General features: G+C 45.1%; 1 protein-coding gene across 1 annotated transcript; it reads right to left on the reverse strand.

Annotated features, from left to right (window-relative positions):
* Nucleotides 1-253: 253 nt before the first annotated feature.
* On the reverse strand, nucleotides 254-39,095 carry LOC145341295 (uncharacterized). The gene is made up of 5 exons (XM_080186217.1): nucleotides 38,175-39,095; nucleotides 22,664-22,837; nucleotides 5,924-6,062; nucleotides 4,546-4,742; nucleotides 254-394 (listed from the first exon to the last, which is right to left on the reverse strand). The coding sequence occupies exons 1-5, from the start codon at nucleotides 39,093-39,095 to the stop codon at nucleotides 254-256; spliced, it is 1,572 nt and encodes a 523-aa protein (XP_080042343.1).
* Nucleotides 39,096-72,089: the final 32,994 nt, after the last annotated feature.

A 72,089-nucleotide genomic window follows, 5' to 3' on the forward strand; every position in this document is an offset into this window, starting at 1 on the left:
GAGGGGGAGGAGGAGGGGGGGACGGAGGGGGGAGCGAGGGAGGGGAGGGGGTGAGGGAGGCCTTCCTTCGGTGGGGGGGAGGGGGGGCTCCCTCCGGGTGAACGGGCTTTTGTGGAAACAAGTCTCTTTTTTTTCTTACACTCTATCATTTGTTTCCTTTGAGGCGAAGAAATTCTATTTTCTGAAGTCGAATCCTCCAGCCTTTGTGCACTTTTCACTCATTCTGTTTGATTTCACAACTTCAAGAGTTTTATTACTTTTTCTTCCCTTTCTGCGGCTTCCCTTTTCCATCTTTTCCTTTGTCTTTCTTTCCCTTTTTGTCTTTCTTTGGGAACAGGTTTTTGAATTGTCCCAGCTCTTTTCGGACCATTTGTCCACGCCACCAAGCTTGGATCTGTTGGAGGAATGGGCATTGAGTTAAGACTGAAGCAAGAACTTGCAGCTTACAGCTGACTACACATCAGACTAGTTTGGTGTGAAATGGCGATGAAGTGGTGGAAATTGGTGAGAGTTTGGAAGTGGATAAAGGAGAGACCAGAAGGCAGCAGCAGACTGGGTCAGAGGGTGACTAAAGTCCAGAAACAGATGCAGAGTCACACACAGCAGCAACGTGGTGAGTAGGAACAGCACCAAGACAGCAGTTAGCAAAGGCGAGGAAAACCTTGCACGTTTATTGTGGTAAATAGTGAAAAGTTTTTGAGGAGCTCAGGAAGGGAGACCAAGGGGAAAGGCTACCAAACTGTTCATGCTTCACCGCAAACAGTTAATGAGAGAGAGAAAGGCTTAAATGTTACTTAAAAAGGAGTGATCGGAATTTTTGTTAGGGAAAAGTATAACAGGGAGCTTGGGGTTATAGGAGAGAGAGCACTGGCACTCAGAGGTGTATGACTTCCTTTCTGTAATTTCCAATTCTAGAACATAGAACACTACAGCACAAACAGGCCCTTCGGCCCACATGTTGTTCCGATCACATCCATACCTACCAGGCCATAGAACTATCTGTAACTTCCAATGCCATTAGATCCCATATACTCATCCAGAAGTCTTTTAAAAGACCCCAGCGAGTTCGCCTCTACCACCACCAACGGCAGCCGATTCCACTCACTCACCACCCTCTGAGTGAAAAACTTACCCCTGACATCTCCTCTGTACCTGCTCCCCAGCACCTTAAACCTGTGTCCTCTCGTAGCGACCATTTCAACCCGGGGAAATAGCCCCCGAGAATCCACCCTATCTATTCCTCTCAACATTTTATAAACCTCTATCAGGTCGCCTCTCAACCTTCGTCTCCCCAGGGAGAAGAGTCCCAGCTCCCTCAACCTATCTTCAGGTATGCCTCTCAATCCAGGCAACATCCTTGTAAATCTCCTCTGCACCCTCTCAAAGAAAAAAGAACAAAGAACAAAAACAGCCCGGGAAACAGGCCCTTCGGCCCAACGAGCCCGTGCCGCCATTTTAACATTACGAGTCCCCCCTCCACCCATGACCCTTATCGATGCTTACGGCATTCCACATTGAGTGAAAACTAATTTAGGGACAATTTCTTACCACCAATCAGCCTAATAGCACATCTTTGGGGTGTGGGAGGAAACCGGAGCACCTGGAGAAAACCCACGCAAGCACAGGGAGAATGTGCAAGCTCCCACAGACACTGACCCAAATCCATGTGTCTGCACAGCAAACAGTGATAGTCACTGAGCTGTCGTCTTGCCCAGTATCTGGCCCAGTTTAAGCACACACTAACGACATGAAGCACTACGCTGTTCTCGAACAACCAACAGCAGCCCTCGTACAACCCATCGCGTGTATGCCCCTCGTTGGACAACAAGGCGGACCGACTTAAAACCTGTGAATTAAAAGAGAAAAACATTAGTCTCATTCCACATCCTTATACGTTACCAGGGACGTCCCAAGACTACTGAACCTTATTTAAAACAGTCTCCTATATCCCTCAATCTCCATCCCACTCATGTGCCTGTCTAAGTAACTCTTAAACAACTCCAGCGTGTTTGCCTCCACCACCTTACTTGGCAGAGCATTCCGTACCCCCACTACCCTCTGTGTGAAAAACCTCCCTCTAACATCCGTGTTATACCTCTCCCCCCTCTCCCTAAGTCCATGGCCCCTCATACTGTGCGTTTCTAAGATAGGAAAAGGCTTACCACTGTTTACTCTATCTATACCCTTCATGATCTTATATACCTCTATTAGATCTCCCCTCAGTCGCAGTCTTTCAAGGGAAAACAGCCCCAATTTGCTCAATCTTTCCTCATAACCCAGTCCTTCCATACCAGGCAACATCCTGGTAAACCTCCTCCGCACTCTCTCCAGGGTCTCCACGTCCTTCCGGTAGTAAGGTGACCAGAACTGGACGCAGTACTCTAAATGCGGCCTAACCAACGTTCTGTACAACTGCAACATTAGACTCCAGCTCTTATACTCTATACCCCTTCCTATAAAGGCTAACATACCATAAGCTTTCTTCACAACCTTCTCCACCTGTACTGCCACCTTCAAAGACTTGTGCACTTGCACCCCCAGGTCCTGCTGCGTTTCTATACTCTTTATAGGTCTACCCTTTATCATATAACTCGCCCCTACATTATTCCAGCCAAAATGCATCACTTCATATTTATCCGGATTAAACTCCATTTGCCATATATCTGCCCAATATACCAGCCTATCAATATCCCGTTGTATTGCCAGACACTGCTCCTCACTGCCTGCCAATCCAGCCATCTTGGTGTCATCTGCAAATTTGCTGATCACACCACCTACTCCCTCTTCCAAGTCATTTATGTAGATTACAAATAGAAGAGGTCCCAGTACTGAGCCCTGCAGCACACCACGAGTGACAGACCTCCAGCTAGAAAAGGACCCCTCCACTACTACTCTTTGTCTCCTCTTACCAAGCCAATAGCTTCCACATCCTTCCTATAGTGAGATGACTAGAACTGCGCACAGTCCTCCAAGTGGGGTCTGACAAGGGTCTTATAAAGTTGCAGCATTACCTCCTGACTCCTAAACTCAATCCCTCGATTAATGAAGGCCAGTACACTGTACGCCTTCTTGACCACATCCTCTACCTGCGAGGCTGATTTAAGAGTCCTATGGACCCGGAACCCAAGGTCCTTCTGATCCTCTACACTGCTAAGACTCCTTCCCTTGATATTGTACTCCTTCATCCCATTGGACCTGCCAAAATGGACTACTACACATTTATCTGCGTTGAAGTCCATCTGCCACTTCTCCGCCCAGTCTTGCATCCTATCTATGTCACGCTGCAACTTCTGACATCCCTCCAGACTATCCACAACACCACCAACCTTCATATCGTCAGCGAACTTACTAACCCATCCCTCCACTTCCTCATCCAGGTCATTTATGAAAATGACAAACAGCAAGGGTCCTAGAACAGATCCCTGGGGCACTCCACTGGTGACCGACCTCCATGCAGAAAAAGACCCATCCACATCCACTCTCTGCCTTCTGCAGGCAAGCCAGTTCTGGATCTACAGGGCCAAAGCCCCCTGGATCCCATGCCCTCTCACCTTCTCAAGAAGTCTTGCGTGGGGGACCTTATCAAATGCCTTGCTGAATTCTGTGGAAACTTTGCTTCATGAAGCTAAGCTCAGGAATAATATTGGTGCGGACCTATGTCCGGTGGTAATTGTTTCAAACTCTGATGCTACTCCCTCTGTTCTGTCTGATGCTTTATGTCCAGTTTCAACATGTGAAGCACAAGCAGAGACCAGCAGTGGTCACTAGGGTGAGACCTGTGTTCGGTGTAGACTCGATGGGCCGAATGTCAGGATTGCACTGTCAGGATTCTATGATTCTTGTGCCTGTAGCTCCAGGTTCAGATTTAGCACCTCCAGAAACAGGGAGTTTAGAAGTTGGCCTAACTGGGGACCCGATCACTATCTCTACAGTGAAGGGAAATGAAGGGTGAATACTGCGCTGTAATGTTCTATGTTCTATCAGTGAGTTATAGCATTGCTACCAGGCACAGGTAGAATATCAAGCTGTTACACCCACTGCTACCATTCACTGTTGATTTTTTTACTATTGAGGAAACGATGAATGTTACCAGATTAACTAATATAATTTGTAAATTTTGTTTAACTGTTGACGGTTTCAACCTTCCTCCCATTCTGAAACAAAAAGAATAAATACTGGAAAATCTCAACAGGTCTAGCAGCATCTGTGAGGAGATGCTGAAGATTTCCTTCCATTCTGGTTTTCCTCTCTTCCCAATTTCTGCTTTTTGCTCTTCCTCAGCCTCCACTATTCTCAAGGAATTTCCCCCCTTCCCACTGCCCTGTATCTTATCCAACTGCTTGTTATCAATGTGAGAGAGTCAGCGGACAATTGACTATGTCAGGAATAACAGCCCACAGTGACTCTGCTGTTGCTTGATATACACTGGCAATTAACTGGAGCAGGAGCCCTGGCTGATATAATTGGAACGAGGGGCCGATTAAAAGTGATTGTGATTTCTGAAACCTTTTTTTTAAGATTTCTTTTAAATGGAAATATGAGTACCTTGGTTGCCTTGAAATGCTGAGTCTTCTTTGCCTGTAAGTATTGGAAAACAGAAGATGTTCCCTGTTGGCAAATTTCATCTAAAGGCTTTTCCAATGGGTTCCTTTCTAATGACAGAATTTCCAACTTCTTCAATTGTTCAAAGTTTGCTGGGAGGTGAGTGATTCGATTACAACTTGCCAGAAGCTTCTGTAATCCTGTAAAAACCATATCATATTTCATAAATGTCACTTTCTTTCCAACTGACTTAAGGTCCACTACTAGGTTCCATTGTCCATAATTCTGTTCCAAGTTAGAGAAAAGAAGGTTAAGCGGTGACTTAATAGAGGCATATAAGATGATCAGAGGATTAGACAGGGTGGACAGTGAGAGCCTTTTTCCTTAGATGGAGATGGCTAGCACGAGGGGACATAGCTTTAAATTGAGGAGTGATAGATGTAGGACAGATGTCAGAGGTAGGTTCTTTACTCAGAGAGTAGTAAGAGCGTGGAATGCCCTGCCTGCAACAGTAGTGGACTTGCCAACATTAAGGGCATTTAAATGGTCATTGGATAAACATATGGATGATATTGGAATAGTGTCGGTTAGTTGGGCTTTAGATTGGTTTCACAGTGGGCGCAACACTGAGGGCCGAAGGGCCTGTACTGCGCTGTAGTGTTCTATGTTCTAAGTACCCAGGCTTCTCCAGTTGTGGGAAATTTGTACACTAATCATAAACAATAATATTTATTTAACAGCCCATACCTAAGGGTCATTGGTTAAAAATCAAGATTATTCATATCAGTACGTTACTCCCTACACCATGAGTATGGGTTCACGAAGGTGGTGGAATTCTTTGATTCCCATTGATTCCAGTTTTGCCAAGGCTCCTTGATGCCACACTTGATCAAATGCTGGAGATTTGGTGGAACCCAAATTGGATGTCACTGAGCAGGTTATTACTGGGTAAGTGCTGCTTGATAGCGCTGTTGATGATCCCCTTCCATCATTTTACTGATGATTGAGGGTAGACTGATGGGGAGGTAATTGGCTGGGTTGGATTTGCCCTGCCTTTTTGTCTACAGGACACACCTGGGCAATTTTCCACAATGCCGAGCAGATGCCAATGTTGTAACTGTACTGGAACAGCTTGGCTAAGGGAGCGGCGAGTTCTGGAGAACAAGTCTTCAGTGCTATTGCTGGAATGTTATCAGAGTCCAGTGCCTCCAACTATTTTTGATATCACATGAAGTGAATCAAATTGGCTGGCATCTGAGATGCTGGGGACCACTGCAGGAGGCCAAGGTGGATCATCCACTCGACACCTCTGATTTCAATTTTCCAAAACATTTTAGACTTGAGGAAGGTCCCGTTACATTGGAAGATAGCAAATGCATACCATGGATGTCTGTGATTGATTCGGGTAACTCCAGCAAGCGATTATCATGGCAATCGAGCACAGTCAAGTTCTGGAGCAAGCCGATTGTCAAGGGCAGAAACTGAATTTCATTGTTTTCGAGGTACAATTCTTTCAGATTCTGAAAATATAGACTGAAATTAGACCAACTGTAGCATGCCACTGAGAGGAAAGTTTTTCTCCATCAACACGATCAGTTCCCTTTAACATCTTTTAAAAAAAAATCAAGTTGCCCTCTAAACTCAAGTGAAGGTGACCCCAGTTTGTGTAATTGCTCCTCGCAATTTAACCCTTGGAGTCCAGATATCATTCTGGTAAACCAACAAACACTCCCTCCCTCCAAGACCAGTAAATCCTTGCTGAGGTATGTGTTACCCAGGACTGCTGGTAGTGACTCCAGTGTGGTCTATCCAGGACTTAATAAAAGTGAAACATGACTTCTGCTCCCTTGAATTTTCTGTCCACTTGGGGGTCTTCCAACCACTGACTTCTTTGTGGTGAAGTTGGAGAAGTGGCGGGTCCCCACCTGCCACCCTCTTGCCTAATTGCATGCAGTGTCCCTCCTCTGCCCTCCGCCACTAAACTGGATGAGGTGAGTATAGGGGGATAGGGGCCAAACACATGCAATTGGAATGACCTTAATGGATAAAAACTGGGTGGCATGGACAAGTTGGCTGAAGGGCCTGTCCATCCTGTAAATCTCAATGACTCTACTTCTGACTTCTGCAGAAAATGCAGATGTATGGGATTGTGGGTAATCTAGGAAGTTGGATCAGGAATTGGCTATCAGATAGGAGACAGAGGGTGGTGGTGGATGGTAAATATTCATCATGGAGTACAGTTACGAGTGGTGTGCCTCAGGGATCTGTTTTGGGGCCACTGTTGTTTGTAATTTTTATTAATGATCTGGATGAGGGTATAGTTGGGTGGATTAGTAAATTTGCTGATGACACCAAAATTGGAGGTGTGGTAGATTGTGAGGAAGGGTGTCATAGTCTGCAGGGAGACTTAGATAGGTTGCAGAGCTGGGCCGAGAGGTGGCGGATGGAATTTAATGCGGAGAAGTGTGAGGTAATTCACTTTGGTAGGAGCAACAGATGTGTCGAGTATAGGGCTAACGGGAGGACTTTGAATAGTGTGGATGAACAGAGGGATCTAGGTGTGTGTGTACATAGATCCCTGAAAGTTGGGAATCAAGTAGATAAGGTTGTTAAGAAGGCGTACGGTGTCTTGGCGTTTATTGGTAGGGGGATTGAATTTAGGAGTCGCAGTGTAATGTTGCAACTGTACACTACTCTAGTGCGGCCGCACTTGGAGTTCTGTGTGCAGTTCTGGTCCCCGCATTACAAGAAGGATGTGGAGGCGTTGGAGAGGGTGCAGAGGAGGTTTACTAGGATGTTGCCTGGTATGGTGGGGAGGTCCTATGAGGGGAGACTGAGGGATTTAGGGTTGTTTTCGTTGGAAAGAAGGCGGCTAAGAGGGGATCTTATTGAAACATATAAGATGATTAGAGGTTTAGATAGGGTGGATAGTGATAGCCTTTTTCCTCGGATGGAGAAAGCTAGCACGAGGGGGCATGGCTTTAAATTAAGCGGGGGTAGCTACAGGACGGATGTCAGGGGTAGGTTCTTTACCCAGCGGGTGGTGAGGGATTGGAATGCCCTGCCTGCTGCAGTTGTAAATGCGTCTAGTTTGGGGGCGTTTAAGAGATCTCTGGATAGGTTTATGGACGAAAAGGGATTGGTATAGGCTAGGGGGTCATTGTTTTTGTAACTGGTCGGCGCAACATCGTGGGCCGAAGGGCCTGTTCTGCGCTGTAATGTTCTATGTTCTATGTTCTATGACTAACTCATCATGGGCATATGATTCCATTTGGAGACTCAGTTTAACAGCTTCTCTGAAAGTCAATGCATCTGGGGATATGGCAAGGAATGCATGTGATTGGATTGCTCCACAGAAAGTGGACATAGATTTGATGGGCCACATGGCCTCTTTCTGTGTCAGAATGACTCTACAGCACCACCTCAGTCCTACAGTGCAATGTCAGCCTTGAATCCACAGCTTTTGACTTAAAGAAAGAGTGATTCCTACTGAAGCACGGTTGGGATATCAGTGTCAGGGACAACATTTGTTGCCCATCCCTAACTGAACTGAGTGGCTCGCTAAGCCATGTCAGAGGACATTGAGAGTCAACCACAAGTCCCCAGGGATATGCCCCAGAATACCGAGAGAGGCAAGAGAAGAAATTTCTGGGGCCTTGAGAGAAATCTTTGTATCCTCACTGGCTACAGGGGAGGTCCCAGTGGATTGGAGAATAGCCAATGTTGTTCCTTTGTTTAAGAAGGGTAGCAAGAATAATCCAGGTAACTACAGGCTGGTGAGCCTTACATCAGTGGTAGGGAAATTATTGGAGAGGATTTTTCGAGACAGGATTTATTCCCACTTGGAAATAAATGGATGTATTAGCGAGAGGCAATGTGGTTTTGTGAAGGGGAGGTCGTGTCTCACTAACTCGATCGAGTTTTTCAAGGAAGTGATGAAGATGATTGATGAGGACAGGGCAGTGGATGTTGTCTATATGGACTTCAGTAAGGCCTTTGACAAGGTCCCTCATGGCAGACTGTTGCAGAAGGTGAAGTTGCCTGGGATCAGAGGTGAGCTGGCAAGGTGGATACAAAACTGTCTCAGTCAAAGAAGACAGAGGGTAGCAGTGAAAGGATGTGTTTCTGAATGGAGGGCTGTGACAAGTGGTGATCCTCAGGGATCAGTGCCAGGACTTTTGCTGTTTGTAATATATATAAATGATCTGGAGGAAAATGTAACTGGTTTGATTAGTAAGTTTGCGGATGACACAAAGGTTGGTGGATTTACAGATAGTGATGAGGACCATCAGAGGATACGGCAGGATGTAGATCGGTTGGAGACTTGGGCAGAAAGATGGCAGATGGAGTTTTATCCGGACAAATGTAAAGTAATGCGTTTTGGAAGGTCTAATACAGATAGGAAATATACAGTAAATGCAGAACCCTTAAGAGTATTGATGGGCAAAGGGATCTGGGTGTATGGATATACCCAGATATGGATACAGGTAACTAAAAGCTGCAATGCAGGTGGAGAAGGTAGTCAAGGAGGCAAATGGCATGCTTGCCTTCATCGGCCGGGGTATTGAGTTTAAAAATTGGCAAGTAATGTTGTAGCTTTATAGACCTTTGTTCAGCTGCATTTGGAATATAGTGTTCAATTCTGATTGCCACACTATGAGAAAGATGTGGAGGTTTTGGAGAGGGTTCAGAAAAGATTTACCAGATGTTGCCTAGTATAGCAGGCATCAAATATGAGCAGAGTTGGAAAAACTTGGTTTGTTCTCACTGGAATGAGGGAAGTTGAGGAGTGACCTGATAGAAGTCTACGAGATTATGAAAGGCATGGGCAGGATGGATAGTCAGCTTTTTCCCCAGGGTGGAAGAGTCAATTACTAGAGGGGCACAGGTTTAAGATGTGAGGGGCAAGGTTTAAAGGAGATGTACGAGGCAGATTTTTTTACAGAGGGTGGTGGGTGCCTGCTGCCGAGGGAGGCAGTGGAAGCAGATACAATAGCAGCATTTAAGGGGCATGTTGATAAATACATGAATAGGATGGGAATAGAAGGATATGGTCCCCAGAAGGGTAGGGGGTTTTAGTTCAGTCGGACAGCATGGTCAGTGCAGGCTTGGAGGGCTGAAGGGCCTGTTCCTGAGCTGTAATTTTCTTTGTTCTTTGTTTGTTCACACTTTTGTAGATCTGGAGTCACATGTAAGCCAGACCAGGTAAGGATGGCAGATTTGGGATTATGTAACTTGCTAATTTTCGATTTCATTTTTTTAAAATTCAATTCAAATTCCACCAACTGCTACAGTGGGATTTGAACCCATATCCCCAGGGCATTAACCTGAGATTCTGGGTTAATAGCTGGCTGGCATCACCATTTCCCCTCAATGTCCTGTTGAAAGTATCTGTGGAAAATGTTTATACCACCTCTTCCCGAATGGTGTTAATCCAACTTATTAGAGGGACACGTGGTGTAGAGTCACACAAGATTGAGCAATAAAGGTCAGAGATCCACTTAGATGTCTGGGGCTGTGCACATGCTGCACTGAACGGATCAGCGGATGTGTACCCTATGCTGCTGGGTATCCCATTAAACTTTATTTGTGACAGCGATTGGGAATTGTAATTATTTTCCAGGAGCGAAGACCCATTGAGCAGCTTCTGGGAAACCAAAGTCTTTGGATTCTGGAGGTGAATATGGTTGCAAAGCTGACTTTGTCACCTGCATTTGTCTTATTGGCATAACAGCATCAAACCATTTTTGCTTTTTGTCCAACCTCCCCTGTCACTGGGGAAGTCTGTGCAATCACCCTGGAACCCCACAATGTGCAGGTAGACCTCCCTCTGTTCAATCCTGATGGGCATTCCATCTACAAACATTCACTCTCTCCACCTACAGTGCAGAGCGGTAGCTGTGTGGACTACAAGATGCATTGCAGGCACTCACCTTAGATAGGACCAATCCACAACTGCTACCATTTCAAAAGAAAAGGTGCATAGGAACACCGCCAGCTGCAAATGCCCCTGCAAGCCACTCACCATCCTAACTTGGAAATATCACCATCTCCTTCATTGTTGCTGGGTCAAAATCCAGGAACTCCCTTGCTCCTGCCCACACATCCAAGCTTCGCCTGCTGTAATGGTCCAGTGAAGCCCAACACAAACTGGGCAAACACAGAAATATAGAAAATGGGTGCAGGAGTAAGCTATTCGGCCCTTCAAGCTTGCACCAACATTCAATATGCTCATGGCTGATCACGCAATTTCTGTATCCCACTCCCATTTTCTCTCTATACCCCTTGATCCCTTTGTTCGCAAGGGCCACATCCAGCCCCTGTTGAACATATCTAACAAACTGGCCCCAACAGCTTTCTGTGGGAGAGAATTCCACAGGTTCACGATTCTGAGTGAAGAAATTCTTCCTCATCTCAGTCCTGAATGGCTTACCCCTTATTCTTGAGTGTGACCCCTAGTTTTGGATTTCCCCAATATTGGGAACATTGTTCTTTCATCTAGCCTGCCCAGTCCCATCAGGATTTTGTATGTTTCTATGAGATCCACTTTCATTCTTCTAAATTCCAGTGAGTACAAGCCCAGTCAATCCAGTCTCTCTTCATATGTCAGTGCTGCCATTCCAGGAATCAGTCTGGTGAACCTTCGCTGGACTCCCTCAATAGCAAGAATGTTCTTTCTCAGACTAGGAGAACAAAATTGCACACAATACTCAAGGTGTGGCCTCACCAAGCCCTGTATAACTGCAGCAAGACATCGTGACTCCTATACTCAAATCCTCTTGCTATGAATGTTGATTTGACAAGGTGCTGCACTAAAGACGGCTACATAAAATAAAGGTGCGTAGCGTTATAGGTAACGTATTAGCATGGATTGAGGATTGGTTAACTAACAGAAAGCAAAGAGTGGGGGTAAATGGGTGTTTTTCTGGTTGGCGATCAGTGACTAGTGATTTGCCCCAGGGATCAGTGTTGGGACTGCAATTGTTTACAATTTACGTAGATGATTTGGAGTTGGGGACGAAGTGTAGTGTGTCAAAATTCGCAGATGACATGAAGATGGGTGGAAGAGCAAAGTGTGCAGAGGATGCTGAAAGTCTGCAAAAGGATAGAGATTGTCTAAGTGCGTGGGCGAGGGCCTGGCAGATGGAGTACAAAGTTGGTAAATGTGAGATCATTCATTTTGGTAGGAATAACAGCAAAATGGGCTATTATTTAAATGGTAAAAAAATTGCAGCATGCTGCTGTTCAGAGAGACCTGGGTGTCCTTGTGCAGGAATCTCAAGGAGTTGGTTTGGAGGTGTAGCAAGTAATTAAGAAGGCAAATGGAATTTAGTCCTTCATTGCCTTCATTGTTAAAAACAGCAAGGTTATGTTTCAGCTGTATAAGGTGCTGGTGAGGCCACACCTGGAGTACTGTGTACAGTTTTGGTCACCTTGAGAAAGGATATACTGGCACTGGAGGGGGTGCAGAGGAGATTCACTAGGTTGATTCCAGAGTTGAGAGGGTTGGCTTATGAAGAGAGACTGAGTAGACTGGGACTATACTGGGACTATATAGGGACTCTTCCCGCTCAGACAGGATAGCAGGACTAGGGGGCACAGCCTCAAGATAAAGGGGGGGCAGTTTAGAACAGAGTTGAGGAGGAACTTCTTCACTCAAAGGGTGGTGAATCTCTGGAATTCTCTGCCCGTTGAAGTGGTGGAGGCTACCTCGCTAAATATTTTTAAGACGCGGGTTGATGGGTTTTTGATAAGAGAGGGGATTAAGGGTTATGGGGAGAGGGCGGGAATGTGGAACTGAGCCACGACAGATCAGCCATGATCTTATTGAATGGCGGGGCAGGCTCGAAGGGCTAGTTGGCCTACTCCTGCTCCTATTTCTTATGTTCTTACTCATTGGAATTCAGAAGAACAAGGGAAGATCTTACAGAAACATATAAGATTATGAAGGGAATCGATAAGATAGAAGCAGGGAAGTTGTTTCCATTGGCGGGGGAAACTAGAACTAGGGGGCGTAGCCTCAAAATAAGGGGAAGCAGATTTAGGACTGAGTTGAGGAGGAACTTCTTCACACAAAGGGTTGTGAATCTGTGGAATTCCCTGCCCAGTGAAGCAGTTGAGGCTCCCTCATTGAATGTTTTTAAGGCAAGGATAGATAAATTTTTGAACAGTAAAGGAATTAAGGGTTATGGTGAGCAGGTGGGTAAGTGGAGCTGAGTCCACAAAAAAATCAGCCATGATCTTACTGAATAGCGGAGCAGGCTCGAGAGGCCAGATGGCTGACTCCTGCTCCTAGTTCTTATGAAGGCCAGCATAGTTTTAGCTTTCCTCATTGCCTGCTGTATTTGCATACCAACCTTCAGCAACTGTTCCGCCATGACACCCAGGTCACATTGCACTTCCCTTTTTCCTAAACAGCTATCATTCAGATTCCTTCCAAAGTGGATAACCTCACATTTATCCACATTATATTGCATTCGCCAAGTATTTGCCCACTCAGCCAGCCTGTTCAAGTCACCCTGCAGACTCTACGCATCCTCCTCACAGCCACACTGCCATCCAGTTTAGCATCGTCTGCAAACGGATGAGTCACCTTCCCCGTTTTGCTCTTACACCAGACATGGGTGTACCGTTGTTGAAGTTCATCAATGTGTTCTTTAAATGTCTATCATTGCCGATCCCCTGTCACCCCCTTAAATATCCTTTGCCAGCTTATCCGAGCCAATGCATGTCTCATACTATCAAAGTTAGCTTTCCTCAAGGTCAGAATCCTGGTCTCAGACTAGGGTCCTGAACCTCATCTTCCGATTAGGCATGTTACAGCCTTCAGGACACAACCTTGAGTTAACAACTTTAGACTGTGAGCCTTCCCCTCTACCATTACCTTTCTTAATTTTATTTGTTTATCCCAATGTAAAACATTCCCTCCCTCCCCCCAACAGGGTCATCTGTTACATGTTCATTAGTTTTGCTATCGCTGAACCTTTGTTCTCCTGTTAACATTCTGATATCTTAGCTTTAGGCCACTTTCAGTATCTTTTTTGAATGCTACGGATACATCTCCAAGTCACAAATGAAGTGGCATTTAGATCCGGTCATAAATCAGACAGGTCTAACAGATGTGACACTAATTTAGGAAGAACATGATCCCAGAGAGTTGATTTAAATGAGTATTCATGACAGACTGTTGCATGCAAATAGAGTTCCCTTCTTGAACTCACTGCCGGGGGGAGGTAGTGGAGGCGGATACGATAGTGACTGATAAAGGGCTTCTTGACAAAGATATGAATAAGGTGGGACTACAGAGATATGGTCCCCAGAAGGGGAGGGGGTTTTAGTTCAATTGGGCAGTATGGTCAGTGCAGGCTTGGAGGGCCGAAGGGCATGATCGTGTGCTGTAATTTTCTTTGTCTTTGAATCAGTGGGAAAGTTGACCTTTTGCTCAGCTGCCATGAAAATCCTGAGGGAAGTTCCAACGTATTTCCCACCAGCAGATATCTGATTTTCACCTCATTCCCAGTTTTGTGGACCTGGTTACCCCACAATGACAGTGGAAAACTCTGATTATTAACTCGATTTCTCTCCACAGACTCAGCCTAACCTGCTAAGTATTTCCAGCATTTTGTGTTTTTATGACACATCTCAAAAACATGAGAAATAGGAAGACCAGACCCTGAGAGAAAATGTTCCTCCTCATCTCAATGGGAGATCTCTTATTCTCCCTGTAGAGGAAACATCATCCCACCTTCAAACCCCTTCAGAATCTTTTATGCTTCAATAAAATCATCTCCAATGAACATAGACCCAAAATTCTCAACCTTTCCTTATGAGACAAACCCTTCATCAGGAATCAGATTCAGTGGATCTTCTCTGAATTGCTCCAATGCAAGTATATCACTTAAGTGAGGTGGCCAAAACATAGAAAACCACAGCACAAACAGGCCCTTCGGCCCACAAGTTGCACTGATCATATCCCCACCTACTAGGCCTACCTGTAGTGTTCTATGAAATAACACTGGCTATCCTCCAATCCTCTGGGACCTCAACCGTGGCCAAAGAAGTAACAAAGATTTCCATTAGACGCCCAACAATTTTGTCTCGTCTCCCTCAGTAATCTGGGATAGATGTCATCTGGCCCTGGGTATTCATCAACCTGAATGTTTTTTAATTCACCTAACACTCCCTCCCTCATAATGATGACTTGTTCTAAAGGGTTTACACACTCCTCCAAAACACCATCAATCAACATATCCCTCTCCTTTGTGAATACCGATGTAAAGAACTCATAGAACATAGAACACTGCAGCACAAACAGGCCCTTCGGCCCACAGGTTACGCCGATCATATCCATACCTACCAGGCCATAGAACTATCTATAACTCCCAATCCCATTAAATCCCATGTACTCTTCCAGAAGTCTTTTAAAAGACCCCAGCGAATTCACCTCCACCACCACTGACGGCAGCCGATTCCACTCACTCACCACCCTCTGAGTGAAAAACTTACCCCTGACATCTCCTCTGTACTTGCTTCCCAGCACCTTAAACCTGTGTCCTCTCGTAGCGACCATTTCAGCCCTGGGAAATAGCCTCCGAGAATCCACCCTATCTATTCCTCTCAACATTTTATAAACCTCTATCAGGTCGCCTCTCAACCTTCGTCTCTCCAGGGAGAAGAGTCCCAGCTCCCTCAACCTATCTTCATAAGACATGCCTCCCAATCCAGGCAACATCCTTGTAAATCTCCTCTGCACCCTCTCAATAGCTTCCACATCTTTCTTGTAATGAGGCGACCAGAACTGTGCACAGTGCTCCAAGTGGGGTCTGACAAGGGTCTTATAAAGTTGCAGCATTACCTCCCGATTCCTAAACTCAATCCCTCGATTAATGAAGGCCAGTACACCATACGCCTTCTTGACCACGTCCTCCACCTGCGAGGCTGATTTAAGAGTCCTGTGGACCCGGACCCCAAGGTCCTTCTGCTCTTCAACACTGCTAAGAGTCTTATCCTTGATACTGTACTCTTTCATCCCATTGGACCTGCCAAAATGGATCACTACACATTTATCCACGTTGAAGTCCATTTGCCACTTCTCCGCCCAGTCTTGCATCCTATCTATGTCACGCTGCAACTTCTGACATCCCTCCAGACTATCCACAACACCACCAACCTTCGTGTCGTCAGCAAACTTACCAACCCATCCCTCCACTTCCTCATCTAGGTCATTTATGAAAATGACAAACAGTAATGGTCCCAGAACAGATCCCTAGGGCACTCCACTGGTGACCGACCTCCATGCAGAAAAAGACCCATCCACAACTACTTTCTGCCTTCTGCAGGCAAGCCAGTTCTGGATCGACAAGGCAACAGCCCCTTGGATACCATGCCCTCTCACTTTCTCAAGAAGTCTTGAATGTGGGACCTTATCGAACGCCTTGCTGAAGTCCAGATAAACCACATCCACCGCTCTTCCATCGTCAATGTGTTTAGTCACATTTTCAAAGAACTCAAGTAGGCTCATAAGGCACGACCTGCCCTTGACAAAGCCGTGCTGACTATTTCTGATCATACTAAACTTCTCTAAATGCTCATAAATCTTGTCCCTCAGGATCCTCTCCGTCAATTTACCAACCACTGAGGTCAGACTCACGGGTTGGTAATTTCCTGGGCTATCCCTGTTCCCTTTCTTCAATATAGGAACCACATCCGCAATCCTCCAATCCTCCGGAACCTCTCTCGTCTCCATTGACGATGCAAAGATCATCGCCAGAGGCTCTGCAATCTCTTCCCTCGCCTCCCACAGTAACCTGGGGTACATCCCATCCGGTCCCAGCGACTTGTCTATCTTGATGCTATTTAAAAGGTCCAACACATCCTCTTTCTTAACGTCCACCTCCTCAATCTTTTCAGTCTGCCGCAAACCTGCAGTACAACCTCCCAGATCATTTTCCATCATGAATACCGAGGTAAAGTACTCATTAAGCACCTCTGCCATTTCTACTGGTTCTGCACAAACTTTTCCCCCTTCACCTTTTATAGGTCCTATCCCTTCACATCTCATCCTTTTTCTCTTCACATATTTGTAGAACGCCTTAGGATTCTCCTTAATCTTACCCGCCAAGACCTTCTCATGATCCCTTCCTGCTCTCCTAATTTCCTTTCTAAGCTCCTTCCTACAACCTGTACACTCCTCTAGATCCTTAACATTGCCTAGCTCTCTGAACTTTCTGTACGCCTTTCTTTTCTTTTTGGCTAGGTTCATTACAACCTTCGTGCACCACGGTTCCCGTAACCTACCAAAACCTCCCTGTCTCATCGGAACGTTGTTGCGCATAGCTCCAGACAAACATTCCTTGAAAATCCGCCACCTTCCTTCGGTACTCTTCCCCAAGAACGCCTCCTTCCGATTTACTCATCTAATTTCCTGCCTGATGGCTTCATATTTCCCCTTACTCCAGATAAACACCTTCCTAGCCTGCCTGACCCTATCTCTTTCCAATGCTATCGTGAAGGAGATAGAATTATGATCTCCATCCCCGAGATGCTCTCCCACTGAGAGATTTGACACCTGTCCAGGTGCATTAGCCAGCACCAGGTCAAGCACAGCCTCTCCTCTCGTAGGCTTATCTACGTACTGTGTCAGGAAACCCTCCTGAACACACCTAACAAACTCCTCCCCATCCAAACCCCTTACCCTAGGGATATTCCAGTCGATGTTTGGGAAATTAAAGTCTTCCATTACGACAACTCTGTTATTACTACATCTCTCCAGGATCTGTTTCCCTATCTGCACCTCAACTTCCCTGTTACTGTTGTTTGTTGGCCAGCTCAATTGCTTGCGAGCTGGGGACCCCCAGAATGCTGCCCCTCCAGCTCCGCCTGATCGCAGCCCCCACAGCAATTCTGGGCCAGCTCTGACTCCCCTCCCATCCTGGAGTGCCCCGATGCACAGCACCCCGCCCCCCCCCCACCCCCCAGCAGCGGCAATCCCCCCCAATCCCTCACCTGGCAGACTCTCCCTCTGCTGAACTCCCTCCTCCCCCCACCCAGCTGACTCCTCCTCAGATCCCCACCCTGCTGAACCCCCCACACCCCACCCCCCCAACCCCTGGGTCAGTCTACACCCCGCCAGCCTGCCCCAATCACTACCCTCCCTCCATTCCAAACCGATTGCCATGTAGAGTGGCAGCAGACCTCTCCCATCCCACCGATTGCCCCAGGCCCCACCCACAACAGGCCCTGTCCCTTGGCACTGCCTGATGCCTGGTGGACGTTCCAAGATGCCCCCCCATGGTAACTTTGCCCCTTGGGCAGTGCCAGGGGGCACAGGCTGGCATTGCTAGGGTGCCCTTGTCCAGGGGGCACCACACCCCTGCTGCCTGACCCCCTGGGGGGCCCCAATTAACCCCCTTCATTCTGGCAGGGTCTCCCGTTAGTTCCCTGAACATGGGGAGCTAGTCTGAATCCCGCCGGAATGAAGTAATCCTGGCAGGGTGGGAGATTCAATCGAGACCTGAAAGTTCCCAATAATGAACTCCAATACTTGTTTCAAATACATTTTAAAAAGATTTAAATGGCTTGCCTGTCTTCCTGCTGGTTTCCAGTATGGTCTGACCTGCGACTGTTCTCCAGCTCTGGGAGATGTGCATGTATTTCCAACGCATGTGCAAATCTCGAAACAAGGCAGCAGACGCGCGTCTCCCCACCTCGACCCACCAGAAAAGTTGCGGGTCGTGATGGGAGAATCGTGGCCATTGTTCCATAAAGCCGTCCTGTACACACTTAACAAATTCCTCATCATCTGGACCCTTAGCCTTCAGGGATTTCCAGTCAATATGAGGAAAATTAAAGTCTCCCACTACAACGATCCTATTATTTCTAATCTCTCCAGAATCTGCTTACGTAGCAGTTCCTCAACTTTCCATGGGCTGTTGGGAAGCCTGTAGCATATCTCCATCATAGTGACTGCCCCTTCCTATTTATGAGTTCGACCCACATTGTCTCATTCCATGACTCTTCCAAGGTGTCCTCCCTCTGTACAGCTTAATACATTCCTTAACCAATATTGCAGCTTCCCCCACCTCTTTTATCTTCCTCTTTGTCTTGTCTAAAACATTTATATCCTGGAATATTTAGCTGCCAGTCCTGTCCCTCTTTTAATCAAGTCTCGGTTACCACAACCACATCCAAGTTCCATGCAAGAATCAAGGTTCTGAGTTCATCTGTCTTGCCTCTTATACTCCTTGCGTTGAAGCAAATATGCTCAAGGTTCGCTGAGTTTGACTTCCCCAGTCTGTTCTTCCTCTTAGCTAGCCTGGCCTTGGTCCCATGCTCATCCCCAGTCTCTGCACTTGCTAACCTACTGTTCTGATTCCCACCCCCTGCCACATTAGTTTAAACCCATCTGAACCACACTAACAAATCTCCCAGCCGGGATATTGGTGCCCCTCCAGTTCAGGTATAACCCGACCTTCTTGTACAGGCCCCAACTTTCCTGGAAGATAGCCCAATAATCCAAAAATCTGAAACCCTCCCTCCTGCACCAGTTCTTTAGCCATGTGTTCAGCTGCACTATCTCCCTGTTCCTAGACTCACTAGCAGGTGGCATGGAATAATTCTGAGATTACTACTCTAGAGGTCCCGCTTTTCAATCTTCTACTTAATTCCTTAAATTGCCATTGCAGGACCTCACTACTCATTCTACCTACGTCATTTGTGCCAATGTGGCCAATGACATCTGTCTCATTTCCTTACCGTTTTAGGATGTTTTGCATCAGCTCAGAGACATTCAGGACCTTGGCACCAGGGAGGCAAACTATCATCTTAGAGTAAAAGCAAATTACTGCAGACATGGAATCTGAAACCAAAAGAGAAAATGCTGGAAAATCTCAGCAGTCTGGCAGCATCTATAAGGAGAGAAAAGAGCTGACGTTTCAAGTCTAGATGACCCTTTGTCAAAGCTCCACCACGCTGGAGCCCCTTTTGCTGCCACAGAAGTGCCTATCTGTGCCCCTAACTATTGAATCCCCTACCACTATTGCTTTGCTACTGTTTGCACCCCCTGTCTGTGCAGCAGAGCTAACCGTGGTGCCTTTGGTCTGGCTACTGCTGTTTGATGGACCTTCCCTCTCATCAGTATCCAAAATGACATACTTGCTAGGTAGGGGGACAGTCATAGGGGATACCTGCACTGACTGCCTATTCCACCTGAAGGTTACCCATCCATCTTCCTGCACCTTGGGTGTGATCACATCTCTGTAGTTATTATCTATTTGAGGTGGCAAATGGAGTTTAATGTGGAAAAGTGTGAGGTGATTCACTTTGGTAAGAGTAACAGGAGTACAGAATATAGGGCTAATGGAAGGACTCTTAGTAGTGTTGGCAAGCAGAGAGATCTCAGGGTACATGTGCATAGATCCCTGAAAGTTGGCACCCAGGTTGATAGGGTTGTTAGGAAGGCGTATGGTGTGTTAGCTTTTATTGATAGAGGGATTGAATTTCGGAGCCGTGAGATCATGTTGCAACTGTACAAAACTCTGGTGCGGCCGCACTTGGAGTATTGCGTACAGTTCTGGTCACCGCATTATAAGAAAGATGAGGAGGCATTGGAAAGGGTGCAGAGGAGGTTTACCAGGATGTTGCCTGGTATGGTGGGAAGGTTTTATGAGGAAAAGCTGAGGGACACAAGGTTGTTTTCATTGGAGAGAAGAAGGTTAAGAGGTGACCTGATTGAGGCATACAAGATGATCAGAGGGTTAGATAGGGTGGACAGTGAGAGCCTTTTTCCTTGGATGGTGATGGCTAACACAAGGGGACATAGCTTTAAATTGAGGGATGATAATTATAGGACGGATGTCAGAGGTAGGTTCTTTACTCAGAGGGTAGTAAGGGCGTGGAATGCCCTGCCTGCAGCAGTTGTGGACTCGCCAACTTTAAGGGCGTTCAAATGGTCAGTGGATAGGCATATGGATAACATTGGAATAGTTTAGGTTAGAGGGTCATTAGATTGGTTCCACTGGTCGGTGTAACATCGAGGGTCGAAGGGCCTGTACTGTGCTGTAATGTTCTATATTCTACAACAATTTCAGCTAATTGTGTACCCCTTAGTACCTCCAGCTGCTCTCCTTTTCGAATATTTCTACCGGAGTGGACAGCTTCATACTTTTCCACATTTCCATCTGTCAAAATTTTTGGCCGTTAACTTCTCTATATTCCTTTATGGACTGTATCCTCCTCACTACTTATCCCCATTTCATCAAAAATTTGGTGACAAGACAGACAAGCACTTCATCCAAGTCATTTGTACAGATCATAAGTAGATTAGAAACCAGCACTGATGCCTGAGGTACTACAATAGTTTGTTAGCCAGTTCTCTATCCACGCTAATATACCAGAAAGTCTTGTGTAGTAATTTATTATGGGAATTTATCAAATGCTTTTTGAAAATCCAATTATCTTTATCCCTTTTATCCATTATGTCTGTGTCATCCTGAAAGAACTCTAATAAATTTGTCAATTTCCATGTTGACTTTGTCTGATGGAATAACGATTTTCTAAATATCATGCTGCCACCTCTTAATTATTAATTCAAGCATTTTCCCAATGATAGGCCTTGGCCTTTCTTACACAGAGGTGTTTACATTTGTAGTTTTCCAATCCGTTGGAACCTTACAGAATCTGTGGAAGTTTGGGAGATTATAGCCAATGTGTTGACTGTCTCTGCAGCCAATTCTTGGAACTGCCCCCCCAGGATGCAGGCCACAATCTCATTTTCAGCCTTAAATTCCATCAGTTTTCGCATTACTTTTTTCGACTGATCATGAGCATAGAACCACAGAATCCCTACAATTCCATTCAGTCCAGCAAGTCTGCACCAACTCTCTGAAAGAGCATCTTACCCAGGCTGCTTTCTCTCATTCACTAATTTCTCCCTCTTTTTTTATTTTTTAGTCATCCTGTGCTGGTTTCTAAAACCTCCCCATTCTTCTGACCTACCATGAATTTTCACAGTAAGAAGTCTCAACATCAGGTTAAAGTCCAACAGTTTATTTGTTAGCAACAGCTTTCAGACCATTGCAAATAATAATTCACAAATGAATGATGAAAGATGAGGAAGGAGCAGTGCTCTGAAAACTCGTGATTCCAAATAAACCTGTTGAACTTTAACCTGGTATTGGGAGACTTCTTACTGTGTCCACCTCAGTCCAATGCCAGCATCTCCACATCATAAATTTTCACAGCATTATAAACCATTTCTTTCAATTTGAGATTAAATTCCTCACTGGTGCGTTCCTCTCATACTTTCTTTCTCAATGGAATATATCTTTGTTCAGTTATTCAGTTTAAATATCTGCCATTGCTTCTCTACACTCTTACCTTTTCACCTATTTCCCCATTCCACTCTGGCCTGAGGAAGCAATGGCCTAGTGATATGAACTCTCGACTATTAATCCAGAAACTCAGTTTATATTCCAGGGACTCGATTTCAAATCCCTCTACAGCAGCTGGTGGAATTTAAATTCAATGAAAAACATCTGGAATTAAGAATCTACTGATGACCATGAAACTATTGTCGATTGTCAGAAAAACACATCTGTTCATTAATGTCCTTTAAAAAAGGAAATCTGCTATTCTTACCCGGTTTGTGACTCCAGAGCCACAGCAATGTGGTTGATTCTCAACTGCCCTCCAAGGGCAATTAGGGATGGGCAATAAATGCTGGCCAGCCAGCAATGCCCCTGTCCCAAGAATGAATAAAATAAAACCTGTCTTCATACCCCAGCAACTGTACTTATTAAGTTTCTTACTCTCATATTGCCTAGTGGACCCTTGATGAGATCTATGGTGGCCTTAAATAATCCTGTCTCATCACACATAACCAGGTCCAAAATAGCACGGACCCAGACTGGTCCCAAAACATACTGTATTAAGAAACTGTCTCTATCAAATCTTCCTCCACTCTACCTTTGCCAATTTGAATTGTCCAATCAATATACAGATTAAAGTCACCCTTGATTACTTTTTACAAACTCCCATCATCAAACCTCCTACTTAAGACCAACCACAACTCATCCTATCAAAGTTTAAGTGAGGGTTGACACCCCAGTTTTCTAGCTCTTACCACAAGTTGGGAAATCTCCTCAGGTATGTGGGTGAATTTCATCCCATGATCCTGTCCCAGGTACAGTTTTTCTAGGGATTCCACAGAACAAATTTCTTGAGGAAATGCCCGAAACCTGTTCCCAGTCAAACCGAGAATCTTCAGTTTGGTTAAATTCTTTACTCCAGGAGCAACCTGTCAATTAAATAAAGTTTTTATTGTTTTCTTGACAGCAGTAGGTACAAACGAGAGAGTAGGATGTCACTTGGTGTTTTCATAGAAGAAAAAATCCATTTGAACATTAATACCCACAGGGGTCATAGTTAATGATAAAATCCTGCAGATGCTGGAATCTGAAACAAAAACAGAAAATGCTGGAAATCTCATCAGGTCTGACAACGTCTATGGAGAGAGAATAGAGCCAAAATTTTGAGTCTGGATGACTCTTTAGCTCAATTTGCTCTCCAGGGTCACAGTCATACAGTTAGTTTGGCTTATTCTCTATTTAGAGAGAGCAGGGTTGGGATTTTATTACCGCCTGAGTGGGGCAGGAATTGTTTACCCCAGAATTTCATCCTTAATTCTGTCTATATTTCTACTCTAGAGTCACTTACTGTCATAAAAGCAAATTACTGCGGATGCTGGAATCTGAAACCAGTTGTTGTTACTGGCAGTGGTTCTGTGGATAATCCCACAATTGTTTCATCTTTAAACTTAAAAGCTAATGTGAGAAAAAAAGGAAATTTGCTGAAAAATAGATTCACAGCTCCTTCTAGTTCTGAGAATGCTGCATGCCTGAGTATAGCACATCTTGAATGCAGCATCCAGTCAGTTTGGGAAGGTGAGGATTATTCCCTTTGCAGTAGAGGAGATTAAGCTGAGATTTGATAGAGATGGTGGTTAACAGCAAGGTGGAGTGTCTTGGGCCAAAGAAGTAGGAGCCATATGTCATGTATTGGCAGCTGGGATCAAGTGAATCCCTTGAACAGTATAGGGGCTGTAGGAGGAGAATTAAGAGACGAATCAGGAGGGCAAAAAGGGGACACGAGATTGCTTTGGCAGATAAGGCAAAGGAGAATACGAAGGCATTCTACAAATACATAAAGGGCAAAAGAGTAACAAGGGAGAGAGTAGGGCCTCTTAAGAATCAACAAGGTCATTTATATGCAGATCCATGAGAGATGGGTGAGATACAAACAAAGAACAAAGATCCTAAATTAATATTTCTCATCAGTTTTTACTGTTGAGAAAAGCCTGGATGTTCGGGAACTTGAGGACATAAATAGTAATGTCTAGAGGAGTGCACATATTATAAAGAAGAAGATACTCAAAGGCTTAAAGCGCATCAGGGTAGATAAATCCTCGGGACCTGATGAAGTGTATCCCAGGACATTGTGGGAGGCTAGGGAGGAAATTGCGGGTCCCCTAGCAGAGATATTTGAATCATCGATAGTCACAGGCGAGGTGCCAGAAGATTGGAGGGAGACAAATGTTGTGCCTTTGTTTAAAAAGGGCTGCAGGGAAAAGCCTGGGAATTACAGGCTGGTGAGACTCACATCTGTGCCGGGTAAGTTGTTGGAGGGTATTTTGAGAGACAGAATCTACAGGCATTTTGAAATGCAAGGACTGATTAGAGACAGTCAGCATGGCTTTGTGAGTGGAAAGCCATGTGTCACAAATTTGATTGAGTATTTTGAAGGGATAACGAAGAAGGTAGATGAGGGCAGTGCAGTTGATGTTGTCTACATGGACTTTAGCAAGGCCTTTGACAAGGTACCACATGGTAGGTTGTTAAATCTCACGGAATCCAGAGTGAGGTAGCTAAATGGATACAAAACTGGCTTAATAACAGAATAAGAAGTCTCACAACACCAGGTTAAAGTCCAACAGGTTTAGTTGGTAGCAAAAGCCACTAGCTTTTGGAGTGCTTGTTGCCTCTTAGTCACTCACCTGACAAAGGGGCAGCAAGTGCTCCGAAAGCTAGTGGTTTTTCCTACCAAATAAACCTGTTGGACTTTAACCTGGCGTTATGAGACTTCTTACTGTGTTTACCCCAGTCCGACACCGGCATCTCAATGACAGAAGCCAGACTAAGGTTGTAGAGGGTTGTTTTTCAAACTGGAGACCTGTAAACAGTACTGTGCCTCAGGCATCGATGCTGGGTCCACTGTTATTTGTCATTTATATTAATGATTTGGATGAGACTATAGGAGGCATGGTTAGTACATTTGTTGATGACACCAAGATTGGTGGCATAGTGGACAGTGAAGAAAGTTATCTCAGATTGCAATGGGATCTTGATCAATTGGACCAGTGGGCTGACGAATGGCAGATGGGGTTTAATTCAGATAAATGCAAGGTGATACATTTTGGTAGACTGAACCAGGGCAGGACTTATTCAGTTAATGGTAGGGCGTTCCAGAACAAAGAGATCTTGGGGTATATATTCATAGTTCCTTGAAAGTGGAGTCACAAGTGGACAGAGTGAGGAAGAAGGCACCAATCTTGAAGACCTTCGCATCTCAGCAAAAGTAGCTAGGTATTTTGGCAATCATTCAGAAGTCAGGACCATTCTTCTTCAGATTTTTATAATCAGTGTTGACAGCAACAAACTTGGTTTTCTGCATGCTTGGTTTCATTAGTCAGAACAGTGAACACAGGAGTTGGGACGTCTTGTTGAAGTTGTACAAGACATTGATAAGGCCACAGTTGGAATACTGTGTGCAATTCTGATCACACGATTATAGAAAGGATATTATTAAACTTGAAAGAACATAGAACATTACAGCGCAGTACAGGCCCTACAGCCCTCGATGTTGTGCCGACTAGTGGAACAAATCTAATGATCCTCTAACCTAAACTATTCCGATGTTATCCACTGCCTATCCACTGACCATTTGAACATGCTTAAAGTTGGCAAGTCCACAACTGCTGCAGGCAGGGCATTCCTCGACCTTACTACCCTCTGAGTAAAGAACCTACCTCTGACATCTGTCCTACAATTATCACCCCTCAACTTAAAGCGATGTCCCCTCGTGTTAGCCATCACCATCCGAGGAAAAAGGCTCTCACTGTCCACCCTATCTAACCCTCTGATCACCTTGTATGCCTCAGTTAGGTCACCTCGTAACCTTCTTCTTTCTAACAAAAACAACTTCAAGTCCCTCAACCTTTCCTCATAAGACCTTCCCACCATACCAGGCATATGTAGTGGTACATTTTGGCAGGTCAAATGGGATGAAGGAATATAATATTATGGGTAAGACTCTTAACAGTGTGGAAGATCAGAAGGATTTTGGGGTCCGGGTTCATAGGACTCTCAAATTGGCTTCGCAGGTAGAGAGTGTGGTTAAGAAGGCGTATGGTGTACTGGCCTTCATCGATTGAGGAATTGAACTTAGGAGTCGGGAGATAATGCTGCAGTTGTATAAGACCCTGGTCAGACCCCACTTGGAGTACTGTGCTCAGTTCTGGTCACCTCATTACAGGAAGGATGTGGAAGCCATTGAAAGGGTGCAGAGGAGATTTACAAGGATGTTACCTGGATTGGGTGAAATGCCTTATGAGGATAGGTTGAGAGAGTTCAATCTTTTCTCCTTAGAGAGAGACGAAAGATGAGAGGTGACCTGATAGAGGTTTATAAGATGTTGAGAGGTATTGATCGGGTGGATTCTCAGAGGCTTTTTCCCAGGGCTGAAATGGCTGCCACAAGAGGACACAGGTTTAAGGTGCAGGGGAGTAGGTACAGAGGAGATGTCAGGGGTAAGTTTTTCACTGAGGGTGGTGGGTAAGTGGAATTGGCTGCCGGCGGTGGTGGTGGAGGCAAATTTGTTAGGGTCGTTTAAGAGACATCTGGATGAGTACATGGGACTTAATAGGATTGAGGGTTATAGATAGGCCTAGTAGGTAGGGATATGATTGGTGCAACTTGTGGGCCAAAGGGCCTGTTTGTGCTGGAGTTTTTCTATTATTCTATCTCTGCCATATGCTTGTAAGGACTAGACAGGGTAGATGCAGGGAGGATGTTCCCAATGGTGGGGGAGTCCAGAACCAGGGGGGTCACAATCTGAGGATTGTGGGTAAATCATTTAGGACTGAAGTGAGGAGAAATTTCTTCACCCAATGAGTGGTGAGCCTGGGGAATTCATCAATACAGGAAGTAGTTGAAGCCAAAATATTGAATGCATTCAAGAGGCAGCTGGATATAGCACTTGGGGCAAATGGGATCAAAGATTATGGGGAGAAAGCAGGATTAGGCTATTGAGTTGGATGATATGATCATGATGAATGGCGGAACAGCCTTGAAGGGCCAAATGGCCTCCTCCTGCCCCATCTTTTATGTTTCTTTGTTTCTAAAAGTTTCTGCAAGTATATAAAAAGGAAAAGAGTGGCTCAAGTAAACGTGGTCCTTGAGTGGATGAGAAGAGGGATTTAATTACAGGATATAAGGGAATGGCTGAGATATTGATCAGGTATTTTGTGTCGGTCTTCACAGTGGAAGACACAAAGAACATGCCAAAAATTGACGACAGGAAGGCTGTGGCAGATGAGGACCTAGAAACTATCATTATCATGAAAGAGATAGGTTGGGCAAGTTAATGGGGGCTGAAGGTAGACAAGTCTCCTGGTCCTGATGGAATACATCCCAGGGTACTAAAAGAGATGGCAGGGGAAATAGCAAATACATTAGTGATAATTTACCAAAATTCACTGGCCTCTGGGGTGGTTCCCGCAGATTGGAAAACAGCAAATGTGACACCACTGTTTAAAAAAGGAAGTAGACTAAAGGTGGATAACTATAGGCCAGTTAGCTTAACTTCTACAGTCGGGAAAATGCTTGAATCTATTATCATGGAAGAAATAGCGAGACATCTGGATAGAAATTGTCCCATTGGCAACACACAGCATGGTTCATAAAAGGTAGGTCATGTTTAACTAATTTACAGGAATTCTTTGAGGCATAACATGTGTGGTGGACAACGAGGAACTAATGGATGTGGTATATCCAGATTTCCAGAAGGCATTTGACAAGGTGCCACAAAAAGGGCTGCTGCATAAGAAAAATGTCCACAGCATTAAGGATAATGTCACAGAGTCATAGAATCCTACAGTGCAGAAGGTAGCCATTTGGCCACAATCCCATCCAGGGCCTATCCCCCTCAAGAACAAAGAAAGAACAAAGAAAATTACAATGCAGGAACAGACACCTTAGCCCTCCAAGCCCGCACCGACCATGCTACTCAACTTAACTAAAACCCCCTACCCTTCCGAGGATCACATCCCTCTATTTCCATCCTACTCATGTATTTGTCAAGGCGCTCCTTAAAAGTCACAATCATATCTGCTTCCACTACCTCCCCTGGCAACAGGTTCCAGGCATCCACCACTCTGTAAAAATTCTGCTTGCACATTTCCATTAAACTTTGCACCTTAAACCTGTGTCCCCTAGTAATTGGCTCTTCCATCACTGAAGAGTAAAAGATACTGGGAAAATCTTCTGACTGTCCACTCTGTCCATGCCTCTCATAATCTTGTAGACTTCTATCAGGTCTCCCCTCAACCTCTGTCATTCCAGTGAGAACAAACCGAGTTTCTCCAACCTCTCCTCATAGTTGATGCCCTCCATTCCAGGGCAACATCCTGGTAATTCTCTTCTGTACCCTCTCCAAAGCCTCCACATCCTTCTGGTAGTGTGGCGACCGGAATTGAACACTATATTCCAAGTGCAGTCGAACTAAGGTTCTATAAAGCTGCAACATGACTTGCCAATTTTTAAACCCAATACCCTGGCCAATGAAGGCAAGCATGCCATATGCCTTCTTGACTACCTTCCCCACCTGCGTTGCCACTTTCAGTGACCTGTGTACCTGTACACCCAGGTCCCTCTACCTACCAATACTCTCAAGGGTTCTGCCATTTACTGTATATTTCCTATCTGTATTAGACCTTCCAAAATGCATTACCTCACACTAGTCCAGATTAAACTCCATCTGCCATCTCTCCACCCAAGTCTCCAACCAATCTATGTCCTGCTGTATCCTCTGATGGTCCTCATCGCTATCCACAAATCCATCAACCTTTGTGTCGTCCTCAAACGTACTAATCAATCCAGTTATATTTTCCTCCAAATTATTTATACATATTACAAATGGCAAAGGTCCCAGCACTGATCCCTGAGGAACACCACTTGTCACAGCCCTCCATTCAAAAACGCACCCTTCCACTGCTACCCTACGTCTTCTGTGACCGAACCAGTTTTGTAACCAGCTCACCTCTGATCCCACGTGTCTTCACCTTCCAGAACATAGAACATTACAGCGCAGTACAGGCCCTTTGGCCCTCGATGTTGCGCCAACCTGTGAAAACCAATCTGAAGCCCATCTAACCTACACTATTCCAACATCATCCATGTGTTTATCCAATGACCATTTAAATGCCCTTAATGTTGGCAAGTCCACTACTGTTGCAGACAGGGCATTCCACACTCTTACTACTCTCTGAGTAAAGAACCTACTTCTAACATCTGTCCTATATCTATCACCCCTCAAGTTAAAACTATGTCCCCTCGTGCTAGCCATCACCATCCGAGGAAAAAGGCTCTCACTGTCCATCCTATCTTATCCTCTGATCATCTTGTATGCCTAGAACATAGAACATAGACATAGAACATAGAACAGTACAGCACAGTACAGGCCCTTCGGCCTTCAACGTTGTGCTGAGCTATGTCCAATCCCAAGATCAAGCTATCCCACTCCCTATAATTCTGGAGTGCTCCATGTGCCCATCCAATAACTGGTTGAAAGTTCCTAAAGTGCCCTATTCCACTATCACAGCAGGCAGTGTATTCCCCAACTTCTCTGTAAGTGAAGAATCTACCTCGGACATCCCTCCTATATCTCCAACTATGAACGTTATAGTTGTGCCCCCTAGTAACAGCTACATCCACTTGAGGATATAGTTTCTGCACGTCCACTCTATATATCCCCCTCATCATCTTATGAATCTCTATTAAGTCGCCTCTCATTCTCCTCTGCTCTAAAGAGAAAAGCCCCAGCTCCCTCAACCTTTCCTCATAAGACCGACCCTCCAAACCAGGCAGCATCCTGGTAAATCTCCTCTGCACTCTCTCCAATGCTTCCACATCCTTCTTATAGTGAGATGGCTAGAACTGCACACAATATTCCAAATGTGGTCTCACCAAGGTCCGGTATAGTTGCCGCATAACCCCACAGCTCTTAATCTTAAATCCCCTGTTAATAAACACTAACATACTATAAGCCTTCTTCACGGCCCTATCCACTTGAGTGGCAACCTTCAGAGATCTGTGGATACGAATCCCAAGATCTCTCTGTTCCTCCACATTTCTCAGAACCCTGTCGTTGACCCTGTAATCCGCATTCAAATTTGTCCTACCAAATTTGTCCTACCTAGCACTTACCAGGGTTAAACTCCATGTGCTACTTTTTGGCCCAGTTCTACATCCTATCAATGTCTCTTTGCAGCCTGCAAGAGCCTTCCACCTCAGCCATTACTCCACCAATCTTGGTGTCATCAGCAAATTTACTAACCCACCCTTCAGCCCCTTCTTCCAAGTCATTGATAGAAATCACAAATAGCAGAGGACCCAGCACTGATCCCTGTGGTACACCGCTGGTAACTGGCCTCCAGTCTGAAAATTTTCCCTCCATCACCACCCTCTGTCTTCTATGAAACAGCCAGTTACTTATCCAATCGGCCAACTTTCCTTCTATCCCACACCTCCTTATCTTCTTCATGAGCCTACCATGGGGAACCTTATCAAACGCCTTACTAAAATCCATCTCTACGACATCAACTGCTCGACCTTCATCTACACACTTAGTTACCTCCTCAAAGAATTCAATCAAATTTGTGAGGCAGGACTTACCCCTCACAAAACCGTGCTGACTATCCCGGATTAAACTGCATCTTTCCAAATGGTCATAAATCCTATCTCTCAGGACCCTTTCCATTAACTTACCGACCACTGAAGTAAAACTAATTGGCTTATAATTACCAGGGTCATTCCTATTTTCTTTCTTGAAGAGAGGAACAACATTCGCCACTCTCCAGTCCTCTGGCACAATCCCCATGGACAGTGAGGACCCAAAGATCAAAGCTAAAGGCTCCGCAATCTCATCCCTTTCTTCCCAAAATATCCTAGGATGTATCCCATCTGGCCCAGGGGACTTATCGACCTTCAGTTTTTTTTCTCCTCAAAATTGCTAATACATCTTCCCTCAGAAGATCTACCTCCTCCAACCTATCAGCCTGTATCACGCACTCCTCCTCAAAGACATGGCCCCTCTCCTCGGTGAACACTGAAGAAAAGTATTCATTCATCACCTCACCGATCTCTTCTGTCTCCATGTGCAAGTTCCCACTACTATCCTTGACTGGCCCTAACCTCACCCTGGTCATTCTTTTATTTCTCACATAAGAGTAAAAAGCCTTGGGGTTTTCTTTTATCCGACCCGCCAAGGACTTCTCATGCCCCCTCCTAGTTCTCCTAAGCCCTTTCTTTAACTCATTTCTAGCTACCTTGTAACACTCAAACGGCCCAACTGAGCCTTGTTTTTTTCATCCTTACATACGCTTTCTTTTCTTAACAAGATAATCAACCTCCTTTGTGAACCATGGTTCCCTCACTCATAAACATAAGAACATAAGAATTAGGAGCAGGAGTTGGCCATCTAGCCCTACGAGCCTGCCCCGCCATTCAATAAGATCATGGCTGATCTGAAGAGGATCAGTTCCACTTTCCCACTTTCTCCCCATAACCCTTAATTCCCCTGTCTATCAGAAACCTATCTACCTGTGACTTAAATATATTCAGCGAGGTAGCCTCCACCACTTCAACGGGCAGAGGATTCCAGAGATTCACCACCCTTTGAGTGAAGAAGTTCCTCCTCAACTCTGATCTAAACTGCCCCCCCCCATCTTGAGGCTGTGCCCTCTAGTCCTGCTATCCTTTCTAAGCAGGAAGAATCTCTCTACCTCTACCCTACCGGCCATTTCCTCCCTGATACGGACATACCTCTCAAGAACACGCAGTATTTGTTCCTTGAAAAAGCTGCTTTTTCGTTTGTGCCCATACCTGACAGTTTCTGTTCCCATCTTATGCTTCCCAATTCTTGCTTAATCGCATCATAATTACCCTTGCCCCAATTATAAACCTTGCCCTGCCGTGTGACCCTATCCCTCTCCATTGCAATAATGAATGACACCGAATTGTCCTAACTCTAAAGTGCTCTCCCACAAACAAATCTAACACTTGGCCCAGTTCATTACCCAGTACCAAGTCCAATGTGGCCCCACCTCTTGTCGGCTTATCCACATATTGTGTCAGGAAACTCTCTTGCATACACTGTACAAAAAGTGTCCCATTCAAACTATTTGACCTATAAGACCCTTGTCAGGCCTCATTTAGAGTATTGTGCGCAGTTCTGGTCGCCTCACTATAAGAAAGATGTAGAAGCTATTGAGAGGGTACAGAGGAGATTTACAAGGATGTTGCCTGGACTGGGAGGCATGCCTTATGAAATTAGGTTGAGGGAGCTGGGACTCTTTTCCCTGGAGAGACGAAGGTTGAGAGGCGACCTGATAGAAGTTTACAAAATGTTGAGAGGAATAGATAGGGTGGACTCTCAGAGGCTATTTCCCCGGGTTGAAATGGTCGCTACGAGAGGACACAGATTTAAGGTGCAAGGAGGGAAGTTCAGAAGTGATGTTAGGGGTAAGTTTTTCACTCAGAGGGTGGTGAGTGAATGGAATCGGCTGCCGTCAGTGGTGGTGGAGGCGAACTCGCTGGGGTCTTTTAAAAGACTTCTGGATGAGTATATGGGGTTTAATGAGATTGAGGGTTATAGATAGGTCTGTAGGTTGGTAGGTGTTGATGTGATCGGCGCAACTCGTGGGCCGAAGGGCCTGTTTGTGCTGTAGTGTTCTATGTTCTATAAAGGTTCCAATCAATATTTGGAAAGTTAAAGTCACCCATGATAACTACCCTGTGACCTCCACACCTATCCATAATCTACTTTGCCATTTCTTCCTCCACATCTCTATTACTATTTGGAGGCGTATAGAAAATGCCTAACAATGTGACCGATCCTTTCCTATTTCTAACTTCAGCCCATATTACCTCAGTAGGCAGATTGCCCTCGAAATGCCTTTCAGCAGCTGTTAAACTATCCTTGATTAACAGTGCTACTCCCCCACCTCTTTTACTGCCTTCCCTACTCTTACTGTAACATCTATACTGCCTCTATTAAGTCACGTCTTAACGTTCTTCTAACAAAAACAGCCTCAAGTCCCTCAACCTTTCCTCATAAGACCTTCCCACCAAACCAGGCAACATCCTGTTAAATCTCCTCTGCACCCTTTCCTATGCTTCCACATCTTATAATGCGGCGACCAGAACTGTGCGCAATGCTCCAAGTGCGGCCGCACCAGAGTTTTGCACAGCTGCAACATGAACTCATGGCTCTGAAATTCAATCCCTCTACCAATAAAAGCTAACACACCGTACACCTTCTTAACAACCCTATCAATCTGGGTGCCAACTTTCAGAAATCTATGCACATGGACACCTACATCTCTCTGCTCATTCACACTACCAGGTATCTCACCATTAGCCCAATACTCTGTATTCCTGTTATTCCTTCCAAAGTAAATCATCTCACACTTTTCCGCAATAAACTCCATTTGCCACCTCTCAGCCCAGCTCTGCAGTTTATCTATGTCCCTCTGTAACTGCAACATCCTTCTGCACTGTCTACAACTCCATCAACTTTAGGGTCATCTGCAAATTTGCTAACCCATCCTTCTATACCCTCATCCAGATCATTTATAAAAATGACAAACAGCAGTGGCCCCAAAACAGATCCTTGCAGTACACCAATAGTAATCGAACAAAGAACAATACAGCACAGGAACAGGCCCCTCGGCCCTCCAAGCCTGTGCCACTCATGAGCCCAACTAAACCATTTGTTTGTATCCCTCTATTCCCAGTCTGTTCATGTGGCTATCTAGATAAGTCTTAAATGATCCCAGTGTGTTTGCCTCAACCACCTTGCCTGGCAGTGCATTCCAGGCCTCCACCACCCTGACGTTCCCCTCACATCTGTGCTGGCTCACAATATCTCTCGTTATCCAAGGTTCCCAAAACTTGCCATACATATCCTTCATCCTTATAGGAATGTGGCAGTCCTGAATCTCTATCAATTTACTCTTAAAAGCCTCCCACATGCCAGATGTTGATTTGCCCTCAAACATCTGCTCCCAATTTACATTCTTCAGTTCCTGCCTTATATTGTTGGAAAGAATTATAAGCGATAGGATTTATAATCATCTAGAGGGAACTAAATTGATTAGGGATAGTTAACATGGTTTTGTGAAGGGTAGGTCAGGCAGTTGACGTGGTGTGTATGGATTTTAGCAAAGCGTTTGATAAGGTTCCCCATGGTAGGCTATTGCAGAAAATGCAGATGCATGGGATTGAAGGTGATTTAGCAGTTTGGATCAGGAATTGGCTCGCTGATAGAAGACAGAGGGTGGTGGTTGATGGGAAATATTCAACCTGGAGTTCAGTTACAAGTGGTGTACCCTCAGGGATCTGTTTTGAGGCCACTGCTGTTTGTCATTTTTATAAATGACCTAGATGAGGGTGTAGAAGGATGGGTTAGTAAATTTGCGGATGACACTAAAGTCAGAGGAGTTGTAGACAGTGAGGATGGATGTTACAGTTTGCAGAGGGACATAGATAAACTGCAGAGCTGGGCTGAGAGGTGGCAAATGGAATTTAATGTGGAAAAGTGTGAGGTGATTCACTCTGGAAGGAGTAACAGGATTACAGAGTACTGGACTAATGGAAAGACTCTTGGTAGTGTGGATGAGCAGAGAGATGTCAGTGTCCATGTGCATAGTTACTAATGGTGTGCCACTGGGATCTGTTTTGGGGCCACTGCTGTTTGTCATTTTTATAAATGACCTAGATGAGGGTGTAGAAGGATGGATTAGTAAATTTGCTGACAACACCAAAGTCGGAGGAGTTGTAGACAGTGAGGATGGATGTTACAGTTTGCAGAGGGACATAGATAAGCTGCAGAGCTGGGCTGAGAGGTGACAGATGGAGTTTAATACGAAAAGTGTGAGGTGATTCACTTTGGTAAGAGTAACAGGAGTACAGAATATAGGGCTAATGGAAGGTCTTAGTAGTGTTGACGAGCAGAGAGATCTCGGGGTACATGTGCATAGCTCCCTGAAAGTTGGCACCCAGGTTGATAAGGTTGTTAAGAAGACGTACGGTGTGTTAGCTTTTATTGGTAGAGGGATTGAATTTCAGAGCCGTGAGGTCATGTTACAACTGTACAAAATTCTGGTGCGGCCGCACTTGGAGTATTGCATACAGTTCTGGTCGCCGCGTTATAAGAAAGATGTGGGGCCATTGGAAAGGGTGCAGAGGAGGTTTACCAGGATGTTGCCTGGTATTGTGGGAAGGTCTTATGAGGAAAGGCTGAGGGAACTTGAGGTTAATTTCATTGGAGAGAAGAAGGTTACGAGGTGAACTGATTGAGGCATACAAGATGATCAAAGGATTGGATCAGGTGGACAGTGAGAGCCTTTTACCTCGGATGGTGATGGCCATCAAGGGGACATAGCTTTAAATTGAGGGATGATAATTATAGGACAGATGTCAGAGGTAGGTTCTTTACTCAGAGGGTAGTAAGGGCGTGGAATGCCCTGCCTGCAGCAGTTGTGGACTCGCCAACTTTAAGGGTGTTCAAATGGTCAGTGGATAGGCATATGGATAACATTGGAATAGTTTAGGTTAGAGGGTCATTAGATTGGTTCCACTGGTCGGCACAACATCGAGGGCCGAAGGGCCTGTACTGCGCTGTTACGTTCTATGTTCTATTGTTGTAATTAACCTTCCCCCAATAACCCCATGCATTTACCCTCGCTAGTCGCTCTGGCATGAAGGGGCAATTTATCATGGTCAATCCACCTAACCTGCACATCTTTAGAATGCATTAGCATGGATCGAGGATTGCTTAACTAACAGAAACCAAAGAGTGGGGGTAAATGAGTGTTTTTCTGGTTGGCGATCAGTGACTAATGGTGTGTCTCAGGGATCAGTGTTGGGATCGCAATTGTTTACAATTTACATAGATGATTTGAAGTTGGGGACCAAGTGTAATGTGTCAAAATTTGCAGATAACATTAAGATGAAGGGTAGAGCAAAGTGTGCAGAGGACGCTGAAAGTCTGCAAAAGGATATAGATAGTCTAAGTGAGTGGGCAAGGGTCTGGAAGATGGAATACAATGTTGGTAAATGTGAGGTCATCCATTCTGGTAGGAATAACAGCAAAATGGACGATTATTTAAATAGTACAAAATTGCAGCATGCTGCTGTGCAGAGGGACCTGGGTGTCCTTGTGCATAAATCACAAAAAGTTGGTCTGCAGGTGCAGCAGGTAATTAAGAAGGCAAATGGAATGTTGTCCTCCATTGCTAGAGGGATGGAGTTTAAAAACAGTGAGGTTATGTTACAGCTGTATAAGGTGCTGGTGAGGCCACACCTGGAGTACTGTGTACAGTTTTGGTCTCCTTACTTGAGAAAGGATATACTGGCACTGGAGGGGGTGCAGAGGAGATTCACTAGGTTGATTCCGGAGTTGAGAAGATTAGCTAATGAGGAGAGACTGAGTAGACTGGGGCTATACTCATTGGAATTCAGAAGAATGAGGGGAGATCATATAGAAACATATAAGATTATGAAGGGAATCGATAAGATAGAAGCAGGGAAGTTGTTTCCATTGGCAGGTGAAACTACAACTAGAGGGCGTAGCCTCAAAATAAGGGGAAGCAGATTTAGGACTGAGTTAAGGAGGAACTTCTTCACACAAAGGGTTGTGAATCTGTGGAATTCCCTGCCCAGTGAAGCAGTTGAGGCTCCCTCATTGAATGTTTTTAAGGCAAGGATAGATACATTTTTGAACAGTAAATGAATTAAGGGGTATGGTGAGCGGGTGGGTAAGTCGAGCTGAGCCCATGAAAAGATCAGCCATGATCTTATTGAATGGTGGGGCAGGCTCGAGGAGCCAGACGGCCTATTCCTATTCCTAGTTTTTATGCTATGCTCTGATCTGATCTCGATTGATGTCCTGGATAACTGAAGTGAAACCTCCCCATTTTTGGGTGCAATTTTCCAGCTCTTCATGCTGGTGCGATCTTCTAGTCCTGTCAATGGCGCAGCCCGCTGCTTGCTTCCCAGCAGAGTGGGGCTGAAGCCATGGGAAATCCCACTGGCAGCAGCGGGATCACTGCCAATAAGTAGTGACACACCTGCTGGGAAAAACACCACAGGGAGGCTAAAGGATTCCGGTTTTTGAAATCATTTCTTCTCACAATAAATGGTAATATCTGTCAGCTTTCTGAATTACTTCCTGTATCTACACACTAGCCTTTTGTGACACATGCACCAGGACATCTAGATCCCTCTGAATCTCTGTGCTCTCCAATTTAGATAATAAGCTTTTTTTACTCTTCCTGTCAAAATGAACAATTTCACATTTTTTCACATTACACTCCATTTGCTGGGTGTTTAAATTGTCTATATCACTTCATCACCTTCTTTTTAGAAACACAGAAACTAGAAGCAAGACGAGACCATTTGGCCCTTCAAGTCTGCTCCACCATTCACTCTGATCATAGCTGATCTGGGGTTAAAATGCTGGAACTCCTAACATCACTGTGGGTGTAGCTACCCCACATGGACTGCTGAAGTTCAAGAAGGCAGCTCACTATCATTTTCTCAATGTCAACATATTCTACGAAAGACCAAATAGAACCTCCATTAAATCCATAAGCTGTATTTAGAAGCCCTGTATTGTGAGCGTTCTTCACTCTGCCCTCTCCAGTGATACTTCAGTTTATTCATCTCCCCACCCCACTTAGAATCTGATTGAATCGTACAGACCAGGAAGAGGCCATTCGGCTCGTTAAGTCTGTGCTAGCTCTTTCGCTGTTACCCTATCCATTTGTGATCTCCCAAATCTCTGAGGAATTCTGAACTGACCCCCTTTAGCTCTCCCACAACTCAATGCCTCCAGTTACAACCAATATTTATATATGGATAACTGATACTTTCTGTCTATTTAACATCCCTGTTCTGTCCCTGTGCACAAAAGACTGTTCTCATCTCCCCCTTTACCTCATTCCTTCTCTATCTGAAAAGTCTTTGCATCTTCAATCTTACTGCTTTCTGTATTACTGTCCAGCCCCACTTTCTTATCTATGGCTCATATTGCACTGTAAAAAGTCTGACAACACCAGGTTCTCTCAGAACTCTCCATTCACCTGAAGAAGAGGGAAACCTCGAAAGCTAGTGAGTTTACTATCAAATAAATCGGTTGGACTTAAACCTGGTGTTGTCAGACTTTTTACTGTGTTTACCCCAATCCAACGCCGGCATCTCCACATCATGACTCATATTGCACTGCCAGGCTTGTACCTCTTTAAGTTTGTTGTCATCCAGAGACAGAACCTCCAGTTGCCTCAGGCTGCAGATTTGCTTGGGGAAGTATCTGAGGACATTCTGACTCAAATCCAAAAGGCGAATGTCTGTCAAGTCCGAAAAGCAGCAGCTTAGGTTTTTTAACTGTGTGTTTCTGAGGTAGAGAAGCTGTAAAGAAGCCCCGAGTTGGCAGACCACAGCAGGGAGAGTGTCCAGACGGTTATCAGACAGATCAAGTTCTGCCAGATTGTCTGGGAATGAGCGAAGGAGACTGAGGTCTAGAAAGTTGATGCTGATGTCTAACACACACAGGTTGGTGCAGTGGCGCAGGCTTTGGGGAATAAAAGCCAGGTGGTTATGGCTGAGGTATAAATGTTTGAGGTTTGCTAAACAGTTGATATCATCGGGAAGACAAATCAAAGCATTTTCTTTCAGGTCCAGAATCTCCAGGCTGTGGAGTTGGCAGAATCGGAATGGGAGGACCTGGATGTTGTTGTCCTGGAGGTAAAGTTGTTGGAGTTGAGTCAGAGTGCTGATCTCCCAGGGTAAAGAGTTCAGGCTGTTTCCGGACAGGCCCAGCAGCTGAAGGTGATGGAGTTTCTTACACATTTCCCCCGGGAATTGCCTCAGGTTGAGTTTGTAGAGGCGGAGTTCCCGCAGATTCCTCAATCTGATGAGGATAGGAATCAGGAGCGGAAATTCCAGCGGGTTTTCACTCAGATCCAAACTCCGCAGTTGTTGTAATTCCGCCAAAGCGCCGCAGATTCGCGCCAAGCGGTTCCTGTTCAGAAATAAAACCCGCAATTTGCTGAGGTGGCGGATCTGAGGCGGAATCCGTGTGATCTGATTATTTTCCAGATGTAATTCCTCCAGATGTTGAAGCTGGAAAATCTCCAACGGGAATTTCAGCAGCTGCATTCCCGCCAAATCCTGGAACAAAACCCGGACTTGCCGCAACTCCGGGCGGGAAAGCGGCGCGGGAACCGGAGGCAACATCGGAGAGACCGGAGTAAACCCGGATCAGACCCGGAGTAAACCCGGATCAGACCCGGAGTAAACCCCGATCAGACCCGGATCAAACGCGGATCAGACCCGGATCAAACGCGGAGTAAACCCCGATCAGACCCGGATCAAACGCGGAGTAAACCCCGATCAGACCCGGAGTAAACCCCGATCAAAGACGCACCGATCCCGGAGTCGGATCCCCGGGCGGGTTTCCCGCTGTTTCTGAGTTTCTGTTTGACGCGGGGGAGGGGAGGGGCATCTCCATGGAAACAAAAAGACACAATGACTCAGCAAATTAAATAATAAACCCTAACCAGAGCCATCATTAACCAGAGCTACCATTAACTAGACCTATCATCAACCAGAGCCATCATCAACCAGAGCCATCATTAACCAGAGCTACCATTAACTAGACCTATCATCAACCAGAGCCATCATTAACCAGAGCTACCATTAACTAGACCTATCATCAACCAGAGCCATCATTAACCAGAGCCATCATTAACTAGACCTATCATCAACCAGAGCCATCATTAACCAGAGCAACCATTAACTAGACCTATCATCAACCAGAGCCATCATTAACCAGAGCCATCATTAACCAGAGCTACCATTAACTAGACCTATCATCAACCAGAGCCATCATTAACCAGAGCTACCATTAACTAGACCTATCATCAACCAGAGCCATCATTAACCAGAGCTACCATTAACTAGACCTATCATCAACCAGAGCCATCATTAACCAGAGCTACCATTAACTAGACCTATCATCAACCAGAGCCATCATTAACCAGAGCTACCATTAACTAGACCTATCATCAACCAGAGCCATCATTAACTAGACCTATCATCAACCAGAGCCATCATTAACCAGAGCCATCATTAACTAGACCTATCATCAACCAGAGCCATCATTAACCAGAGCTACCATTAACTAGACCTATCATCAACCAGAGCCATCATTAACCAGAGCCATCATTAACCAGAGCCATCATTAACCAGAGCTACCATTAACTAGACCTATCATCAACCAGAGCCATCATTAACCAGAGCTACCATTAACTAGACCTATCATCAACCAGAGCCATCATTAACCAGAGCCATCATTAACTAGACCTATCATCAACCAGAGCCATCATTAACCAGAGCAACCATTAACTAGACCTATCATCAACCAGAGCCATCATTAACCAGAGCTACCATTAACTAGATCCATCATTAACTAGACCTATCATCAACCAGAGCCATCATTAACCAGAGCTACCATTAACTAGACCTATCATCAACCAGAGCCATCATTAACCAGAGCTACCATTAACTAGACCTATCATCAACCAGAGCCATCATTAACTAGACCTATCATCAACCAGAGCCATCATTAACCAGAGCCATCATTAACTAGACCTATCATCAACCAGAGCCATCATTAACCAGAGCTACCATTAACTAGACCTATCATCAACCAGAGCCATCATTAACCAGAGCCATCATTAACTAGACCTATCATCAACCAGAGCCATCATTAACCAGAGCCATCATTAACTAGACCTATCATCAACCAGAGCCATCATTAACCAGAGCTACCATTAACTAGACCTATCATCAACCAGAGCCATCATTAACCAGAGCTACCATTAACTAGACCTATCATCAACCAGAGCCATCATTAACCAGAGCCATCATTAACTAGACCTATCATCAACCAGAGCCATCATTAACTAGACCTATCATCAACCAGAGCCATCATTAACCAGAGCTACCATTAACTAGACCTATCATCAACCAGAGCCATCATTAACCAGAGCTACCATTAACTAGATCCATCATTAACTAGACCTATCATCAACCAGAGCCATCATTAACCAAAGCTACCATTAACTAGACCTATCATTAACCAGAGCCATCATTAACCAGAGCTACCATTAACTAGACCTATCATCAACCAGAGCCATCATTAACCAGAGCTACCATTAACTAGATCCATCATTAACTAGACCTATCATCAACCAGAGCCATCATTAACCAAAGCTACCATTAACTAGACCTATCATTAACCAGAGCCATCATTAACCAGAGCTACCATTAACTAGACCTATCATCAACCAGAGCCATCATTAACCAGAGCTACCATTAACTAGACCTATCATTAACCAGAGCCGTCATTAACCAGAGCCATCATCAACCAGAGCCATCATTAACCAGAGCTACCATTAACTAGATCCATCATTAACTAGACCTATCATCAACCAGAGCCATCATTAACCAGAGCCATCATTAACTAGACCTATCATTAACCAGAGCCGTCATTAACCAGAGCCATCATTAACTAGAGCCATCATTAACTAGACCTATCATCAACCAGAGCCATCATCAACCAGAGCCATCATTAACTAGAGCCATCATTAACCAGAGCTATCATTAACCAGAGCTATCATTAACTAGACCTAGGTTAGCTAGGATGAGGTTAGCTGTCGGAAGTACTTCTGCATTTCATCTCCTATAATGTGTAAATCTATCTGGGTGGGTGGGCTTGTATTTGCATCCCAGGGCGTCCTGCTTGGTTTACCATAGATTATCTTGGCAGCCGATAGTCCCGTGGTAGAGTGGGGTTTATTCTCATGTGGTAGAGGGCTAAGGGTAAGATTTTTAACCAGTTTACACCGGTTCCAGATGTTAGCTTGGCTAGCTTAGCTTTAAGGGCTCTTTCCACTATCCCTGCTGCCTGGGGGTGGTAGGCACGGCGGAACTGCTGCTGTATGTGTAAAATGTCACATAGTTATTAATTTCCCCTACAAAATGGGGGCCATTGTACGAGCTAATCTGCTGGGGTACCCCAAATCTCGGTATTGTTTCTGTCAATAACAACTTTACTACTGTCGAGGCCCTGTTATTTGTAGTTGGGAAAGCCTCCATCCATCTACTAAACACATCAACAATTACAAGACAATACTTATATATTGCACACGCGGTAATTTGATAAAATCCAACTGAATACAATCAAATGGGCCATCAGGCAAGAGTGATTTCCCTGGTGAGCACGTTATTCCTTGGCCAATGTTATTTTGTTGGCATGTTAAACATGATGCTATGCGAGACTGAGCAGCCTTGGCCAGTTGGGGGTGCCACCAGGTAAGAAGCAATATTCCACTCATTCCCACTTTCCCAAGGTGGGTGTCAGAGTGTAGACAATCAATCAATAAAGGCAGTAATGTATCTGGGATACAAACTTGGCCAGCTGGAGTAACCCAGAGGCCTTTTAACGCAGAATGTGAACATCCATGTGTCTTCCAAAGATCGTGTTCAGAAGCAGGGCGTCCCCCTGAATAGTGACTATATCTGATTTATTGCCTGTTTATTCATGGTGGGCACTCTGTTAGTTTGGGCTGTTGCAGCCTTTTCGGTGGCATAGTCAGTTCTGGCATTACCCCTGGTCACTGCCGAGCCATCAGCAGCATGGGCAGTACATTTAATAATGGTCAGTTGTTTAGAGTGGAGGATGGCTTGGAGAAGATTGCGAACATAAGGAGAGTTTTGAATGGGAGTCCCCAAAGAGGTAAGGAAACTTTTTTGGGCCCATAATTGGTCAAAATCGTGGGTGACCCCGAAAGCATAACGGGAGTCGGTATAAATGTTTGCGGATTTGTTCGCAGCGAGGATGCAGGTGCGGGTGAGGACAAAGAATTCAGCTTTTTGCACAGAGACCGAAGGGTTGAATGCAGCCACCTCCTGGATGGTAGTATCGTTTACAACTGTTTTATATAGGGCACTGGTGAGGCCGCAGCTGGAGTACTGTGTGCAGTTTTGGGCGCCGTACTTACGCAAGGATATTTTGGCCTTGGAGGGAGTGCAGAGGAGGTTTACTAGGCTGATGCTGGAGTTGAGGGGGTTGAGCTATGAGGAGAGGCTGAATAAATTAGGCTTGTACTCGTTAGAGTTTAGAAGAATGAGGGGAGATCTCATTGAGACGTATAAGATGATGAATGGGATGGATAGGATAGAGGTGGAGAGACTCTTCCCGCTCAGAAAGGACAGTAGGACTAGGGGGCACAGCCTCAAGATGAAGGGGGGGCGGTTTAGAACGGAGTTGAGGAGGAACTTCTTCACTCAAAGGGTGGTGAATCTCTGGAATTCTCTGCCCGTTGAAGTGGTGGAGGCTGCCTCGCTAAATATATTTAAGTAACGGGTAGAAGGGTTTTTGACAGACAGGGGAATTAAGGGTTATGGGGAGAAAGCGGGAAAGTGGAACTGATCCACTTCAGATCAGCCATGATCTTATTGAATGGCGGGGCAGGCTCGAAGGGCTAGATGGCCTACTCCTGCTCCTATTTCTTATGTTCTTATGAATAAAAGAATGATTAGGGCAAGATTAGGGCCAGTCAAGGACAGTAGTGGGAAGTTATGTGTGGAGTCTGAAGAGATAGGAGAGGTACTAAATTAATATTTTTCATCAGTATTCACGCAGGGAAAAGTCAATGTAGTTGAGGAGAATACTGAAATACAGGCTTTTAGACTAGACGGGATTGAGGTTCATGAGGACGTGTTAGCAATTCTAGAAAGCGTGAAAATAGATAAGTTCCCTGGGCCAGATGGGATTCATCCTAGGATTCTCCGGGAATCTAGGGAGGAGATTGCAGAGCCTTTGGCTTTGATCTTTATGTCATCATTGTCTACAGATATAGTACCAGAAGACTGGAGGATAGCAAATGTTGTCCCATTGTTTAAGAAGGGGAGTAGAGAACATCCTGGAAATTATAGACCGGTGAGCCTTACTTCTGTGGTGGGCAAAGTTTTGGAAAGAATTATAAGGGATAGGATTTCTAATCATCTAGAGAGAAATCATTTGATTAGGGATAGTCAACACGGTTTTGTGAAGGGTACGTCATGCCTCACAAACCTTATTGAGTTCTTTGAGAAGGTGACCAAAGAGTTGGATAAGGCAAAGGCAGCTGACGTGGTGTATATGGATTTTAGCAAAGCGTTTGATAAGGTTCCCCATGGTAGGCTACTGCAGAAAATGCAGATGCATGGGATTGAGGGTGATTTAGCAGTTTGGATCAGGAATTGGCTAGCTGATAGAAGACAGAGGGTGGTGGTTGATGGGAAATATTCAACCTGGAGTTCAGTTACAAGGGGTGTACCCTCAGGGATCTGTTTTGGGGCCACTGCTGTTTGTCATTTTTATAAATGACCTAGATGAGGGTGGAGAAGGATGGGTTAGTAAATTTGCCGACGACACCAAAGTCAGAGGAATTGTAGACAGTGAGGATGGATGTTGCAGTTTGCAGAGGGACATAGATAAGCTGCAGAGCTGGGCCGAGAGGTGACAGATGGAGTTTAATGTGGAAAAGTGTGAGGTGATTCACTCTGGAAGGAGTAACAGGATTACAGAATATAGGGCTAATGGAAGGACTCTTGGTAGTGTGGATGAGCAGAGAGATGTAAGTGTCCATGTGCATAGCTCCCTGAAAGTTGGCACCCAGGTTGATAAGGTTGTTAAGAAGGCGTACGGTGTGTTAGCTTTTATTGGTAGAGGGATTGAATTTCAGAGCCGTGAGATCATGTTACAACTGTACAAAACTCTGGTGCGGCCGCACTTGGAGTATTGCGTACAGTTCTGGTCGCCTCATTGTAAGAAAGATGTGGAGGCATTGGAAAGGGTGCAGAGGAGGTTTACCAGGATGTTGCCTGGTATGGTGGGAAGGTCTTATGAGGAAAGGCTGAGGACTCGAGGTTGTTTTCATTAGAGAGAAGAAGGTTACGAGGTGACCTAACTGAGGCATACAAGATGATCAGAGGATTAGATAGCGTGGACAGTGAGAGCCTTTTTCCTCGGATGGTGATGGCTAACACAAGGGGACATAGCTTTAAATTGAGTGGTGATAATTATAGGATGGATGTCAGAGGTAGGTTCTTTACTCAGAGGGTAGTAAGGGCGTGGAATTCCCTGCCTGCAGCAGTTGTGGACTCGCCAACTTTAAGGGCGTTCGAATGGTGAGTGGATAGGCATATGGATAACATTGGAATAGTTTAGGTTAGAGGGACATTAGATTGGTTCCACTGGTTGTCGCAACATCGAGGGCCGAAGGGCCTGTACAGCGCTGTAATGTTCTACGTTCTAACTGAGTAACCAGAAATGGGTCTCCCAGAGGGAGAAACTGCTATCAACATATAAGGTAAGGTCTGGAGAGGGGAAAGGAGAGTCAGTAAGGTCTGGATGAGGCAAGGTCAAAAAGTGGTTCCAAAGTAATCAATCATGAGGGGGTTGCTGGAGGTCATTGGGAGGAGCAGTCAGGAAAGTGGCCAGATTAACTGGAGTGGAAGAAAACCTTAGTACTTTGGAACAACATTGGCATGCCAGATATGTCAGGAGGTACCTCTGGTTTTTTATCTTTCCTTTGTTCGGCTTGTCGCTCTAGTTCTTTTTCTTGGTCTCGTCTCTCCCTTTCCAACCTCTCTTGTTCCACTCTCTCTCTTTTGTCCTTCTCATGGTTCTCACATTCCCACTTCAACATTTCCCAAGTTTTGGGTTTCCCTCCCTCATCACGTTCACTGGTCCCTCTCCGATGTGCGTTATCCACCCAGCTGGCCAGCTTTCATTTTTTGGTTACTTCCTTTCGATTGGCACAAGTAATCACGTCTCCAACTTCACCTAATTCCCAACCTTTACTTTTTTTTTCTGAAAACAATTTAATAAATACTCCACAAGGACAAACAGGCTTTAACAATTCCTGCTTTCAATCTAATGCAACAACAACCACTTACATTCGACAAGCAACCAGACCACACAAACCACACAAACACACTGAAATACAAAAACTACTCAAATTATTAGCTCAACCTTAGATTTTCTCTAATCAATTTTCCATCTTGCCAATTAATTTATAATATTTCCCGAGTAATTCCCACCCATTACTATGTCTCAGCAGACTTCTACCAACCTAGGGACTCAAGCCCCAGCCACCGGGGGACTCAAATCTCCTGGATTTAATATACCAAAGCCCTGGGGACTCTGACCTCCAGGTACACATGGGGGATGCGAACCCTTCACTTCCTTACTGAACAAACCTAGGGACTCTCACCTCCAGGTACATGTGGGAGACGTGAACCCTCCACTTTCTTACTGAATAAACTTGGGGATTCTAACCACCCAGTGTCTTAACTAATAAACCTGGGGACTCTAACCACCAGGGTATCCGGAAGACTCTAACCTCCTGGTTTAGGACTAGTCAGTGTCTAAGGACGTAAGTCGTCTCTGGGTTCCGTCAATACAGGGCCTCGTTTGATGAGGGGTCAACTGGGTATTAGTTCAGTGAGGGAGACCAAGGTTAATCTTACCTTGTGGGCTTGTCCATCTCACATCACCAACACCCAGCGATCACTTATTCAGACCATCTCGGAGGACGTCTGTTTACGTTGGAACCCTGCTAGCAGCACCAATTGTTATGTTCGTTTTTCGCGTCCTTGATGCAAAGGCAAACACCAACCGTTGTCTGATTCAAAAGTTCTTTATTCTTCTTACATATGCCAGCTGGCAAATCTTTGCTACGTAACTTCCACCCTGTGCTGGGAAACAGGTAGCAAAGGCGTGCCGAACAATGGGACAGTCCTCCTTTATGTAGCTTTTACAATCCTTTTGATCACATGCGATCTGATACAGTATATCTAATCACAAGACACCCTTTGTTCGAGTCAGGTTAACCATATCTAAGGTCGTAATATCGTTATGTTGAAAGAAAGAGAACGGTTAAAGGGTAAATTTGTTAATCACAGATGTCTTAAGCTTGTAATTTTGAAATCAACTCAGAAGTTCTTAGTTCATGCGATGTTAACCCTGTAACATCTCACAACCAGGATCATTAGGGAGAGCAGATTTAGGACTGAGTTGAGGAGGAACTTTTTCACACAAAGGGTTGTGAATCTGTGGAATTCCCTGCCCAGTGAAGCAGTTGAGGCTACCTCATTAAATGTTTTAAGGCAAGGATAGATAAATTTTTGAACAGTAAAGGAATTAAGGGTTATGGTGAGCGGGCACGTAAGTGGAACTGAGTCCACAAAAAGATCAGCCATGATCTTATTGAATAGCGGAGCAGGCTCGAGTGGGCAGATGGTCTACTCCTGCTCCCATTTCTTATGTTCTTATTAACTGGAAAGAAAAATAGAAAGCTCTGGAAAATCTCAGCAGATCTGACAGCGTCTGGAGCGAGAAGGGAGCTGACAGGTGGAATTATCAAAACTGGCAGAGTCGGAGTGATTGCCAATAATCTACTTTCTGGCCCTTTCCCCATAATCTTTGATTCCCTCCCTTACTGATCAAAAATCTATTTAGCTCAGCCTTAAATATACACAAGGACTATGCCCCCACAGTTCTCTGAGGCAAGGAGTTCCAAAGATTCACAACCCTCTGAGTGAACCTTCTGAGGCATTTCAACGTACATTAAAAACAGGAGAATAAATAGAGTGAGGGTAGAACCACGCAAGGATAAAGGAGGGAACTTGTGCTGGAGGCAGAGAATGTGGGTGAGATTTGCATCAGTATTCACCAAGGAGAGGGGCATGGAGGATAGTGAGATTAGTGTGGAGCATGCTAGTATGCTCGGGCATTTTGAGATCAAGGAAGAGGTAGTGTTGGGTCAGTTAAAGCACATTGAGGTAGATAAATCCCCAGGGCCTGATGGGATCTACCCCAGGTTGTTGAGAGAGGCAAGAGACGAAATTGTTGGGGCCCTGACAAAGATCTTTGTATCTTCGCTAGTTACCGGTGATGTCCCAGAGGACTGGCAAGTAGCTAATGTTGTTCCTGTGTTCAAGAAAGGAATTAGGGATAATCCAGGAAATTATAGACCAGTGAACCTCACATCAGTGGTTGGGAAACTATTGGAGAGGATTCTTAAGAAAACGATTTACGTGCGTTTGGAAAAGCATGGCCTAATTAGGGAAAGTCAGTGTGGCTTTTTACGGGGCAGGTTATGTCTGACTAAGAAAAAAGCAAATTACTGCAGGTACTGGAATCTGAAACCAAAAGAGAAAATGCTGGAAAATCTCAGCAGGTCTGGCAGCATCTGTAAGGAGAGAAAAGATGACCCTTTGTCAAAGCTAAAAGGCGTAGTAAGTGGGAGACATTTATAATGCAGGGTGAGGAAATGAAAGATGAGTCATAGCCACAGAAATCAGGGGAAAAGGCTGCTAATGGCAGTGCATGAAGAGAATAAAGGGTCCAATCAGGACCCTGACCTTCCAGTTGCTTGCCATTTTAACACACGATCCTGCTCCCTTGCCCACATGTCTGCGCTTGGCTGCTGCAATAGAACATAGAAGCCTGCAGTGCAGAAACAGGCCCTTTGGCCCATTAAGTCTGCACCGACCACAATCCCACCCAGGCCCTATCCCCCTATTCCTACACATTTACCCGCTAATCCCTTTAACCTGCACACCTCAGGACACTAAGGGGCTATTTTAGCATGGCCAATCAATCTTTGGACTATGGGAGGAAACCCACACAGACACGAGGAGAATGTGCAAACTTCACACAGACAGTGACCCGATCCGAGAATCGAACCCAAGTCTCTGGAGCTATGAAGCAGCAGTGCTAACCACTGTGCTACCGCGCCACCCCAGTGTTCCAGTGAAGCTCAACGCAAACTGGAGGAATAACATCTCATCCTCCGGCCAGGCACTTTACAGCCTTCTGGTCTCAACTTTGAATTCAACAACTTCAGATGATTTGCTCGACCCCACCTCAACCCTTTGTTTTCATTCTATTTTGTTTAATTTTTTACTATTCTCTACCTTTTATTTATCGTCTTTCTTCATTTTTCTTCCCCCCCCCCACTTCATCCCCCTTCCCTTACCTTTTCTCTCCCTTTGTTTCTCTTTTTCTAAATTTTATCTCTGTCCCATCCCACCACCACACCACCGCGCACCCCCCCCCCCCCCGCACCCCACATCTTCATCTGTCACAGCTGCCGTTCTTCTCTGCCGTTTGGCCATCCTCTCAACAACTTCTCCTTTAACTCATCCCACTTTCTCCAAATCCAAGGAGTAGCAATGGTTACCCGCATGGATCCTAGCTACGCTTGTCTTTTTGTGTGGCATGTGGAACATTCCTTGTTCTAGTTTGACCCGGGTCACCTCCCATAACTCCTTTACCAGTACATCGATGACTATTTGGGTACAGCTTCATGCTCTTGTCCAGACCTCGAAAAATTCATTAACTTCCAGTTTCCACCTCTCCATCGCCTTCATCTGGTTCATCCCAGACACTTCTCTTCCCTTCCTTGACCTTTCTGTCTCCATTTCCAGCAACAGACTATCCAGCAATACCTGTTACAAGCCCACTGACTCACACAGCTATCTGGACTACAGCTCTTCATACACTACACCCTGTAAGGACTTCATCCCTTTCTCTCAGCTCCTTCACCTCCGTCACATTTGTTCTGATGATGCCACTTTCCAAAATGATGCTTCTAATATGTGCTCCTTGTTCCTCAACCATGGATTCCCATCTACAGTTGTTGACAGGGCCCTCAGTGTGCAGTCCAACCTCTGCACCACAATCCTCATCACCTCCCCTCCCTCTCAGAACAAGGACAGAGTCTCCCTTGTCCTCACATTTCACCCCACCAGCCTCCACATGCAAAGCATAATCCTCCATCATTTTTGCCAAATCCAGCGTGATGCCACCACCAAACACATCTTTTCTTCACTCCCTCTGTCAGCATTCCGCAGAGACTGTTCCCTCTGGGATAACCTCATCCACTCCTCCACTTTACTCAACATCTCTCCCGTCACCCGTGGCACCTTCCCATGCAATCGCAGAAGGTGTAACACCTGTCCCTTTACCTCTTCCATGCTCACCATCCAAGATCCAAAATACTCATTCCAGGTTAAGCAACGTTTCACTCGCACCTCTTTCAATTTGGTGTATTGTATTCTCTGCTCCCAATGTGGTCTCCTCTATATCGGAGAGACCAAGTGTGGACTGGGTGATCGCCTTGTTGAGCACCTTCAGTCTGTGTGCAATCAGGACCCTGACCGTCCGGTTGCCATTTTAACACTCGATCCCGCTCCCATTCCCACATTCCCACAGGCAGAAAATTGGTCGAGTAAACTGGAAGGAGGTGTTCTTGGGGAAAAGTACTGAAGGAAGATGGCTGATTTTCAAGGAATGTTTGCCTGGAGTTCTGCATGACAACGTTCCGATGAGAGAAGGAGGTTTTGGTAGGTCGCGGGAACCGTGGTGCACGAAGGCTGTGATGAACCTCGTCAGGAAGAAAAGAAAGGTGTATAAAAGTTTAGAGAGCTAGGAGATGGTAAGGATCTAGAGGAGTATAAGGCTTGTAGGAAAGAGCTTAAAAAAGAAATTAGGAGAGCCAGAAGGGGTCATGAGAAGGCCTTGGCGGGTAAGATTAAGGAGAATCCCAAGGCGTTCTACAAATATGTGAAAAGTAAAAGGATGAGAAGAGAAGGGATAGGACCTATAAAAGGTGAAGGGGGAAAAGTTTGTGTGGAACCGGAAGAAATGGCAGAGGTGCTTAATGAGTACTTTGCCTCGGTATTCACGGTGGAAAGTGATCTGGGAGGTTGTACTACAGGTTTGCGGCAGACTGAAAGGATTGAGTATGTGGATGTTAAGAAAGAGGAAGTGTTGGAACTTTTAAATTCTATCAAGATAGTTAAGTCAACAGGACCGGGTGGGATGTACCCCAGGTTACTGTGGGAGGTGAAAGAAGAGATTGCAGAGCCCCGGCGATGATCTTTGCATCGTCGATGGAGATGGGAGAGGTTCCAGAGGATTGGAGGATTGCGGATGTGGTTCCTATTTTCAAGAAAGGGAACAGGGATAGCCCAGGAAATTACCGACCGGTGAGTATGACCTCAGTGGTTGGTAAGTTGATGGAGAGGATTCTGACGGACAAGATTTATGAGCATTTAGAGAAGTTTAGTATGATCAGAAATAGTCAGCACAGCTTTGTCAAGGGCAGGTCGTGCCTTACGAGCCTGGTTGAATTCTTTGAAAATGTGACTAAACACATTGACGAAGGAAGTGCAGTGGACGTGGTTTACATGGACTTCAGCAAGGCGTTTGATAAGGTCCCCCATGCAAGACTTCTTGAGAAGGTGAGAGGGCATGGGGTCCAAGGGGCTTTGGCCTTGTGGATCCAGAACTGGCTTGCCTGCAGAAGGCAGAGAGTGGTTGTGGATGGGTCTTTTTCTGCATGGACGTCGGTTACCAGTGGAGTGCCCCAGGGATCTGTTCTAGGACCCTTGCTGTTTGTCATTTTCATAAATGACCTGGATGAGGAAGTGGAGGGATGGGTTAGTAAGTTCGCCGACGATACGAAGGTCAGTGGTGTTGTGGATAATCTGGAGGGATGTCAGAAGTTGCAGCAGGACATAGATAGGATGCAAGACTGGGCGGAGAAGTGGCAGATGGACTTCAACGCGGATAAATGTGTAGTGGTCCATTTTGGCAGGACCAATGGGATGAAGGAGTACAATATCAAGGGTAGGACTTTTACTTTTCTCTGTGGAACTGGGAAACTGGATGGATGGGTTCTTTGGGGACAAACACAGTGCAAGTTTTTCTTCTTTGTTATTCTAATGATCATTGTCAATGTGCCAGTGTTTAAATGCTGCTGTTCTTTAGCGTCAAGATCCTTGGGAGTACAGGAGCCATGACATCAATCCAGGTGGACAAAGGAATGTCTTTATTACCAAGCGCTGCTCCCGTGTATGAGAACATGTTCTGTCAGACATCTATCTGATGGCCTACATGAGATGATATCACTTTTCCTTCTGATTTTTTTAGCATTGAGGAAGTTATGATTTTAACGCAGTTTTGAATCAAGAAGCCAATCACCTTTCTCATTAGGTTCCTTTTATTTCCTGGCCTATCTGTTTGGACCAGTTGTACAGTCGGACATTTTAAAATATTTTGTTTCATCTACAAATGCCAGAACTGCACAAATTTACAGAACAGTCAGTGCAGACTGGCCGTTAGCGCAGTCCTTGCAGAACTGATTGATAATCGAGTTCGATCAACTCTTGTTTTTAATTAATTTTGAAATAAGGGTTAATGGATATTTAACTGCATCTATTACTTCCTTTCTGAATTTAGTCTGAGTTACTGCGTAAATGCTGGTATTTGTACAAGAACTCAAAAGCTGAAGCATCGATGCAGCCTGTTGGGCCTTAAATAACGGATCATCGAAACTTGTGTGATAAAAACTATTTGTGACCCGAACAAACAAGAAATACACAACATATGTCGACCATAACAGTATAAAGCTTCCAGATATGGTGAAAAGTAAAATGATGGACTTTCTACGATTTGCAATCTCTGGATCATTGCAATTATCTTGGTTACAACCACAGAGTCCTCTGCGGACTTTACTTGCCACTAAAATATTTTTGACAGTTAGAATATTGAACAGTAGAATGAAGCCAAATGGGACCAATGGAGTGAGAATGCGATGGAGCCAAGCGAATGCGGTCCAAGCTTTGGAATTGGAAAAGGTTTGTGTTAGGATGCAGTCCCACTGCATATCGTCGATGACATATCGCGGGCCAAATGCAAAGTACCAGGGTATGCATTTTAAACAGAAGATTGCAGTCACAACTGTGATAACGACGCTCGCTGTCTGGGCCGTGCAATATTTTCTACTCAGCTGCTGGCAACAAATGGCAATGAATCGATCGAAGGTGAAAGCGACTGTCAGCCAAACGGCACAATCCTGACTTGAAGCATAAAAAAAAACAATGAGGCGGCATATGGGCGTGGTATCAAAGAAAGAACTTTGGAAATAATAATAGACAATCTTATAAAATATGACATCAGTGATAATGACCAGCAAGTCTCCCACCGCCATTGACATCAGGTAATAAGTGATGCATTTGGTTAGGCCACATTTTCCACGGAACAGGATTATTACTGTCAGTAAATTCACTGCAAAATGAAAGAGAGAAAGAAACCACAATTATTACTCAGTAATTTGGTAAGTGCATTGGTTTGGAGATAGTTTCCAGTGGATTAGTCATGCAAAGTAGGGGAGGTGGAACATCTGGCCATTTTAATTCTCCTTGTTACTTTCTCCGCTGGTCTTTTTGTCCATGCCCTGCTGCAGTTTCCACACAAGCTTGAGAAGCAGGAACTTAGTAAAATTGGACCTGTGCAATAAGCTTGCCGATGTATTCTCATGTGTGAAGATGTTGGATCGGGTTCCTAGCATCACCATGCTCAAACACGATCATGCAGTAATAAAAGCAAAAAGCTATGGATGCAAGAATCTGAAATAAAAAGAGAGGATGCTGGAAAACATCAATAGGTCTCGTAGCATCTGGAGGGAAAATGAATAATTAATGTTTCAAGTCTGTTTGTCTCTCCATTGGGACTAAGAGGGAGAATGTGATGGATATTGTATTGTCACTTGGAGAGATTGCAACAAAGATTTAGCAAATTTAAGAACAGGCAATAGATCAGACAACACAAACTCACAAACCTTATTGAGTTTTTTGAAAAGGTGACCAAAGAGATGGATGTGGGTAAGGCAGTTGACGTGGTGTATATGGATTTTAGCAAAGCGTTTGATAAGGTTCCCCATGGTAGGCTATTGCAGAAAATGCAGATGCATGGGATTGAGGGTGATTTAGCAGTTTGGATCAGGAATTGGCTAGCTGATAGAAGACAGAGGGTGGTGGTTGATGGGAAATATTCAACCTGGAGTTCAGTTACAAGGGGTGTGCCGCAGGGATCTGTTTTGGGGCCACTGCTGTTTGTCATTTTTATAAATGACCTAGATGAGGGTGTAGAAGGATGGGTTAGTAAATTTGCTGATGACACCAAAGTCGGAGAAGTTGTAGACAGTGAGGATGGATGTTACAGTTTGCAGAGGGACATAGATAAGCTGCAGAGCTGGGCCGAGAGGTGGCAGATGAAGTTTAATGCGGAAAAATGTGAGGTGATTCACTTTGGAAGGAGTAACAAGATTACAGAATATAGGGCTAATGGAAGGACTCTTAGTAGTGTTGACGAGCAGAGAGATCTGGGTGTACATGTGCATAGCTCCCTGAAAGTTGGCACCCAGGTTGATAAAGTTGTTCAGAAGGTGTACGGTGTGTTAGCTTTTATTGGTAGAGGGATTGAATTTCGGAGCTGTGAGGTCATGTTGCAGCTGTAGAAAACTCTGGTGCGGCCGCACTTGGAGTATTGCGTACAGTTCTGGTCACCGCATTATAAGATGTGGGGCCATTGGAAAGGGTGCAGAGGAGGTTTACCAAGATGTTGCCTGGTATGGTGGGAAGGTCTTATGAGGAAAGGCTGAGGGACTTGAGGTTGTTTTCATTGGAGAGAAGAAGGTTAAGAGGTGACTTAATTGAGGCATACAAGATGATCAGAAGGTTAGATAGAGTGGACAGTGAGAGCCTTTTCCCTCGGATGGTGATGGCTAACACGAGGGGACACAGCTTTAAATTAAGGGGTGATAATTATAGGACGAATGTCAGAGGTAGGTTCTTTACAGAGGGTAGTAAGGGCGTGGAATGCCCTGCCTGCAGCAGTTGTGGACTCACCAACTTTAAGGGCATTCAAATGGTCAGTGGATAGGCATATGGATAACATTGGAATAGTTTAGGTTAGAGGGTCATTAGATTGGTTCCACTGGTTGGCGCAACATCGAGGGCCAAAGGGCCTGTACTGCGCTGTAATGTTTTATGTTCTATATTCTAACAGATGAGCAATCAAGAAGTGGCCCACCTTATTCAAATTGAATTAAATTGCTTATTTAAGTTTGTTGATGTCCCAATTGTCCAGAACAATGCAAATCTTAGAGTGTGATTCACACCAGGTGTAAATCTCATTTTTCACAGAAAATTATGGGTGTGTTAAAAGTCACCAGTTAAGTCCTTAGTTTAACCTCAACAGTTCAGGGTAATGTGAATTCTGCTAATATTTGCTGTTGGAAGCAGCTTTTCTTTGATATCCCCTCTCACTTTTCTAAACTCCAATGAATATAACTGATTTAATCTCTCCTCATATGACCGAATTAGCCTGGTAAACCTTCGCTATATTCCTTCTATAGCAAGGACATCCTTCCTCAGATGTGGACACCAAAACGGCACGCATTACTCCAGGTGTGGCCTCACCAACATTCTATGCAATTGCAGTAAAACATCCCTATCCTTAGACTCAAATACTCTTGTTCTGAAGGCTAACGTACCATTTGCCTGCTGCACCTGCGCGCTTACTTTCAGTGACTGATGCACGAGGACACCAAGATCTTGCTGAGTATCCACCTTTCTCAATTTACACCCATTCAAGAAATAATCTGTCTTCCTGTTATTGTTACCAAAGTGGATAACCTCACAATTATCCGCATTATACTGCATCTGCCAAGCAATATAAGTATAAGACTGTCCAAATCATGCTGAAGCATCTCTGCATCCTCCTCACAGCTCAGTCTCCCACCCAACTTTGTATCATCTGCAAATTTGGAGATCATACATTTAGTTCCCTCTTCCAAATCATTAATATAACGTGAACAGTTGGGGGCCCAGCGCAGATCCCTGCAAAACCCCACTCGTCACTGACTGTCAATCAGAAAATGACCCATTTATGCCAACCTTTTGCTTCCTATTTGCTAATCAGCTTTCTATCCATCTCAAGACATTACCTACAATCCCATGTGATTTATCTTTACAGAGTAATTTGATTTGATTTATTATTGTCACATGTATTGGTATAAAGTGAAAAGTATTGTTTCTTGTGCGCTATACGAAGCATGCCATTCTAAGAGAAGGGAAGGACAGTGCCCAAAGATATATGAGTTAGGTGGATTGTCCTTTAGTGCCAGGGGTATAAGCAGACATAAATATGTGGGGTTATGGGGATAGGGCCTGGGTGGGATTGTTATCAGTGTAGACTCAATGATCAAATGGCCTCCTGCTGTTCAGTAGGAATTCTGTCATTTACTTTGTCTGATTATATCACTGTCTTTCAAACGCCGAGTTGTGAAATTCTTGATAATGACCTCTAGCAACTTCCCCACTACCGATGTTAGGCTCACTGGTCTATAGTAGTGGCCAGCTTCTGTTGCAGTACAACGGACTTCTTACAGAAACTCAGCACCCATGGAGCCATTGAACCAGGAACACTCCTCGTCACAATAGACATCTCGGCACTCTAGACCAGCATCCCCCACGATGACGGCATTGCTGCAACTGCCTCAGTACTCAATGCCGATAACTGCCAATCTCCAGACACAATTTTACAACTCAGCCACTCAATCCTGGACCACAACAACTTCACCTTCAATAATCAGTTCTTCATCCAGACACATGGATCAGCCATGGGGACCAAATTCACACCTCAATATGTCAATATTTTCATGCACATGGTTCGAACAAGACCTCTTCATTGCACAGGACCTTCAACCAAGGCTATATACTAGATACATCGATGACATTTCCTTCCTTTGGACTCACGGTGAACAATCACAGACAACAATATGACAACATCAACAAGTTCCATCCAACCATCAGACTCACCATGGACTACTCTCCAGAATTGGTTGCATTCTTGGATACATCCATCTGCGTTAAGGATGGTTACCTCAGCACTTCACTATACCGCAAGCCCACAGACAACCTCATGATGCTCCACTTCCCTAGCTTCCACCTTAAACATGTTAAAGAAGGCATCCTCTACGGATAAGCCCTCCATATACACAGGATCTGCTTTGATGAGGAGGATCACAACAGACACCTTCAGATGCTGAAAGACGCCCTTGTAAGAACAGGTTATGACGATTGACTCATCAATCAACAGGTCCGATGCGCCACCGTGAAAAACCGCACCAACCTCTTTAGAAGACAAACATGAGACATGGCGGACAGAGTACCTTTGTCGTCCAGTACTTCCCTGGAGCGGAGAGGCTACAACATCTTCTCAGGAGGCTTCAACATGTCATTGATGAAGAAGAACATCTCGCCAAGGCCATTCCCACACCCCCACTTCTTGCCTTCAAACAACCGCACAACCTCAAACAGATCATTGTCTGCAGCAAACTACCCAGCCTTCAGGAGAACAGTGACCGTGACACCACACAACCCTGCCACAGCAACCTCTGCAAGACATGCCGGATCGTTGATATGGATGCCATCATCTCACATGAGAACACCGTCCACCAGGTACACAGTGCATACTCTTGCAATGTTGTCTCCCTGATACGCTGCAGGAAAGGATATCCGGAGGCATGGTACATTGGGAAGATCATGCAGACTCTATAACAATGGATGAATGGACACTGCTCAACAATCAACAGTTTTTGCCACTCAAGTGGATAGAACCGTGAAGAAGGCTTATAACGTGTTAGCGTTTATTTGCGGGGAGGTTTGAGTTTAAAAGCCATGGGGCTATGCTGCAACGGTACAGGACCTTGGTGAGATCACATCTGGAATATTGTGTGCAGTTCTGGTCACCTCACTATAAGTACATAAGAACATAAGAAATAGGAGCAGGAGTAGGCCATCTAGACCTTCGAGCCTGCCCCGCCATTCAATAAGATCATGGCTGATCTGTCGTGGCTCAGTTCCACTTTCCCGCCCTCTCCCCATAACCCTTAATCCCCCCTCTTATCAAAAACCCATCAACCCGCGTCTTAAAAATATTTAGCGAGGCAGCCTCCACCACTTCAACGGGCAGAGAATTCCAGAGATTCACCACCCTTTGAGTGAAGAAGTTCGTCCTCAACTCCGTTCTAAACCTCGCCCCCTTTATCTTGAGGCTGTGCCCCCTAGTCCTACTGTCCTTTCTGAGCGGGAAGAGTCTCTCCACCTCTACCCTATCCATCCCATTCATCATCTTATACGTCTCATCATCTTATATAAGAAGGACGTGGAAGCATTGGAGAGAGTGCAGAGGAGATTTACCAGGATGTTGCCTGGTTTGGGGGTAGGTCTTATGAGGAAAGGTTGAGGGAGCTGGGGCTTTTCTCTTTAGAGCAGAGGAGGATGAGAGGCGACTTAATAGAGGTTTATAAGATGATGAGGGGGATTGATAGAGTGGATGTGCAGAGACTATTTCCTCGGGTGGATGTAGCTGTTACTAGGGGGCATAACTATCAGGTTCCTGGTGGGAGATATAGGATGGATGTCCAAGGTAGATTCTTCACTCAGAGAGTGGTTGGGGTGTGGAATGCACTGCCTGCTGTGATAGTGGAGTCGGACACTTTAGGAACTTTCAAGCGGTTATTGGATAGGCACATGGAGCACTCCAGAATGATAGGGAGTGGGATAGCTTGAATTTGGGTTTGGACATAGCTCGGCACAACATCGAGGGCCGAAGGGCCTGTACTGTGCTGTACTGTTCGATGTTCTATGTTCTATAATCACAGGCAGGAGTATTCCCTTCCTGTTGGGGAACACTTGAGCAGTCACAGGCATTCAGCCTCTGATCTTCGGGTAAGCGTTCTCTGAGGTAACCTTCATGACGTATGACAACACAGAATCTCCGAGCAGAAACTGATAGCCAAGTTCCACACACGAGAATGGCCTTAACCGGGATCTTGGGTTCATGTCACACTATCTGTAACCCCCACAAATTGCCTGGGCTTACAGAATCTCACTAACTGTCCTGGCTTGAGACAATTCACATCTCTTTAACCTGTGCTTAACCACTCACATTGTCTGCACCTGTAAAGACTTAATTACCTGTTAAGACTCGCATTCTAAGCATTATATTGTAATTGAGTTTGTGCCTATAGATGCCCTGTTTGTGAACCCAATCCTTCACTCACCTGATGAAGGGGCAGTGCTCCAAAAGCATGCTACCAAATAAAGCTGTGGAATTTAGCCTGGTATTGTGAGATTACTTGCTGTAGCTCATTGGTCACGGCTTCATTTAGAATCATACAATATTGTGCACAAAAGGCAACCAGCTGGCCAGTACTAACTCTTTGACACAACTCTTACCTCATGACCCACAGTATTTTTTTGTCCAATCCCCTGTGAAAGTTACGAATGTATCTGCTTCTACCATCCTCTCAGACATTGCATTCCAGTTCACAACTTGCCATCTGAAATATATCTCCCCATTCCTCTTCTGGCTACAAAGCTGCAGACCCAGTGCTGGAAAATGGCTGATCTGTTTGTAACCTAACAACACATTCCTGCCTACCCCTGATAATTATCCATCCCCTTACTGATTAAGAATCTATCTACTCTACCACGCAAACATACAAATTAGGTGCAGGAACAAGCGCCTAAGGGTTAAGTTGAAGGTAAGTTGAAAACCAAGAAACCTTTTAGAAAAGAACACACATAGAAATATCAAAGATAAAAAGTTCATTAACAAATGAAATGTTTAGGAAAATGAATGGTGCTTACATTTGAAATATGTCAAATGTGGTCAAGAGAAAAGTAGCACAAGATCTCATGAAAAGAAAGAAAAAGCAGATGATATTTGAGGCAAGGAAGATTTGGGACTCTGGGGAGAGAGGGGGATTGGATAAGCTTTGGATTGCAATCACAAAGATTTGCTGCAGGGATGATGGACCAATTTGTTCCTGAAATGATTCAACTATTCATCAACGTCCTGCTGGAATTGTTCATGTCCTGCTGTATTCTAAAATCTTAATAAAAAAATTCAATACATTTATCTTATTATCTTGATCTAAAATACTTAATCAACAGGTACAATGTTGTCACATTATAACTGATCATCACAGAGACATAATATTTGCTGATTAGATGTATTGACCTGAACAGGCGCCAAAGTGTGGTGACTAGGGGATTTTCACAGTAACTTCAGTGTTAATGTAAGCCGATTTGTGACACTAATAAATAAATAAACTTTCTAAAAAATGTTAAATTTTAGCACAACAGGAGCACTCAAGTAACAGATTAATATAGCTAAAAAAAACGGTGATAGTGACTTACCAGGAATACCGAAAGCAGCAAGAGCTGGGTAGAAAATGAAGTCAAGTGGGTGAATGAGTTCTTGGCGATGCATTTTGGGTGAAGAGTAATTATAGCTTCATCTGACTGATACACTGTACTAAGAAATTTAATGAAGTTTAATTTATACTCAGGTGAATCCCCCAGTGAGATCATTAAGCTGCTGCATCAATTAATTTAGTTACAGTCAATTGAATAAACACATTAGCAGCTAGCTTTGTTTTGCTTTGCTGAAATTTGTATGAAGCATTTGTCAAAGCTAGGATGCTGGGAGCACACAAAGCAAGTGTGGAATAAAACATAGAACATTGCAGCGCAGTACAGGCCCTTCGGCCCTCGATGTTGCGCCGACCAGTGGAACCAATCTAATGACCTTGAATCCAAGGAAAGTAGAAAGAAACTTAAGCAAGGGCTAAAAGGGGTCATGAAAAATCATTAGCCAGCAGGATTAAGGAAAATCCCAAGGCTTTTTATACATATATAAAGAGCAAGAGGGGAGCCAGGGAGAGGGTTGGCCTACTCAAGGACAGGGGAGGGAATCTATGTGTGGAGCCAAAGGAAATGGGCGAGGTATTAAATGAGTACTTTGATCAGTATTCACCAAAGAGAAGGACTTGGTGGAGGATGAGTCTGGGAAAGGATGTGTAGATAGTTTGAGTCATGTTGAGATCAAAAAGGAGTTTTTGGGGTTCTTGAGAAACATCAAGATAGACAAGTCTCCAGGGCTCCAGGGCCTAATGCGATATACCCCAGGATATTGAGAGAGGCAAGGGAGGAAATTGCTGGGGCCTTGAGAGAAACCTTTGTATCCTCAATGGCTACAGGGAAGGTCCCAGAGGATTGGAGAATAGCCAATGTTGTTCCTTTGTTTAAGAAGGGTAGAAAGAATAATCCAGGTAATTACAGGTCGGTGAGCTTTACATCAGTGGTAGGGAAATCATTGATGAGGATTCTTCAAGACAGGATTTATTCCAACTTGGAAATAAGTGGACATATTAGTGAGAGGCAACATGGTTTTGTGAAGGGGAGGTCATGTCTCATGAACTTGATCGAGTTTTTTGAGGAAGTGATGAAGCTGATTGGTGAGGGTCGGGCAGTGGATGTTGTCTACATTTCAGTAAGGTCTTTGACAAGGTCCCTTGTGTCAAATTGGTGCAGAAGGAGAAGTCACATGAGATCAGAGGTGAGCTGGCAAGGTAGATACAGAATTGGCTCGGTCATAGAAGACAGAGGGTAACAGTTTACATATTACAGAGAAGGAGGTGCTGGAAGTCTTAAAGCACATCAAGGTAGATAAATCCCAAGACATTGTGGGAGGCTAGGGAGGAAATTGCAGGTCCCCTAGCAGAGATATTTGAATCATCGACAGTTATAGGTGAGGTGCATGAAGATTGGAGGGGGGAAAATGTTGTGCTTTTGTTTAAAAAGAGCTGCAGGAAAAGCCTGGGAACTGCAGGTCAGTGAGCCTTACTTATTCGGTGGGTAAGTTGTTGGAAGGTATTTTGAGAGACAGGATCTACAAGCATTTAGAGATGTAAAGTCTGATTTGGGACATTCAGCATGGCTTTGTGAGTGGAAAATCATGTCTCACAAATTTAATTGATTTTTTTGAAGGGGTAACCAAGAAGGTAGGTCAGGGCGGTGCAGTTGATGTTGTCTACATGGACTTTAGCAAGGCCTTTGACAAATTTCCACATGGTGGGTTGTTGCATGAGTTAAATGGTCTTGGCAGACAAGATTAAGGAAAATCCAAAGGCATTTTACTCATATGTTAAGAACAAAAGGGTGGTTAGAGAAAAAAATCAGTCCTGTTAGGGACAGAGGAGGGGAACTATGTTTAGAGCCTGAGGGAACGGGGGAGATCCTGAATAAAGACTTTGCATCAGTCTTTACGAAGGAGAGGGACTTGTTGAGGGAATTGTTGACCCGTTGGAGAAAATATCCATTACGAGGGAAGAAGTGTTAGGGCTTTTAGGTAACATTAAAACTGATAAATCTCCGGGGCCTGATTGCATTTATCCCAGGCTGCTTAGGGAGGAGAGAGATGAAATTGCTGGGCCTCTGACGCAAATCTTTGTCTCTTCTTTGGACACAGGTGAGGTCCCAGAGGACTGGAGGATAGCGAACATGGTACCATTGTTTAAAAAGGGTAGTAGGGATAACCCAGGTAATTATAGGCCAGTGAGCTTGACGTCAGTGGTAGGGAAGTTGTTGGAGAGGATTCTTAGAGATATGATGTATACGCATTTAGAACATGGCAATCTGATTAGTGACAGGCAGCATGGTTTTGTAAAGGGGAGGTTGTGCCTTACGAATCTGGTCGAATTTTTTGAGGAGGTGACAAAAACGAAGGACAAGCCGTGGACAAAGTCCCTCATGGTAGTTTGGTGAAAAAGGTTAAGGCTCATGGGATACAAGGACAAGTGGCTAGATGGATGGAGAACTGGCTTGGTAACAGGAGACAGAGGGTAGCAGTGGAGGGGTCTTTTTCTAGCTGGAGGTCTGTGACTAGTGGTGTTCTGCAAGGCTCAGTACTGGGACCATTGCTATTTGTAATATACATAAATTTGGAAGAGTGAGTAACTGGTGTGATCAGCAAGTTTGCAGATGACACGAAGATGGCTGGACTTGCTGATAGTGATGAGCAGTGTCAGGTAATAAAGCAGGATATAGATAGGCTGGTATATTGGGCAGAGAAATGGCAGATGGAATTTAATCCAGATAAATGCAAAATGATGCATTTTAGAAGAAATAATGTAGGGGGGAGTTAAACAATAAATGGTAGGACGATTAAGAGAAGAGAAACGCAGAGGGACCCAGGTGTGCAAGTCCACAAGTCCTTGAAGGTGGCAGTACAGGTGGAGAAGGTGGTGAAGAAGGCATATGGCATGCTTGCCTTGGAGACCCTGGAGAGAGTGCAGAGGAGGTTTACCAGGATGCTGCCTGGTATGGAAGGTCTTAGCTATGAGGAGAGATTGGGCAAACTGGGGTTGTTCTCCCTGGAAAGATGAAGAATGAGGGGAGATCTAATAGAGGTGTATAAAATTATGAAGAGTATAGATAGAGTGAACAGTGGGAAGCTTTTTCCCAGGTTGGATATGAAAATCACGAAGGGTCACAGGCTTAGGGTGAGAGGGGCGAGGTATAATTCAGATGTTAGAGGGAGGTTTTTCACACAGAGGGTTGTGGGAGCCTGGAATGCACTGCCAAGTAGGGAGGTGGAGGCAGACACACTAGGGTTGTTTAAGGCTTACCTGGATAGTCACATGAGCAGACTAGAGATGGAGGGATACAAAAGGTTATTCTAAATAAGAATCAAGAGCCTCAGGACATTCCTGGGAATCAATAGATTCCTATGGGCTGCCCAACATATTTTATGGCTCACCTGTCTTACGTTTGAGCTTCTGGGGATCTTCCGTGAATGTCTGTATAAGCTGTGTATGTTTATTAATGTCTGTTTCTTTACATCCACAGGTGATTCGGTCCACCTTGTTGGCCAACAAGGGGCACACACGCGGTGGGTCGTGCGAGGGCTGCTCTTGGATGTTGCTTTGAGAGTTGCCTAGTGCTTCACGTCGTTAGTGTACGCTTAAACTGGACCAACTGACGGGCAACACGACAGCTCAGTGACTATCACTGTTTGCTGCGCAGTTACAGGGACCTGGGTTGGGTCTCCGACTTGGGTCGGTGTCTGTGGGAGTTTGCACATTCTCCCCGTGCTTGCGTGGGTTTTCTCCGGGTGCTCCGGTTTCCTCCCACACCCCAAAAACCTGCTTTTAGGCTGATTGGTGTAACAAATTGTCCCTATATTGGACCTCCCTGATCCTCGCACATTAGGCGTAGACTAAAATCACGAATAGGTCACTGAGACAATGGGACGGCGGCGCGGGCTCGTTGGGCCGAAGGGCCTGTTTCCTGTGCTGTGTTGTTCTTTGTTCTTTAAGTCTCACAGGATGCAGGGTGAGATAGCTAAATGGATACAAAACTGGTTTGATGACCAAAGAGTAAGAATTCTCACAACACCAGATTAAGGTCCAACAGGTTTATTTGGTAGCACAAGCTTTCAGAGTGTCGGTCTTTCTTCAGGTGAGCCAGGAGTTGTGTTCACAAACAGAACATACATTGACATAGACTCAATTTACAAGATAATGGTTAGAATGCAAGTCTTTACAGGTACAGATAATGTGAATGGGAAGAGGGTTAAGCACAGGTTAAAGAGGTGTGTATTGTCTCAAGCAGGACAGTTAGTGAGATTTTGCAGGTCCAGGCAAGTCGTGGGGGTTACAGATAGTGTGACATGAACCCAAGATCCTGGTTGATGCCAGGATCACGTGTGCGGAACTTGGCTATCAGTCTCTGCTCAGCAACTCTGCGCTGTCATGTGTTGCGGAGGCCGCCTTGGAGAACACTTACCCGAAGATCAGAGACCGAATGTCTGCGACTGCTGAAGTGTTCTCTGACAGGAAGAGAACACTCCTGCCTGGTGATTGTCGAGCGGTGTTCATTCATCCGCTGTAGCAACTGCATTGTCTCCTCAATGTATCATGCAGCATATTACGGTGCAGAGGGACCTCGGGGTCCTTGTGCATGAGTCGCAAAAGCCCAGTCTGCAGGTGCAGCAGGTGATCAAGAAGGCGAATGGGATGCTGGCCTTTCTAGCGAGGGGGATAGAATATACAGAGGATAGAATTTGTACAGAGGAGATGTTGGACCCATAGAGGATGAGAAGGGGGACTTAGTGATAGGGGATGGGGATATGGCTAAGGTCTTGAATAACTTTTTTGTTTCGGTCTTCACGGAGGAGGACGTGAATAATTTGCCGGGTGTTAGCGATGGAAAGGTGGTAGGACTGGAGGGTCTCGATGACATTACTGTTACTAGAGAGGCGGTGCTCGACAGACTGGAGGGGCTGATTGTGGACAAGTCCCCAGGACCGGATGGAATGCATCGAGGGTTCTGAAAGAAATGGCGGAGGTGATAGTGGATGCCTTGGTGGTTATTTTCCAGACGTCGCTGGATTCCGGGGAAGTGCCGGAAGATTGGAAAGCAGCTAATGTTATGCCGTTGTTTAAGAAGGGTGCCAGGCAAAAGGCGTGGAATTATAGGCCGGCTAGTTTAACGTCTGTTGTAGGTAAAATGTTAGAATCCGTCATCAAGGAGGAAATAGCGAGGCATCTTGAGAGGAATTGCTTGATAGAGCAGACGCAGCACGGTTTCGTTAAAGGGAAGTCGTGTCTGACAAATTTACTTGAGTTCTATGAGGATGTGTCGAGGGCGGTGGATAGAGGAGAGCCGGTAGATGTGGTCTTTCTTGATTTTCAGAAGGCGTTTGACAAGGTACCTCACAAGAGGTTATTGCAGAAGGTCAGGGGACATGGAGTTGGGGGTAGGGTGTTAGCGTGGATAGAGGATTGGTTGTCAAATAGGAGGCAGAGAGTGGGGGTCAATGGGTGCTATTCGGATTGGCGGTTGGTGACTAGTGGAGTGCCCCAGGGGTCGGTGCTGGGGCCTCAGCTATTTACCATTTATATAGATGATCTGGAGGAGGGAACCGAGTGTAAGGTGTCGAAATTTGCTGATGACACCAAGATTGGGGGAAAGGCAAATTGTGCGGAGGGTGTGGAGAGTCTGCAGAAGGATCTAGATAGGCTGGACGAATGGGCCAGGAAATGGCAAATAGAATTTAATGTTGGCAAGTGCGAGGTGGTCCACTTTGGTAGGAATAATGGTAGGAAGAATTATTACTTACGTGGTGAAAAACTGCAGCAGGCGACGGTGCAGAGGGACCTCGGGGTCCTTGTGCATGAGTCGCAAAAACCCAGCTTGCAGGTGCAGCAGGTGGTCAGGAAGGCAAATGGGATGCTGGCCTTCATAGCGAGGGGGATTGAATATAAAAGTAGGGAGGTCTTGCTGCAGCTGTATAGGGCATTGGTGAGGCCGCAGCTGGAGTAGTGTGTGCAGTTTTGGGCGCCGTACTTACGCAAGGATATTTTGGCCTTGGAGGGAGTGCAGAGGAGGTTTACTAGGCTGATGCCGGAGTTGAGGGGGTTGAGCTATGAGGAGAGGCTGAATAAACTAGGCTTGTACTCGTTAGAGTTTAGAAGAATGAGGGGAGATCTCATTGAGACGTATAAGATGATGAAGGGGATGGATAGGATAGAGGTGGAGAGACTCTTCCCACTCAGAAAGGACAGTAGGACTAGGGGGCACAGACTCAAGATAAAGGGGGGGCGGTTTAGAACGGAGTTGAGGAAGAACTTCTTCACTCAAAGGGTGGTGAATCTCTGGAATTCTCTGCCCGTTGAAGTGGTGGAGGCTACCTCGCTAAATATTTTTAAGATGCGGGTTGATGGGTTTTTGATAAGAGAGGGAATTAAGGGTTATGGGGAGAGGGCGGGAATGTGGAACTGAGCCACGACAGATCAGCCATGATCTTATTGAATGGCGGGGCAGGCTCGAAGGGCCAGATGGCCTACTCCTGCTCCTATTTCTTATGTTCTTATGTTCTTATGTTACGGGAAAGTTTTTCACTCAGAGGGTGGTGAGTGAGTGGAATCGGCTGCCGTCGGTGATGGTAGAGGCGAACTCGCTGGGGTCTTTTAAAAGACTTCTGGATGGGTATATGGGATCTAATGGCATTGGAAGTTACAGATAGTTCTATGGCTTGATAGATATAGATGTGATCGGCGCAACTTGTGGGCCGAAGGGCCTGTTTGTGCTGTAGTGTCCTATGTTCAATGTTCTATAAAAGCAGGGTGGTCTTGCTGCAACTGTACAGGGTACTGGTGAGGCCGCAGCTGGAGTACTGTGTGCAGTTTTGGGCGCCGTACTTACGCAAGGATATTTTGGCCTTGGAGGGAGTGCAGAGGAGGTTCACTAGGCTGATACCGGAGATGAGGGGGTTAGACTATGAATAGAGACTAAATAGACTGGGTCTGTACTCGTTGGAGTTTAGAAGGATGAGGGGGGATCTTATAGAGACGTATAAGATAATGAAGGGGATGGATAGGGTAGAGGTAGAGAGATTCTTCCCGCTTCGAAAGGAAAACAGAACTAGAGGGCACAGCCTCAAGATAAAGGGGGGGGGGTGCAGTTTAGAACGGAGTTGAGGAGGAACTTCTTCACTCAGAGGGTGGTGAATCTCTGGAATTCTCTGCCTGTTGAACTGGTGGAGGCTACCTCGCTAAGTATAGTTAAGTCACGGGTAGATAGGTTTCTGATAGACAGGGAATTAAGGGTTATGGGGAGAAAGCGGGAAAGTGGAACTGATCCACTTCAGATCAGCCATGATCTTATTGAATGGCGGGGCAGGCTCGAAGGGCTCGATGGCCTATTCCTGCTCCTATTTCTTATGTTCTTATGTTCTTGTTCTTATGCCTTGGGGCATGCTTTCCTGTAGTGTATCAGGTAGACAATGTTGGCCGTATCACAAGAGTATGTTCCGTGTACCTGGTGGATGGTGTTCTCACGTGAGATGATGGCATCCATTCGATGATCCGGCACATCTTGCAGAGGTTGCTGTGGCAGGGTTGTGTGCTGCTATGGTCACTGTTCTCCTGAAGACTGGATAGTTTGCTGTGGACAATGATCTGTTTGAGGTTGTGCGCTTGATGAAAGCCAAGAATTCGGGGTGTGGGGATGGCCTTGGTGAGATGTTCATCTTCATTGATCACATGTTCAATGTTCAGAAAAGATGTCGTAGCTTCTCTGCTCCAAGGAAGTGCTGGATGACGAAGGGTACTCTGCCTGTCCTGTCCCGTGCTGGGATGTTTGCTATTTGTAATATATATAAATGATTTGCAGGAAAATGTAACTGGATTGATTAGTAAGTTTGCGGACAACACAAAGGTTGATGGATTTGAGGATAGTGATGAGGACCATCAGAGGATACAGCAAGATATAGATCAGTTGGAAGCTTGGGCAGAGAAATGGCAGATGGAGTTTAATCTGGGCAAATATGAGGTAATGCATTTTGGAAGGTCTAATACAGATAGGAAATATACAGTAAATGGCAGAACCCTTAAGAGTATTGATAGGCAGAGGGATCTGGGTGTACAGGTACACAGGTCACTGAAAGTGGCAATGCAGGTGGGGAAGGTAGTCAGGAAGGCACACAGCCTGCTTGCCTTCATCGGCCGGGGCATTGGGTTTAAAAATTGGGAAGTCGTGTTGCAGCTTTATAGAACCTTAGTTCACACTTGGTCGGACTTGGAACATCATGTTCAATCCTGGTCACCACGCTGCCAGAAGGATTGGAGGTTTTATAGAGGGTACAGAAAAGATTTACCAGGATGTTGCCTGGTATGGAGGGCATTAGCTATGAGGAGACGTTGGAGAAACTTGGTTTGTTCTCACTGAAATGCTGGAAGTTGAGGGGCAACCTGATAGAAATCTACAAGATTAATCAGGATTAAAGGCAAAGTAAATGAGAATAAAGAACCTTGGCTCTCGAGGGAGACTGTAACGCTGATTAAGAGGAAGAGAGAGTTGTATGAAATGTACAGTAAGCAAGGAACAGATCAGATGCTCGAGGAGTATAAAAAGTGCAAGAAGCTACTTAAGAGGGAAATCAGGAGGGCTAAAAGAAAACATGAGGTTGCTTTGGCAGACAGGGTGAAAGAAAATCCAAAGAGCTTCTATAGGTATGTAAAGAGCAAAAGGATCGTGAGGGATAAAATTGGTCCTCTTGAAGACCAGAGTGGTAGACTGTGTATGGAACCAAAAGAGATGGGGGAGATACTAAATGGGTGTTTTGCATCCGTATTTACTGAGGAAACGAGCATGGAGTCTACGGAAATCAGGCAAACAGGTAGGGAGGTCATGGAACCTTTACAGATTAAAGAGGAGGAAATGCTGGCTGTCTTGAGGCAAATCAGAGTGGATAAATCCCCAGGATCGGACAGGGTATTCCCACGGACCTTGAGGGAGGCTAGTGTTGAACTTGCAGGGGCCCTGGCAGACATATATAAAATGTCAATATTCAGGGGGGAGGTGCCAGATGATTGGAGGGTGGCTCATGTTGTTCCGTTGTTTTTAAAAAAGGTTCCAAAAGAAATCCGGGAAATTATAGGCCAGTACGTTTGACGTTGGTGGTGGGCAAGTTATTGGAAGGTGTAATAAGGGATAGGATCTACAAATATTTGGATAGACAGGGACTTATTAGGGGGAGTCAACATGGCTTTGTGTGTGGTAGGTCACGTTTGACCAATCTAGTAGAGTTTTTCCAGGAGGTTATCAGGAATGTGGATGAAGGGAAGGTGGTGGATGTTGTCTACCTGGATTTCAGCAAGGCATTTGACAAGGTCCCTCATGGGAGGTTAGTTAGGAAGGGTCAGTCGCTAGGTATAGATGTGGAGGTAGTAAATTGGATTAGACACTGGCTCAATGGAAGAAGCCAGAGAGTGGTTGTGGAGGATTGCTTCTCTGAGTGGAAGCCTGTGACTAGTGGAATGCCGCAGGAATCGGTGTTGGGTCCATTGTTGTTTGTCAACTATATCAATGATCCGGATGATAATGTGGTAAATTGGATCAGCAAATTTGCTGATGATACAAAGAGTGGAGGTGTAGCGGACAGTGAGGAAGGTTTTCAAAGCTTACAGAGGGATTTGGACCAACGAGAAAAATGGGCTGAAAAATGGCAAATGGAATTTAATGCAGACAAGTGTGAGGTATTGCACTTTGGAAGGACAAACCAAAGTAGAACGTACAGGGTAAATGGTAGGACTCTGAAGAGTGCAACTGAACAGTGTGAGGTTGTGAGTGTGAAGTGTGAGGTTATCCACTTTGGCAGAAATAATAGTAGGAGGGATTATTATTTAAAGGGCGAAAAGCTGCAGCATGCTACAGTGCAGAGGGACCTGGGGATCCTTGTGCATGAGTCGGAAAAACCCAGTCTGTAGGTGCAGCAGGTGATCAAGAAGGCGAATGGAATGCTGGCCTTTATAGCGAGGGGGATAGAATATAGAAGTAGAGATGTCTTGCTGCAATTGTACAGGGCACTGGTGAGGCCGCAGCTGGAGTACTGTGTGCAGTTTTGGTCGCTGCACTTGCGGAAGGATATTTTGGCCTTGGAGGGAGTGCAGAGGAGGTTCACTAAGCTGATACCGGAGATGAGGGGGTTAGCCTATGAAGAGAGACTAAATAGACTGGGTCTGTAATCATTGGAGTTTAGAAGGATGGGGGGGGGGGATCTTATAGAGACATATAAGATAATGAAAGGGATGGAGAGGGTAGAGGTAGAGAGATTCTTCCCACTTTGAAAGGATAGCAGGACTAGAGAGCACAGCCTCAAGATAACGGGGGGGGTGCAGTTTAGATCAGAGTTGAGGCGGAACTTCTTCACTCAAAGGGTGGTGAATCTCTGGAATTCTCTGCCCGTTGAAGTGGTGGAGGCTACCTCGCTAAATATATTTAAGTCACGGGTGGATAGGTTTTTGACAGACAAGGGAATTAAGGGTTATGGGGAGAAAGTGGAAAAGTGGATCTGATCCACTTCAGGTCAGCCATGATCTTATTGAATGGCGGGGCAGGCTCGATGGGCTAGATGGCCTACTCCTGCTCCTATTTCTCATGTTCTTATGTTCTTATGAACAGAGGGATCTGGGAATACAGGTACAGAATTCCCTAAAAGTGATGTCACAGGTGGATAAGGTCAAAAAGAGTGCTTTTGGTACATTGGCCTTTATAAATCAGAGTATCGAGTATGAAAGTTGGAGTGTTATGGTAAGGTTATATAAGGCATTGGTGAGGCTGAATTTAGAGTATTGTGTACAGTTTTGGTCACCTAGTTACAGGAAGGATGAAAATAATGTTGAAAGAGTGCAGAGAAGGTTCACAAAGATGCTGCCAGGACTTGAGAAGCTGAGTTACAGAGAGAGATTGAATAGGTCAGGACTTTATTCCCTGGAGCGTAGAAGAATGAGGGGAGATTTGATAGAGGTGTATAAGATTTTGATGGGTATAGATAGAGTGAATGCAAGCAGGCTTTTTCACTGAGGCTAGGGGAGAAAAAAACCAGAGGGCATGTGTTAAGAGTGAAAGGAGAAAAGTTTAAAGGGAATATTAGAAATTATTATAGAAATTATAGAAACCCTACAGTACAGAAAGAGGCCATTCAGCCCATTGAGTCTGCACCGACCACAATCCCAACCAGACCCTACCCCTATATCCCTATATATTTTACCCACTAATCCCTCTAATTTACACATCTCAGAACTCTAAGGGGCAACTTAAGCATGGCCAATCAGCTTAACCCGTACATCTTTGGACTGTAGTACCAAATGAAGTATCAAAATGACATGAAATTGACCATTAACAACAGGTTAAAATCCAACAAGTTTATTTGGTAGCATGAGCTTTCGGAATCATTGTGGTATTTGACTATTAACAATTTTCAAAGCACTGAACTTATATTCAGTGTGAGCCGAGCATTTTAACCTCTGCATTTTTAGGGGGGGGTGGGGGTGCTTCTTCACACAGGGATTGGTGGGAGTGTGGAATGAGCTGCCGGATAAAGTGGTAAATGCAGGGTCGCTTTTAACGTTTAAGAAAAACTTGGACAGGTTCATGGATGAGAGGGGTGTGGAGGAATATGGTCCAAGTGCAGGTCAGTGGGACTAGGCAAAAAATGGTTCGGCGCAGACAAGGGCCAAAAGGCCTGTTTCTGAGCTGTATTTTTCTATGGTTTTCTATTATGAGAGGCATGGACAGAGTGGATAGTCAGAAGCTTTTTCCCAAGATGGAAAAGTCAATTAGTAGACAGCATACGTTTAAGGTGTGAGGGGCAAGGTGTAAAGGAGATGTACGAAGCAGGTTTTTTACACAGAGGGTGGTGGGTGAACATAGAACATAGAACACTACAGCACAAACAGGCCCTTCGGCCCACGAGTTGCGCCGAACACATCAACACCTACCAATCTATAGACCTATCTATAACCCCCAGTCCCATTAAACCCC

Source organism: Carcharhinus amblyrhynchos, chromosome 3 (genome assembly GCF_965287045.1).
Source record: "Carcharhinus amblyrhynchos chromosome 3, sCarAmb.v2.hapA, whole genome shotgun sequence".
In the NCBI taxonomy this organism is placed as follows: domain Eukaryota; kingdom Metazoa; phylum Chordata; class Chondrichthyes; order Carcharhiniformes; family Carcharhinidae; genus Carcharhinus; species Carcharhinus amblyrhynchos.

Coding starts and splice junctions, on each gene's coding strand:
- LOC145341295 (XM_080186217.1), bottom strand. CDS start 39,095: ATGCAGCTGCTGAAATTCCCGTTGGAGATTTTCCAGCTTCAACATCTG. Junction 6,063..22,663: donor AGGAGATTTCCCAACTTGTG/GTAAGAGCTAGA, acceptor CTATATTTTCAG/AATCTGAAAGAATTGTACCT. Junction 4,743..5,923: donor ATCAATCACAGACATCCATG/GTATGCATTTGC, acceptor TGGTTTTTACAG/GATTACAGAAGCTTCTGGCA.